Raw genomic sequence first — 72089 nt, 5'->3', positions numbered from 1 at the left:
TGAGGGAGGAGCTGGCCACGTTGACCGGAAAGCGACCCAAGTAGGGATGACAATGGAACAACAATGGCAGATATTTCTGGAAACAATACAGAAGGTGCAGGATCAGTTTATTCCAAAGAGGAACAAAGATTCCAAGGGGAATAAGAGGCAACGGTGGCTCACAAGTGTAAAAGAGAAGACGTAAAACATAGCAAAGATGAGCTGGGAAGCCAGTGGATTGGGAAACCTTTAAAGAGCAACAGAAGATAACTAAAAAGGCAATACGGGGATAACTAAAAAGACGAGGTAGGAAGGTAAGCTAGCCAAGAATATAAACGAGGATAGTAAAAGCTTCTTTAGGCATGTGAAGAGGAAAAAATTATTTAGGACAAATGTGGGTCCCTTGAAGACAGGAACAGGTGAATTTATTACGGGGAACAAGGAAATGAAAGATGAGTTGAACAGGTACTTTGGATCTGTCTTCACTAAGGAAGATACAAACAATCTCCCAGATGTACTAGTGGCCAAAAAACCTCGGGTGACGGCGGAACTGAGGGATATTCACATTACGCAGGAAATGATGTTGGGTAGATTGATGCGGCTGAAGGTTGTTAAATCCCCAGGGCTTGGTGGTCTGCATCCCAGGGTAATTAAGGAAGTGGCTAGAGAAATCGTGGATGCATTGGTGATGCATTGGTGATCATTTTCCAGTGTTCTATAGATTCAGTATCAGTTCCTGTGGTTTGGAGGGTAGCTAATGTTATGCCACTTTTTAAGAAAAGCATGAGAGAAAAAATAGGGAATTATAGACCAGTTAGCCTAACATCGGTTGTGGGTAAGATGCTGGAGTCAATTATTAAAGATGAAATAGCGGCACATTTGGATAGGCGTAACAGGATTGGTACGAGTCAGTATGGATTTACGAAGGGGAAATCATGCTTAACTAATCTCCTGGAATTTCTTGAGGATGTAGCTAGGAGAATGGACAAGGCAGAGCCAGTGGATGCAGTGTACCTGGACTTTTAGAAAGCATTTGATAAGGTCTTAGGAGGTTAGTGGGCAAAATTAGAGCACAGGGTATTGGGAGTAGGGTACTGATATGGATAGAAAATTGGTTGGCAGACAGGAAACAAAGAGTAGGGATAAACGGGCCCCGCGTTGGGACTCAAAGTCAGTCCGACAAGGCCTCCAGTTCCATCGATGGTTGGACACAGAGCAACTGGAGAATGCGATCCAGAAAATATCGCATCTCCGGCAAGGTAAGAAACTGGAAAAAAAAGATTTCTCCGACCCTCTCCCCCACCCCCACATAAAACAAACTGGAGAACATTTACACAGACTTTATAAAATTAAAAAAAAACATTTTAAAAGACGAAAAAACAGACAGACTGTTCGCCAGGCTGCCAATTGTTTGGCGCCCCTGGTGGTATATGTCAATGAATGTCCTATGAGTCAATGGATGTTCTCGCTCCCCCTGACGCCACTCCGCTCATTCCAGTGGAGGAAATCCGCGAGTTAATCGTGGCCACCGAATGAGCCCAGCATCGGCCCAGACTAGTCTCCTTCCGGTGGCCAAACTTACATGGGCTCTCCACCTCACTGAACCTCATCCTGAAAAGGAGGAGGAGGGGCAAGGAGGTGAAGAGGTTAATGGGGAACGACCGGTGTCAGCTCAGGTCCTTCTTGGATGACCTGGAGAAGGACGTCGAGGCTCAGCACAGTGTCGCTCCTGCTGAGGGTAGAGGGACCAGTAGATACCTTGTAGCCAAGATCCAGAGGGCAAGACGCACCGCCCCTCCAACTAGGGGGAGGAACAGCTCTGCTGTCAGCGACCGGAGGACTGGTGACGGGATCTAGGGAGAGGGTAGGGCCAAAGATGTCCTGGTTGGTTTGCTCCTGGGCCTGGCCAGGCTGGCCATCCTCGAGTCATGGCGCAGGGCAGAAGATGGCTTTGCCCGAACCAGATGTCTGCCCCTTTTCCGGAGTTGCATCCGCACCTGGGTGGTGCTGGAGAAGGACGACGCGCTATCCATGGGCGCTCTGGGGAATTTCCGGGACCGCTGGGCACCGCGGGGGGGTGAATGCATCCTTGACAGGGATTGTAACATACTGTAGTTGTGTCGTAGTTATTTAGTATATTTGCAAGGATTGTTACATAGTTGTTTGAAAATTTAGTGTCTGGATAATTTGGTGATATTGCACTATGGTGGTGGGTGTATTACCACTGCTTTGTATCGTCATCGTAATTAAATATATTATTTTTGATACAACAAAAAAGGAGGAGGAGAAGGATGAGCGGCGTTGTCCGTGTAATTGCATCCTGAACATCCTCATCCACAGACCACAGTCTGTTCGAATTGGCAGAAATACCTCTTCCTCATTAACAATCAGTACAGGAGCACCAAAAGGCTGCGTGCTCAGCCCCCTGCTCTACTCACTCTATACTCACGACTGTGTAGCTGAACACAGTGCGAACTCCATCTTCAAGTTTGCCGACGACACCACCATTGTTGCACGAAATATAGATGGTGATGAGTCAGGGTATAGGAGTGAGTTTGACCGATTGACCAAATGGTGCGAGCACAATAACCTGCCACTCAATATCAGTAAAACCAAATAACTGATTGTCGACTTTGGAAGAGGAAGGATGAGGACCCACAATCCTGTTTATATCAACGGACGATGGTGGAGATTCAATTTCAAACTTCAAATTCCTGGGTGTGCATATTTCCGAAGACCTTTCCTGGAACCAGCACACTAATGCAATTATAAATAAAGCACATCACGCCTCTACTTCTAGAGAAGATTAAGGAGATTTGGTATGTCAAAGAAGTTTCTCTTGAACTTCTGCAGGTGTACAGTAGAGAGCATATTGACTGGTTGCATCATGACCTGGTTCAGCAACTTGAACGTCCATCAGCGAAAAATACTGCAAAAGGTTGTGAACACTACCCAATCCATGACCTCCCCACCATCTAAGGGATTTATCGGAGTCACTGCCTCAAAAAGGCAGTCAGCATCATCAGAGACCCACACCATTCTTGCCACACACTCATTTCACCCATGCCATCGGGATGAAGGTACAGGAGCCTGAAAACCAAAGATTATAGAGGAGCAAGATAGACCACTCCTCGAAAAACGCATAGTATGACGTGTGTTTGTCGACGCCATTTTATTGAGCATTTTTTTGGGCTTCCCCCATACTGTCATGGCGTCCTCTTGTAAATCCTCATCTCACTGCTCCGCTATCAATTGTTCTAATCGTAAATCTAAACGACCCGACCTGTCATTCTTTAGGTTCCCCGATAAAAAAGAAAGGTAAGAAAATATTATTATTTTTTGTCGAAATTCTGTTGTGAAAATGTTATTTTCTGTTCTCCCATCAACGGCCATTGTGAAACTAGGTTTGTCGGTACATTAGAAAGTTAGTAGACTTATTTTTAATAGATCTTTACTTACCACTATAATAAAGACAATTTTAACACTTCTGTACGTTTTTGGTTTTGTTCTTGTAAGGGATTGGTCTCCAAAATATGGCCCGCGGGACACATTAGGTCCAGTGACCAGGAGATATTTCTAGCTCAGATTCAAGTCCGAGAAGGCGACGGCTGTTACCCGTTATATCCCTCGAATTGTCGATACATCACAAGCAAAGATCACAAGCCCGCCGTGAAGAAGGGCGCAATCAAAGATTATACAACTCTGCTCTATCATCTTTGGGTGCAATGGTGGGCCTGGGCGTTCGGCGGCGGCGGCCGCAACCAAAGGTACGAGAGGAGCTCTGCTCTATAATCTTTGGACGGAATGGGACGGCTGCACGTTATAATGTGCTATCGTTCCACTCCCTCTCCCCCTTCTCCCTGTCCCCTTCTCCCTCTCCCCCCTTCGCCCTCTCCCCCCTTCTCCCTCTCCCCTTCTCCCTCTCCCCCTTCTCCCGATCCCCCTTCTCCCTCTTCCCCCTTCTCCCTCTCCCCCTTCTCCCTCTCCCCCCTTCTCCCTCTCTTCTCTCGATCTCTCTCTTCTCTTGATCTCTCTCTCCCCTCTCTTCTCTCGATCTCTCTCTCCCTCTCTCCTCTCGATCTCTCTCTCTCCCTCTCTTCTCTCGATCTCCCTCCCTTCCCTCTCTCCCTCTCTCCTTCCCTTACCTCTTCGTAAGAGTTGGCAGCTCTGCTATGCCTTGGGTCCAAAAGAGGATAGAAAGAAATTACTTAATGGTCTTTGTAAGAAGATTTTAATAAGCTCTTCTACATTTAAGGTAAATTGACATATTAGAGGCAAAAAGCATCTTCAATATACAGGTCTCTCCACACAACTGAAAACAATTGCATTTAAGTGATATATCATCCATTGTTCAGGCATGTAGTTATGATCATCTTTTTTCTCATTAGTTAATCCTAAATGATATCTCCTGTAATTTCAGATGTCAACAGTGGGTCCAGAATACTCGTCGACATGATCTCCTGCACCGAACTGCAGAGTATTTGTCAAATAACTGCCCTCTTATGTACATTGTGTGAAATTGTGATTTGTTAACTGCACAAAACTAATGCAAATGGCGATATATTTATTATTGTATCTACGTTGGACATTTTGCTCTTTGGTGTCAGAACGCGGGGTGGGAGATTGCAACCTTCACGTGGTCCGCTCTGTTTCGACAAATGCAATCAACCTGGTGTGCACAGTCAAATAAGATCAAATAGAACAAGTTGTGCACGCCATACGCAAGAAGAAGAAGTAGAAGAAGTGTCAGAACGCAGTCTGAAGATGGCTTCCGACCTGCAACGTCACCTATTCCTTTTCTCCAGAGATGCTGCCTGACCCACTGAGTTACTCCAGCATTTTGTGTCTATCTCTGTTTAGATTGGACTCGTGGGTAGAGATTGCGGCTGGTCTGGTGATCTAGAACGAGGGCCAAAGTCCCAGAATATGGGTAATGATATTTAGTAATGAGACAAGGAGCAGTTTCTTCACTCAAGGGCTGGGAATCTTGGAATTCTTGATCGCGTGAGTTGGTGGAAGTCGAGTCCTTGAAAGGAGAGATATTTTTTTTCAAATACGAAAAGGATGAAGGATAACGGAGAGAATGTGGGAATAAGGTGTTGAGTTGCAGGATCAACAATAATCTTACTGATGGTGGTGTGAACTTAGATGGCTTATCCTTGCTTCTATTTCTTACAGAGATACAGCGCGGAAACAGGCCCTTTGGCCCACCTTTGACCAGCGACCCCACACACTAACACCATCCTACACACACTAGGGACAATTTACACTTATACCAAGCCTACAAACATGTATGTCTTTGGAGTGTGGGAGGAAACCGAAGATCTCGGAGAACACCCATTCAGTCATGGAGAGAACCTACGAACTCCGTACAGACAGCACCCACTGTAAGGCAGCAACTTTACCGCAGCACCACCATGCCGCCCTTAATCCACTAGGGCACTAGGTTACAATAAACTTCCTACATATTCCAGGAATGCATCTCATAAAAATGGGAGAGGTTTAAATGCATTGTAAAATCTGCTGTCAGTTTCCTAGATCGGTATTGCTCTAATGGCCTCTTTGTATCATTTTCTTTGATTTAAACCATCCATTGTTCTGCATTTAGATTTTATTTTTCCCCTGTGGATCACAAGGCACTGTTTGTTTCAGGGGTGACTCTAATCTCCAGCGTAATTTGACAAGACAGCCAAGAGGGCAAACACAGGCAGTTCAGAGCTGCTGCCTATATCGCATGAGAGAACAAGAATGAGACCAACTTGTTTTTTGCAGATCATCAACCCCTGACTGATGTTATCAATGCCGATGGTGACTCAAGGAGACTCAACCAGGTGGTGGTTTACAAAGGTCCATGTCCATTGTTCCTCATGGCATACCACCAGCCTCAACAGATCACCTAGTCATAGAGTCTCACAGCGTAGAAGCAGGCCCTTCAGCTCAACTTGCCCACGCTGGCCAACATGTCCCATCTACACTAGTCCCACATGCCTGCATTTGGCCCATACCCCTCTAAACCTGTCCTAACCATCAAATAACCTAACAGAACTGTCATATGAGGAAAGATTTAAAAGACTAGGCTTGTATTCACTGGAGTTTAGAAGGATGAGGGGGGATCTTATCATATTGTCTACAGTGTACTATGTTTACAGATTCTGTTGCGCTGCTGAAAGTAAGAATTTAATTGTTCTATCTGGGACAAGCTAGATGCAGGAAATTGTTCTACATGACAATAAAGCACTCTTGTTAGATGCAAGGGGATCTTATAGAAGCATATAAATGAATAAAAGGACAGGAAAAATGTTCCCAATGTTGGGCGAGGCCAGAACCAGGGGCCACAGTCTTAGAACAAAGGGGAGGCCATTTAAGACTGAGGTGAGAAAAAACTTTTTCACCCAGAGAGTTGTGAATTTGTGGAATTCCCTGCCACAGAGAGCAGTGGAGGCCAAATCACTGGGTGGGTTTAAGAGAGAGTTAGATAGATCTCTAGGGGCTAGTGGAATCAAGGGATATTGGGGCTGATCAGCCATGATCACAATGAATGGCGGTGCTGGCTTGAAGGGCCAAATGGCCTCCTCCTGCACCTATTTTCTATGTTTCTAGAACACTCATCCAGCAATCCTCGAGCCCACCAGCTCATCCCGTAGTCAATTCATCAGCTTTTCCATAAGAACTTCCATCAGTTCTTCCAAAAGAATGACAATCAGACAATCTCGATTACCCTCAGCCCATCAAGCAGCCCCTTAATTCACCCAGAAGTCTGAACTATTGAATGCTCACTGCATCTCTTTCCATGTCGGCAAGTTAATATCCAGCTGCATGAACCATGTGAAAAGGGAATAAATAGATGCATGTGGTGCAGTGATTTGTGCAGCACTATAGGCCTGGAGACCAAGAGGAGTTCACCATTGAACGGAGTTTGAACGGGGGGCTTGAGGCCCCCGACCGAGGAAGAACAAAAGGAAGGGACTTGAACTTTATTTCACATTCCATCACAGTGAGGAATGTGTAGGAGTCACTGTGGTGAATGTCCGTATTAAAATGTGTTTTTGAGTGCTGTTGCTTTTAATTGTATGACTGACCTGGCCAATGAAATCCCTCGTATGTTGCAAAACATGGCAAATAAAATCTGATTCTGATTCTGAAAAGCCTTTCCCTTCCATACTCTTTCCTCTCTGATCTTTTTGCAGTTGCCTGCCTTTCTGTACTTGTTGCAAAAGATTGTCGTGGCATCCAGCATCCTCGGAGAATGTAGAATTAAAGGCAGGCAATGCCAGTTTTAAAGCTGGTTATTTGCCTTAAGATTGGATTATTGTATCTCCAGAACCTCCCCAGAGGCTCTGGGAGACACAAGGTTCAAGAGGGAACACAAAAAGCCTAATTAGGAAGAATATTAAGAGTAAGATTTTCAATTAAAATACTGTAATTGATGGAACCTTGCCTTTAAATTGGTTCTTGGATGAAACCCTGATGGTACTCACATTGTCTCTTTAAATTTACTCTCCTTTTCACACTTGCATTAAAACACACAGCCACCGCCATTCACAGTGATACTGCCCGGCAGTCTCATAATTACAGTCAACACAACCACCTTGACAGCCACACAAAATGATGTAAATAAAAATTGTTTTCCTTGTTTAAGAAGTTCAATTTACAATTATTTGAAATTGTGGGGGTTGGTACAAAATACTGCTGACCCACAAATGTGTTGCTATGAGACATTCACATTTAAAAAATCCATGTCTCAAAAAAAGCAAGAAGGTGCCCATGTTATTTGACCAATTTATCAGTTTAATTTAAATATGTAGGTATGTATGCATTAGTTTTGCTCCTAATTCCCTTTTCCAAATCATTAATATATATGGTAAACAGTTGCGGCCCCAACACCAAGCCTTGCAGCAAAAAAATCCAGAAGATTAGTCAAACATGATTTCCCTTTCATAAATCCATGTTGACTTGGACTAATTCTTTTACTGCTATCCAAATGCCCCATTATTACATCTTTAATAATTGACTCCAGCAGCTTTCACACCACCAAAGTCGGGCTAACTAGTCTGTAATTCCTCGTTTTCTCTCACGCTCCTTTCTTGAAAAGTGGGATAGCATTAGCTATCCTCCAATCCACAGGAACTGATCGTCAATCTATTGATCGTTGGAAAATGATCATATGTATAAATATATATGTATGTGTATATATGCATGTATGTGTATATATGCATGTATATGTGTGTATATATGTATGCATATATATGTTTATATATGTGTGTATGTATGCATATAAATGTATCCATATGTATGTGTGCATTTGTATGTGTATACGTGTGTATGTATGTATGTGTGTATATATATGTATAATGTATAATGTATATATGTATAAATATATATATCTGCATATATTTATTATTACTATATAATTATATATATAATTGCCTTTATGGTTTATGCACATCATCTTACAAGACAAATGAATTAATAGTGATTATTTAAATCAAAGTTGCTTCTGATCCATGAGAATAAACTTTATTATCTCTAACTTGCCTCTCACACACAGACACACATTCATATAAATATATAAAATATATATACGTTAAATTTAATTTTGTGCAGTGTGTGTTAAAGGGAAACTGCACAATACAACGCAAAAGAGGGGGCTGTTCCCGCCAAAGATCTTATAGCAGAACAAGATAGACCACTCCTCCGAAAACCAATGGACTGACGTGTAGTACGTGACGGAACGTCACGGCCGCCATTTCTTTAAGCGACACGCGACTATCCGGTATGCCACCCGCTGTGATCCAAAGCAGAGATTATAGAGCTCCTCTATAATCTTTGATCCAAAGCAAAGATCCTCGAGTATCTTGTAGCGGGAACCAAAGATCATAGAGGAGCAAGATAGACCACTCCTCGAAAAACGCGTAGTATGACGTGTGTGATTGTCGACGCCATTTTATTGAGCATTTTTTTGGGCTTCCCCCATACTGTCATGGCGTCCTCATGTAAATCTTCATCTCACTGCTCCGCTATCAATTGTTCTAATCGTAAATCTAAACGACCAGACCTGTCATTCTTTAGGTTCCCTGATAAAAAAGAAAGGTAAGAAAATATTATTATTATTTTTTGTCGATATTCTGTCGTGAAAATTTTATTTTCTGTTCTCCCATCAACGGCCATTGTGAAACTAGGTTTGTCGGTAGATTAGAAAGTTAGTAGACTTATTTTTAATAGATCTTTACTTACCACTATAATAAAGACAATTTTAACACTTCTGTACGTTTTTGGTTTTGTTCTTGTAAGGGATTGGTCTCCAAAATATGGCCCGCGGGACACATTGGGCCCAGTGACCACGAGATTTTTCGAGCTCAGATTCAAGTCCGAGAACGCGGCGGCTGTTACCCGTTATATTCCTCGAATTGTCGATACATCACAAGCAAAGATCACAAGCCCGCCGTGAAGAAGGGTGCAATCAAATATTATACAACTCTGCTCTATCATCTCTGGGTGCAATGGTGGGCCGGGGGGTTCGGCGGCGGCGGCCGCAATCAAAGGTACGAGAGGAGCTCTGCTCTATAATCTTTGGACGGAATGGGACGGCTGCACGTTATAATGTGCTATCGTTCCACTCCCTCTCCCCCCTTCTCCCTCTCCCCCCTTCTCCCTCTCCCCCCTTTTCCCCTTCTCCCTCTCCCCCTTCTCCTTCTTTTCTCTCGGTCTCTCGCTTCTCTCGATCTCTCTCTCCCTCTCTTCTCTCGATCTCTCTCTCTCTCCCTCTGTTCTCTCGATCTCCCTCCCTTCCCTCTCTCCCTCCCTTCCTTCTCTCCCTCCCTTCCCTCTCTCCCTCCCTTACCTCTTCGTGAGAGTTGGCAGCTCTGCTATGCCTTGGGTCCAAAAGAGGGTAGAAAGAAAATACTTAATGGTCTTTGTAAGAAGATTTTAATAAGCTCTTCTACATTTAAGGTAAATTGACATATTAGAGGCAAAAAGCATCTTCAATATACAGGTCTCTCCACACAACTGAAAACAATTGCATTTAAGTGATATATCATCCATTGTTCATGCATGTAGTTATGATCATCTTTTTTCTTATTAGTTAATCCTAAATGATATCTCCTGTAATTTCAGATGTCAACAGTGGGTCCAGAATACTCGTCGACAAGATCTCCTGCACCGAACTGCAGAGTATTTGTCAAATAACTGCCCTCTTATGTACATTGTGTAAAATTGTGATTTGTTAACTGCACAAAACTAATGCAAATGGCGATATATTTATTATTGTATCTACGTTGGACATTTTGCTCTTTGGTGTCAGAACGCGGGGTGGGAGATTGCAACCTTTACGTGGTCCGCCCTGTTTCGACAAATGCAATCAACCCGGTGTGCACAGTCAAGAACGCAGTCTGAAGAAGGCTTCCGACCTGCAACGTCACCGATTCCTTTTCTCCAGAGATGCTGCCTGACTCACTGAGTTACTCCAGCATGTTGTGTCTATCTCTGTTTAGATTGGACTCGTGGGCGGAGATTGCGGCTGGTCTGGTGATCTAGAAGAGGGCCAAAGTCTCAGAATATGGGTAATGATATTTAGTAATGAGACAAGGAGCAGTTTCTTCACTCAAGGGCTGGGAATCTTGGAATTCTTGATCGCGTGAGATGGTGGAAGTCGAGTCCTTGAAAGGAGAGGTATTGTTTTTCAAATACGAAAAGGATGAAGGATAATGGAGAATGTGGGAATAAGGTGTTGAGGTGCAGGATCAACAATAATCTTACTGATGGTGGTGTGAACTTAGATGGCTAATCCTTGCTTTTATTTCTTACAGAGATACAGCGCGGAAACAGGCCCTTTGGCCCACCGCGTCCGCTTTGACCAGCGTTCAGGTTCAGGAACAGCTTCTTCTCCACAGCCATCAGGCTATTAATCACTACAACCTCAAATCAGCACTGAACTACAATAGATTATTGTTATTATTATCGAAATCAATTGTACACTTACAGTTCCACGATGGTCCATTAAACAACGGATCCTAAAATAAAAATAGATAGCGTTACAAATAACCAGCGGGTCAGGTGGCGTCCACGAGAAAGTCAAATTCTCTAGTTGATACCATATGCTAATTAGGGATAGCTAAAATCTCGATTTTAATTCGCCAAAATTTTCGAACTTTTCTATTTTACTTCGCTAAGGAAGGCCAATGGTAAACAAAGGCGGAATCCATTGACCAATGAAAAGCCGCTCGATTTACTGTCAGTGACGAAGATATAAAAGAAGCTGCGACCGCGGATTCGGGTTCATTTCGGTTTCTGAAGCGAAGATGTCAGGAAGAGGTAAAACTGGAGGGAAAGGGCGCGCCAAAACCAAGACCCGTTCTTCGCGATCTGGTTTGCAATTCCCGGTTGGTCGAATCCATCGACTGTTGCGGAAGGGCCACTATGCTGAGCGCATTGGTGCTGGAGCTCCGGTTTATTTAGCGGCGGTGCTCGAGTACCTGACAGCGGAGATTTTGGAACTAGCGGGAAATGCGGCCCGCGACAACAAGAAGACCAGGATCATCCCCCGCCACCTACAGCTCGCCGTCCGCAACGATGAGGAGCTCAACAAGCTGTTGGGTGGGGTCACCATTGCCCAGGGTGGGGTTTTGCCCAACATCCAGGCTGTACTGCTGCCCAAGAAAACCGGCCACCCCAGCAAAATTTACATCTAAATGATATCAACAAACCTAATTTGACACAAGCCTCTTAAGAGTCACTAAATATATTCTGAAAGTGTTATCGTGGTGTAATATTTGCTTTAATCGTTATATGTTTGGTTTCGATGATAATACATCATGAAAACATGCACGAAAGTGGTCCACTGAGTATGCCGACCATCGATCACCCGTTCACAGTAGTCCATGTTTTATCATGTCATCCACTCCATATACAATAGGGGTAATTTAAAGAAACTAAACATTTCTACAACTCCACGCGTCTTTCTGATATGAACATGGCACGGTAGGGGCGCAGCGGTCGAGTTGCTGCCTACTGTCTACGTACGGAGTTTGTACGTTCTCCCGTGACCGCGTCGGTTTTCTCCGAAATCTTCGGTTTCCTCCCACACCAAAGATTTACAGGTTTGTAGGTTAATTGGATTTGAATCATTGTGAGCTGTCCCTAGTGTGTGTAGGATAGTGTTAATGTGCGGGGATCGCTGGTCGGCGCGGACTCGGTGGGCCGATGGTCCTATTTCCGCGCTGTATCTCTAAACTAAAGGAGACTAGAGCACCAGTAGTTTTACTTGGTCACAAGACTGGTCCACACACACAGCACCAGAGGACACGATCGAACGTAGGCCACGTGCTACTGCGCGGTCTACTGGACACTGGAATCAACCGTGTATTCTGTTAACTCTTTATTTGAGATGTTTTTGCTAATATAATAATAATAAGCCTTCGTTGTCATTGTACTTAGAAATACAACGAAATTAGGAGAGCTACTGATCAGTGCAACCAAAACACGTTCAAACAAGACAAAAACACATCCAATACATTCAATATGTTATTTAACTGCTTAAAATAGTAGATAAATTATAATTATCACACCTAGGTAGACACATTGCACTGGGAGAATATTATACTTTAAAATTTAATAAACACTTAAAAATAATTTTAAAAAAGAATAAATATTAGCTGAGTGGTCTTTTTTATAGTGGAATGGATGACAGCATTCTCATGTGTGGATATTTGAGGAATTTAGAGTTCTAATGACCCAGGGAAAGAAACTGTTCTTGAGTCTGTTTGTCCGAATTTTGACGCACCTGTACCGCCTACCAGTGGGCAGGAGGTTGAACAGGAACTGTCCAGGATGGAAGGGGTCTGAATATTTTCCTGGCTATACAGAGCACCGAGAGCTGGAGATGTCTTCCAAGAAAGGCAGATGGCAGCTGATGATTTTCTGGGCAGTTTTCATTAAAGATTATAGATGCTTTTTGAAAAAGCAAACGAGAAAAACTAGCAATTGAAAGTGAAAATAATTCAGAAAATGCTGGAATGGAGAGGATGGAAGCAATAACTGCCAATCACAACTTTATCCCTCCACTTGCGTATTTAGTTAGATTAGCTAAATAATGAAATAGCTAAATGTTGCTCCTCATTTCAAGCTCTTAAACTCTGCCAGTAGCACCAGTGAAAATTGAAATGGTAGATTTTTTGATAAACATTGGTGATTGTGGAGCAAGGATTTGAATCACTTAGAGCCAACTTTGACACACCAAATTCACTGTTCAGTGTATTTCTTTAATATACAGTACTTTATTGAAATGGTAACAGATGCAAGTGTCTATCTATGCAGAAACAAATGGGGGTTGCAGATTAATTGCATATGTGTGATAACTGACGCATTTCTATCAAATGATGTGGCACTGAACTTGGGATAAAGCTGTTTAGGTTTCACTACATTGCAGCTGGCTCACCTCATGCATTTTGCAGTGGTTAAAAAAATACTTTGGGTTAATTACATTTGAATCATCAGACCCGAAGAAATTCAGATGCACTTGCCACGAATGGGCCAAATGTCCTTGGGCAGGGCAGTGACGAGCTAGGTGTGGATGTTTCACAGTTTGGTGTCCTATGGCACAGGGCGTTGTGGTAAAGACAAACATCAGGGTTGCGGTGTGATGTACACAGCAACTTGTCTTCCTGGCAATTTTACTTCAAAACCTCTTTCCAATCCAATGACGACCAGACTTTGACCATTGTTATTAATTAGCACTCACTTATTTTAGACTTTAGACGTTAGAGATCCAATGCTGAACACAGGCTCTTCGGCCCACCAAGTCCGCCCCAACCAGTTATCAATAGACAATGGGTGCAGGAGTACGCCATTTGGCCCTTCGAGCCAGCACCACCATTCAATGTGATCATGGCTGATTATCCACAATTAGTACCCCGTTCCTGCCTTCTCTCCATATCCCTTAACTCTATTATCCATAAGAGCACTATCTAACTCTCTCTTGAAAGCATCCAGAGAACCAGCCTCCACCAACCTCTGAGGCAGAGAATTCCACACACTCACAACTCTCTGTGTTAAAAAGTTTTTTCCTCATCTCCGTTCTAAATGGCTTACCACTTATTATTAAACTATGGCCCCTGGTTCTGGACTCCCCCAACATTGGGAACATGTTTCCTGCCTTTAGCGTGTCCAAACCTTTAATAATCTTATATGTTTCAATAAGATCTCCTCTTATCCTTCTAAATTCCAGAATATACAAGCCCAGCCGTTCCATTCTATCAACATATGACAGTCCCGCCATCCCCGGGAATTAAACTCGTGAACCTACGCTGCACTCCCTCAATAGCAAGAATGTCCTTCCTCAAGTTTGGAGACCAAAGCTGCACTCAATACACCACGTGTGGTCTCTATTGTATCACTTGTGCACTCACACTATCGTACACAATAGGGACAATTTTATTAAAGTCAATTAACCTACAAAACCTGTACATCTTTAGAATGTGGTAGGAAACTGAAGCACCCAGAGAAAAACCATGCGATCCCAGGGTGAACGTACAAACTCCATTATGACAGCACCCATAGTCAGGATCACACCCGAGTCTCTGGCGCTGTAAGGCAGCAACTCTGTCACTGTCCCACCCTTAATTGCATATGGTATTCCAATTCCTTGCTTTTACATTAGACTTTTTTCATGTTTCTGTTTTGCTGATTTTTCATGTGCACTTTATGTATGTTTATGTTTATGTTTGTTTATATGGTTCAATGTGCCTGTGATCCTGGTGCCAAACATTTTATTTGGGCCTGTATCTTGACAATAAACTTGATTTGACTAACATTATCATCACATGGACTTCCAATATTTACAAGAAGGTTCGACATTATTTGTGACTTCATAGTGTGGATACAACTAATCAAAAGTTGAAAAGGAGAAGGTGATTGTAAATAAATAATTTTTGCAACCTTGCCAGCAAAGCCATGTGTTTGAATGTTGGTGACCTTATCCAAATAAGAAATAGCTAAATAATTGAACAGTAATGTTACTCTTCAAGATTTTGTGACAGAAAGAAATGCAGAAATAGACCGTGGGCTGAGGTGCTTTTTCGTTTCATTTCATGACCCACATCCCATATCTACCTGTATTTATAACATGTTGTGTAAAAATATTATAGAAATTATATCTGAAACTCGTCAAGAAAAAAACCTGCACATATTTTTTAAATATGGAAAAGCCCTCAAATTTTCTGAGTAGTAATTGTCCAATCAAAGCACGTTTGACATTGAGTTGGATGCCTATTGATCGATCACAATCCTTTGTTTCAGGCTAGCTATGTAGGGAGCACACAGGGATCATGGTGACGGGAGATTCCGAGGAGGCTAGTGCAAGAGGTTTTAACTGCAATAATACAAATAACCTCACATGATTATTGTGCACCATACTAAACCATGACAGCATGATTGATGATTACTGTCAACTTTCAGCAAGTTGTCATCTAGTTTTTGCAAGAGAGTGAACAGCAGATTACTATGCATGTCTACGTTTGAAAGAGTTCACCTTTGAGTAATGCCCAACTGTACTAAAGTAACAATGTTCTTCAAAAAGGAGACCGGTCCAAGACATGATTATTATTGTGAGATTGTAGTGATTTATTTCGTACCTCACGCGTACTAATATAAACAAATAAAAATGCAATGTTTCTGTTTGTAAACCAGCCATTCATGCTGTGAGAGAAGGGTTAATAGGGATGGTTGATTTATACTAGAACTCTGAAAAATATAACTTAGAAAGAAATAAGCTGTCAGCAGAAGCCAGACTGCTGGTAGAATAAAGTAACAATATACAGGACAGAGGGTAATTCTAGATAAAGAAAGTAACAAAGATAAAAACTCCAGCAGAAGCCTTTGACATCAGGAGATGTTCCGAGACGTTCCTGGACATTCTCGTGGGAATGTGGGCTTTATGTTATGATTGGACGAAGCTCGATGGGGAGACATGAGGTAGTGACAATAGTGAAGAAAGGTATAAAAGATAGATACAATCTCCATTTCTGTGTGTCCCTAGAGGATGATAGAGGAGAGACACCCTTTTCTGTGCAGAAATGTAATAAAGGAAAACTTGTTTCTTGACCTTGTCTCTAAAGAGTTTGTGATTGATTTTGTACCTCACAATGCCAAACCCACCTATGGAATCTAAACCAAAAGATTGGGAAAATAAATGATTATATAGTCTATTTTCTGTAGGGCGCTGTTACTTTTTCTAATAAATGTTCTAATTAATTTAATGAATTAATCTGCAACTTTTGGCACTGACTAGTTACAAATTCCTTCTTAATGATACTTTATCTAAATCTGTGCCAAATTTCAGGTAGTTACCAGACATGGGTCACGAAAGTTAAATTCTAGATGCTTTTTCGATGCTCGGCCCATGGTCTAAAATGAATTAAGAACCTTCTGGAGTAGGCAATGTATTCAGAATTGTTGAAAAATACAATTCTAAATTTAGTTCACAGGATATCAGAAATATTTTCCTAGTCAATCAAATATTCATAGTGAAATTTACCAACAAAACAGTTCTTCGGATATTTTAAGGTCATTTAATTACATATTTGAAATTGCCAGTTTCTTGTGTAGGTTTGAAAATTGAAATTGCCAACGGACAACTGTCGAGTCACCGGACATCTCATTTGCATAGATGGATCTAAATATTCATGAATGCTGCAGAGTAACAGCCAATCAGAAAGTTGTGTAATTACCACATTTCAACCAATGAGGTTAACGGATGCCGATGACAACAGTTTAGATGCTCCAATAGCACAGCATCCCACCTATGGTCAGAGAGACATTGGGATTGTGCATGTTGGAACATCATGGGATGATGGTCTGAGTTTAAAACAACGCAGAAATAACGGAACCAAGTATTAATACTTATTTCAGTTTATTATTGAGTCTCTTGGACCCCACAGACCACTATCTCTAGCACCATCACTGACTTCATCAACTCCGGCTCCCTGCCCTCCCAAGCCCCCAACCTCATAGTTCCCCAGCCCCGCACGGCCCGATTTTACCTTCTCCCCAAAATCCACAAACCTGACTGTCCTGGCAGACCCATTGTTTCTGCCTGTTCCTGTCCTACAGAACTTATTTCCACATATCTCAACTCCATCCTATCCCCCCGGTTAAATCCCTCCCTACCTATGTTCAAGACAACTCACGCGCTCTTCGTTGACTCAGTTTTCTAGGCCTCCATTCCCTCATCTTCACCATGGATGTCCAGTCACTCTACACCCCCATCCCCCACCTCGACCGGCGAACCAACCAATCCCTGTCTACTGATACGCTCCTCCATGGCTGTAGACGCCGTGCCAGCTGGAGCTGTGCAGACCGCGCGCGGCTTCAGGCTGCTGGCTGCCCCGGGCCAGCGAAACGGAGCGCTCCCCTCCAGCGAGCCCCAGCGAGGGCTCACCCGCTCTACGCCGAGAGCCCACGCTGCGCCCACCGCTGAAGCCCCGGGCGCGTCTCCGGGAAAGGCCGCGCCGATCCTTGCTGTTAGGCCACGGGAGAGGCGACCTGGAAAAAGTCGCCTCTCCATGGAGGAGGCGGCCAAAACGGTTTAAAGTTTAAAGTTTAAACTCCCCCATTTCTCCCGAAAACAAACAAAGGCTCTTCTAAGAGCCCCCTCGCCCCCAAGCCATTCTGTCTCACTGAGCGAGCAGTGACTAAGGAGTAGATGGTGATGATAAAATCCTTAATTTAGTTGTATTTAATCTAGGTTGTTTGATCTGGCGGGATTTTATGAATATCAATGAATATGAATGATTATCGTTGAATAGAATGATGAATATCAGACATTCAGAGAATGAAAGGAATCGAAAGAAGATCCTCTACAAGTCAACTACCGGTTTTCCCCTAGCCCACTTTATTAAAAAGGACTCAAGGTGCTGGCATAACTCAGTAGTACATAAAATTATGATTTATAGGTAGGACAGACAGTATCTCTGGAGAACATGGATAGGTGACGTTTTGGGGAGGAATCCTTCTTCAGTCTGATGAGAGGAAGAGGCAGAATAAAGCATGGCAGGTAATAGCTGGTCACAAGCTAGAGGGTGGGGTGTGTCTGAAGGGCAGATAGTTGGAACAAAGACTAGAGATTAAAGAAGAAGGTGTGGGGGCAGTGGTAGAGTTGCTGTCTCACAGAGCTTGCAGCGTCAGAGACCAGGATTCGATCTCGACTACAGGTTCTGTCTGTGCAGTTTGTACGTTCTCTCCATGTGGGTTTTCTTTGAGATCTTCGGTTTCCTCTTTGGTTGTTTGTAGGTTAATTGGCTTTGTATGAGCGGTGGATGGAAGAGAGAGTGTGGTGTAGAAAGAGGAGGAGGATGTTCGAAGTTACCTAAATTTGGAGATTTTTTATAATTCTTTATTAATGCAACAACACTCAAATAGACTCTCTGACATTGGCAGCCGTATGCAAATGAAGGATGGCAAATCGGCAATTACAATTGATTAATCCTTGTTCACCTGCACCAATCACAGCAGGTGTTGGGTTTCATTTTGCAACTGGAAGGAGAACCAGAAGAACTTTAACATGGCGGAAACAAATTCTGTCATTTAATAATCATATTAAATATTAAAACTTTGTTTACCGTGACAACTGCGTTCAAATACATTGATTTGTTTCAAAAGTAAAATAAATCTTGGGTGAGGTTCGGGATATTGAAATTCTACTAGTCTCGAAAAGAAAAAATGGCTATGAGGAAAATCAATTCGAAAAGAAAGGCTTCTGCAACAACAACCACAACAAACATTTAAAACAAAATCACAAGGTTGTGGTGCGCAGGTCTCGAAATGAAAGAAAGGAGTCATGTATTTTGAGAGGCACCTTTATTTGTGTTCCTCCCGGTTGTAGGGAAGTCCACACGAGAGAAAGATGGCACCCAAACCCCTGCCTTTAAACCCTCTGGGTATTAACATGGATAGAAAATTGGTTGGCAGACAGGAAACAAAGAGTAGGAATTAATGGTTCCCTTTCAGAATGGCAGGTAGTGACTAGTGGGGTGCCTCAAGGCTCGGTGCTGGGACCACAGCTATTCACAATATATATTAATGATTTAGACGAAGAAATTAAAAGTAACATTAGCAAATTTGCAGATGACACAAAGCTGGTAAACTGTGAAGAGGATGCTATGTGGATGCAGGGCGACTTGGATAGGTTGGGTGAGTGGGAAGATGCATGGCAGATGCAGTATAATGTGGATAAATGTGAGGTTATCCACTTTAGTGGCAAGAACACGAGGCAGATTATCATCTGAATGGCAGGTAGTCACAAAATGCTGGAGTAACTCAGCGGGTCAGGCAGCATCTCTGGAGCAAAGGAATAGGTGACGTTTTGGGTCGTGACCCTTCTTCTGTATGGTGTCAGGTTAGGAAAAGGGGAAGTGCAACGAGACCTGGGTGTACTTGTACATCAGTTACTGAAAGTAAGCATGCAAAAAATAACAGGCAGTGAAGAAAACTAATGGCATGTTGGTCTTCATAATAATATGATTTGAGTATAGGAGCAAAGAGGTCCTTCTGCAGTTGTACAGGGCCCTGGTGAGACCACACCTGGAGTATTGTGTGCAGTTTTGCTCTCCTAATTTGAGGAAGGACATTCTTGCTATTGAGGGAGTGCAACGTAGGTTCACGAGGTTAATTCCCGGGATGGCAGAAATGTCATATGATGAAAGGATGGAACGGCTGGGCTTGTACCCACTGGAATTTAGAAGGATGAGAGGATATCTTATAGAAACATAAAATTATTAAGGGATTGAACACGCTAGATGCAGGAAACATGTTCCCGATATTGGAGGAGTCCAGAACCAAGGACCACAGTTTAAGTATACGGGATAGGCCATTTAGAACTGAGATGAGGAAAAACCTTTTCACCCCGAGTGTTGTGAATTTGTGGAATTATCTGCCTCAGAAGGTGGTGGAGGCCGACTCATTCGATGCATTCAAAAGATAGTTAAATAGAGCTCTAAGAGCTAGTGGAATCAAGGGAGAAAGCAGGAATGGGGTACTGATTGTGGATGATCAGCCATGACACATTGAATGGCTCGAAGGGCTGAATGGCCTACTCCTGCACCTATTTTCTATGTATCTATGTAAAATGCTGGAATAACTCAACGGAACAGGCAGCATCTCTGGAGAGAAGGAATGGGTGACGTTTCGGGTCGAGACCCTTTTTACATACTGATGTCAATGATGAGTGGGACAGAGATAGAATGCAGTCGGAGACAGTAAGACTGGTGGGAGAACTGGGACAGGGGGAAGGGATGGAGTGACAGGGAAAGTAAGGGCTATTTGAAGTTAGAGAAGTCAATGTTCATACCGCTGGGGTGTAAGCTACCCAAGTGAAATGTGAGGTGATGTTCCTCCAATTTTCGCTGGGCCTCACTCTGACAATGGAGGAGGCCCCGGCCAGAAAGGTCAGATTGGGAATAGGAGGGGAATGGCGTGAATTCACAGCTTTATCCTGCGCTACTTAATCCAAGGGCGAGTGAACGCGCGGACAGACGGACGAAAGCAACGATCATAGAGTGCAATAGATGACATTTTGGGTCGAGACCCTTCTTCAGGGGAAAGAGGAACAAGAGATACAGACGGTACTAAGGACAAATGAATGGAAGATATGCCTATATCTCCTGTTTCCCTTTCGCTTGACTGTCAGTCTGAAGAAGGGACTCGACCCAAAATGTCATCGATTCCACTCTATCATCATTGCTTTCGTCCGTCTGCGAGAGAGAGATGCAAGAAAGCAGCTATGACATATAATACACAATAAACTATATTATAAATACACGATAAACAAGTTGTGCATTCTTGTACTCTTACATGGGTATGACCGCACATAAAAATACCCCCCCCCTCCCTTCCTTCCAAAACTTAGCCTCACGGACCTTAGAATACCCCTAGTTCCTAAAATCCATTTCCATCACTGCGTACACGTGACAATAAACTAAACTAAACTAAGCTAAATAATATTTCCCTGCCAGTATCAAATCTCTGTATTTGATCACAGATAATATTCCTCCTATCGGCCTCGGACCTTCTGATCAAAGATCATGCTTCTGATCAAAGATTCTAGTGACACCATACAGAAGAAGGGTCTCGACCCGAAACGTCACCCATTCCTTTGCTCCAGAGATGCTGTTTGACCCGCTGAGTTACTCCAGCATTTTGTGTCTACCTGCCATTCTGATGATAATCTGCCTCGTGTTCTTGCCACTAAAGTGGATAATCTCACATGTATCCACATTATACTGCATCTGCCATGCATCTTCCCACTCACCCAACCTATCCAAGTCGCCCTGCATCCTCATAGCATCCTCTTCACAGTTCACCAGCTTTGTGTCATCTGCAAATTTGCTAATGTTACTTTTCATTCCTTCATCTAAATCATTAACATGTTGCGAATAGCTGCGGTCCTGTCAGCTGTGGCTGACATACCTGCAGCCTATCGTAGTGCAGGAACACTGTGAATGACTGCTCATTTCCAGCCATTTAAAGGCTGTGGGCCGGCTTCACGAACGCTTTAAAAGCCGCTCCCAGAGCCGGCTCCGTCATTCCAGTCCCTGTATCACTGAGCTCTCAGCTTTAAAGGATAATGGCCCGGACCAAGCAGACAGCGCGCAGATCGACCGGAGGGAAAGCTCCTCGCAAACAACTGACGACCAAAGCAGCGAGGAAGAGCGCCCCAGCCACGGGCGGAGTGAAGAAGCCTCATCGCTACCGGCCCGGCACCGTGGCTCTGAGAGAGATCCGTCGCTACCAGAAATCCACCGAGCTGCTCATCCGCAAACTGCCCTTCCAGCGCCTGGTGCGGGAGATCGCTCAGGACTTCAAGACAGACCTGCGCTTCCAGAGCTCGTCCATCATGGCCCTGCAGGAGGCCAGCGAGGCTTACCTGGTGGGGCTCTTTGAGGACACCAATCTGTGCGCCATCCACGCCAAGCGAGTCACCATCATGCCCAAAGACATCCAGCTGGCCCGCCGCATCCGTGGGGAGCGCGCCTGAACCCGGCCTCGGCATCACGGACAACAAGCGGCTCTTTTGAGAGCCACCAACCCGGCAACAGAAAGAGCTGTGCCGTCAATGTGCAGTTGTATTTTGTCCCCATCCTTCTGTAGGGTTTACGGAAATGATGGCGCATTGACCGCTGCTGAGCGGACTCCGAACCAGCTGATTTCAGTGTCTCGGGAGACTACATTTTCACCAGAGATGTTGCCAGTTCCACTCCAGCACTTTGTGTACCTCAGAGTAAATTTTCGTCAGTGACGTCAATTTTTTTTGACGTAGGTAATGTCCTAGGGTTGTCGTAGGTGAATTTCATTAAAACTAGTCCCTAGCAGTCGGTTAGTGGGACAGTCCCATGAGTCGTCTCTAATATCTCCATTCCGCACGTTTGCTGTGGGGGTAATAAGCAGCCTCGATGTCCCCGGCGTGGGTTTGGAAGAGTCGGTGGTGTGCTGACCCGACGGCAGCAATGTCATCGCGGGTCCTGTCATTTTTTTTTTTTTTTTTTTTTTTTTTTAAATCAAAAATATTTATTCAAATATTAAAATAGTATTGACAATACAATAAACCAAAACACCACCATAATACAAGACGAACAAATATGCTAAGTAACTGCTAAACAATTATATTGCAATCCTTGTCAAGGATACATTCAACGCCCAGCGGTTCCGGAACTCCCTCAGGGTGCCCGTAGACAGGGCGTATTCCCTTTCCATCAGCACCTCGGGTCCTGTCCTTGGGGTGGTCGGGCACATCGCAAACCCGGCTGCGTCGGGTGGTTGGGACTGCGACTGGGTCCGAGAGAATCGATGGGTCCCTGTCTGGAGGAGGACAAGCTTGTGATCTTTGGTGGAGGGCAGGTAGTTGAAGGCGTAGGTCTGGTAAGATTAAAGTCAAGCTGAGATCCGTGGCCAAGAAGGCAACTAATGCATCAGAATAGCGGGCACGTGGACCCGACGTCAAGCATTTGTTGACATTTGCATAAAATATTGCGATGTTACTGAGTAGCCATCTGCCATCAATTATAGGAGGGTTGCAAGTAAGGTCATCGGATCAATCCATCTGGAGGACATGGCAGCTTCCGGCATACACTGTTAACACACAAAACCGTACTTTCTTACCTGTTAAAAAATGCCGAAATGGCCAATGGTTGCGCTGTATATAATTGTGCCGGGTGACTGAGCGCTCTGAACCAAATGCTCTAGTATTTTTGCTCTCAACCCGAGCACCTAAGTGTAAGCGGCCGAAGAAGCGCATCCCTTGGGAATTCTGTTTCCACAGCAATACAAACAAAGATAATTCCTAGACATACACACAATTTAGTTCACACAAACATCCATCACAGTGGACCCACTGTGATGGAAGGCAAAGTATTTTCTCTCCCCTGTTCTCCATGTCTCTCCCGATGTCCAAGCCCCAGGCGGGCGATGATAAGTCCCACGGCCATTTTAGGCCGTGCCGGGCGATTTACGGCCCCGCTCCCGGTCTAGAAGTCTCGAATTTGGAGCCCCCGGCGGGCGCTGGAATGTCCCACGGACATGAAGCCGTGCCGGGCGATGTATGACCCCGCTCCGGGTCGTTCCAACCCCACGACATGGGCTGGAGAAGTCGCGTTGCGGGAGCTCCGGGAAGCGGTCTCTCTCTCCCCCCGGACCCGCGAGCTCCCGATGTCCCAGTCCACCGGACCTGCGGCTGCGTTGCTCGAGCCTCCGAGCCCCAGGAGTCGAGTCACCACCGCTCCCCACGCTCCGAGGCCGGCCTGGTGAGTAGTCCGCAGTCTCCCGAGCCCCCGGGTCGTTCAGGTTGGAGGCCGCTCCACGGTGCTAGGCCCCAACGACAACGGAGACCCGACAGGGAAAAGGTCGGGTCTCCCGGAGAGGGAAGAAATTTTCAACGGTTTCCCCCTGCCCCCCGCTCCCCCCCCCCCCCCCCCGCTCCCCACATATACACATTTAAAACCAGTATTAAAAAACACCAAACACTACATTTAACTAGACAAAAAATAAAAAAAAGACAGACAGGCTGTAGGGGCCGCTGCAACGGGTGAGTCGCGCCGCCGGTTTCCATTGTTCATCAGTCAATGAAAGTAAGCATGCAGAACCGCTGGCAGTGAAGAAAGCGAATGGCATGTTGGCCTTCATAACAAGAGTATAGGAGCAAAGAGGTCCTTCTGTTGTTGTACAGGGCCCTAGTGAGACCACACCTGGAGTATTGTGTGCAGTTTTGGTCTGCTAATTTAAGGAAGGACATTCTTGCTATTGAGGGAGTGCAGTGTAGGTTTACAAGGTTTATTCCCAGGATGGCGGGACTGTCATATGCTGAGAGAATGGAGCGGCTGGGCTTGCATAATCTGGAATTTAGAAGGATGAGAAGGTATTTTATTGAAACATACAAGATTATAAAGGGTTTGGACATGCTAGAGGCAGGAAACATGTTCCTGATGTTGGGGGAGTCCAGAACCAGGGGCCACAGTTTAAGAATAAGGGGTAAGCCAACGGATATGAGGAAACACTTTTTCACACAGAGAGTTGTGAGTCTGTGGAATTCTCTGCCTTAGAGGACGGTGGAGGCCTTTTCTCTGCATATTTTCAAGAGAGAGCTAGATAGGGCTCTTAAAGATAGCGGAGTCAGGGGATATGGGGTGAAGGTAGGAACGGGATACTGATCAGGGATGATCAGCCATGATCACATTGAATGGCTCGAAGGGGCGAATGGACTATTCCTTCATCTATTGTTTATTTCTCTTGTCATTTGTTCTATATCTCTCTGCATCACTGTCTTTCTCATTTTCCTTTCCCCTGACTTCTCCGAAGAATGGTCCCGACCCGAAAGGTCACCCATTCCTTCTCTCCGGTGATGCTGATTGTCCTGTTGAGTTACTCCAGCATTTTGTGTCCGTTGTAAGGATTTATTGACCTGTTTCCAGAAAGTGTTCAGATTTCCCAGAGAATGGAGATAAACAACCATGAGAAAGTGTGTCTATTTGAGTGTTGCATTAATAAAGAGTTATAAAAACCATACACTCTCCCTCCCCCCGCCTACCCAATCCCTGTGCCCCACCTGTTATTAGGTACACTCCCCTTCTCCATTTCCTTTCTCTGGCTTAAAAAATTGCAGCTCTTCACATGATATGATAACATCGACATGCATTTTTGTGTTGTCCTTTTAGTTTAGTTTAATTTAGAGATACGGAGCAGAAATAGGCCTTTTGGCCCGCCAACTCCGCAGCGACCAGTGGGCGACTCGGTGGCACAGCGGTAGAGTTGCCTCGCAGCGCTGGAGACCAGGGTTTGATCCCGATTATGGGTGCTGTCTCTACGGAGTTTTACATTCTCCCCGTGACCACGTGGGTTTTCTCCGAGATCTTCGGTTTCATCCCACACTCCAAAGACATCCAAGTACGTAGGTTAATTGGTTTGGTGTAAGTGTAAAATTGTTCCTCATGTGTGTAGGATAGTGTTAATGTTCGGGGATTGCTGGACTCGGTGGGCCGAAGCCTGTTTCCACATTGTATCTGTAAAACTAAAGAAGATGAACGATCCCAGTACATTAACACTATTCTACAACACTCGGGAATATTTACACATTTCAAACCAATTTACATACAAACCTGTAAAGGGCCAGTCCCACTTACGCGACCTTTACAGGCGACTGCCGGCACCCGTGATAGGTGCCGAAATTTTCAACATGTTGGCGCGACCGACTCCAGTCGCCGTTGTGGTAGCTCCATGGAGTCTGTGCGTATTTTTAACTTGTATGTTTGTTTTAAATTTATTTCTAAGTGCTAACACACTAGCACTAACAACATAATCTCGTAAAACTAAACTTTAATGTAACCGGAGACATTTTAAACACTGCACTCACCGATCCAGCGTGGCCGGAATAGATCCAAAGAGTGCGCCGCAGCAACAACAATGGGAGCACAGCTCCGAGAAAAAGCCGGAGAAAACATCGACGTAAGCGGGGGGGGGGGGGGGGGGGGGGGGGGGGGGGATTCGGAATAGGCTGAGAGCCCAAGCCTTCCGTCCACCTCTGTCCAGCATTCTTCTGGCGAACGTCCAGTCCCTGGAAAACAAGCTGGATGACCTCAGGGCGAGGATCAGATTACAGCGGGTTATAAGAGACTGCAACATCCTCTGTCTGACCGAGACATGGCTGGATCAGGTGATCTGCCCAACCGAGGCCTTCACTGTTTACCGTGCCGACAGAACGGAAGAATCTGGGATATCCAAGGTTGGAAGAGTCTGCTTCATGGCCAATAATAACTGGTGCAACCCTGGAAATATTAAGACGCTTTCTCTTTCCTGTTCGCCGGACCCGGAGCACCTGACGATCTAATGCCGTCCATTCTACCTTCCCCGTGAGTTCAGTTCAATGATCATCACAAACGCCACACTCATCCCACACGTCACACTGTGGTTGTGGGCCTGATCTCCGATAACAATGAGAAGGCCTACCGGGAGGAGGTGGCTGATCTGACACTCTGGTGCCAGGACAACAGCCTTCTCTTGAATGTCATAAATACCAAGGAGCTGATTGTGGACTTTAGGAGGGCACATCATCTGAGGACGTATAAGCCACTGGAGATAAGCAGGGCTACTGTGGATAGGGTGAGCTGCTTTAAATACCTGGGAGTCCCCATCACAGAGGATCTGACATGGACATCACTCTGCCGCACTGGTGAGTAAGGCAAGGCAGCGCCTTTACCACCTCAGGCAGCTGAGGAAATTCAGAGTCTCTCTGAGGATCCTTCAGTGCTTCTACTCAGGGGCTGTAGAAAGCATCTTGTCCGGCAACATCACAATCTGGTTTGGGAACTGCTCTGCCCAGGACAAGAAGGCTCTGCAGAGCGTACTGCGTTCGGCCGAACGCACTATGGGAACTACACTCGCCCCCCTGCAGGAACTATACATCAGAAGGTGCACATCCAGAGCCAGCAACATTATGTGGGACCCCTACCACCCCATCAAAAGACTTCCAGCTGCTATGGTCAGGCAAACGCCTCTGCTGTCCTGCTGTGAAAACAGAGAGAATGAGAAAGAGTTTCTTCCCACAGGCCATCAGGATTGTAAACTCTTATCTCACCAGGGACTAATTTACTGTACTAATTTACTGTTGTGTTGTGTCTTTTTTAAATTATTGTTTTTTTTCTATTATGTAAATACTGATTCTGTTCTATTCTGTTCCGTAGTTTTTCGCATAATCCGCAGACATTGCCACTTTCATTTCACTGCACATCTTGTATGTGTATGTGACAAATAAAGTTGACTTGATTCAGCGGCGACCAGAAAGACGCTACGACTCTTTGGAGACCTCTCCCGACCATCCAGGCGACCCCTGGCGACATGTCGCAGGTGACCTCTCACGACCATAGGAAACCTCTCACGACCATACAGCCTGTATTTGAGTTGTTTTAATAATGGGCAAGGGGCAAACCTGTGGTTAACTTGAAGAGGATCATCTTGTATGAAGTTGTGTGAATAACGACAAGTAGTTTAACTACATAATAAGTTTTTTAATTACCACGAGGCAACAGACTATTGACAAAGCCTCTACATTCCTCCTGAACATTCCCTATCTGAACTGCCCCTGGATGGCATGCATGCGCTAGATAACATACTCCAGGAACAGTCTGTACGAACACCCGACATGGATTAGGAATATAGTGACTGATCTAATCCTCTTTCTCATACCCCATGAAACAAAACCAAACATACATTCATTTAATTATAACAAAGCTTAAACAAAATGAATTAAAATACATACTAACTAATAACTACATCGATGCGAAGCAATACCAATTAATAACTGTCATGAAGAAAACATTCAGTCTTTGTATTTAGGATTTGGCTTGCAAACACGTCCTGCACGTGTCCTGTAAAACCTCTCCGTGGTATTCTTCACAGGCGATTTAACCACAGACACAGGCACCTGAACCTGAGACTTGTTACATGACAATCACTCATGAGAACATTCTCATCTTCTGACCCCATTCCTGTATCTGGGTAATCAGTGGTATCATCGAATGGACATTGCTGTGTTGATGCAGACTCGTCTACGAGCAAAATGTGTCTTCGATTCCTTTTAGAACCTTGTAGAACCTTCCTTCTAATTGAACAATGTAAGATCTGGGTTCCTGGCATACCTCCTTTACCATGCTCACTGAAAGGAAAATAAGGAAAGACAGACAGCTGTACAGAGGGGGTGGGGTAGCACTGTTGGTAAGGAATGAAATCTGACAAAGGGTCAGAGGATGCAGAGTCATTGTGGATAGAGCTGAGAAATTGCAAGGGGAAAAACACACTGATGGGAGTTATTTTCAAGCCCCCAAACAGTAGCCAGAATAAAGGATACAAATTACATCAGGTGATAGAATTGGCATGTTAGAAAGGCAATGGTTGTCATGGGAGATTTTAATATGCAGGTTGGTACTGTCGCCCAATAAAGGGAATTTGTAGAGTGCTTTGGAGATAGATTCTTAGAGCAGCTTGTGATACCACTTTCAAGGAATTATGTACCTGCAATTTTAGATCCCTCTGCTGTCCAATACACCGCACAGCCCTGCCATTCTCTATGAAGTTCTTGTCCTGGTTTGTCTTTCCAAAATGCAACACCAGACACTTGGATAGCAGTAAAAGGATTAGTCCAAGTCGGCATGGATTTATGAAAGGAAAACCATGTTTGACTAATCTTCTGGAATTTTTTGTCGCAAGGCTCGGTGTTGGGGCCACAACTGTTTACCATATATATTGATGATTTGGAAGAGGGAATTAGGAGCAAAACTAGTGCATACATACCTACATATTTAAATTCAGCCGATGTTGGTCAAATAACATGGGGACCTTCTTGCTTTTTTTTGAGACATGGATTTTTAAAATGTGAATGTCTCATCATGACACATTTGTGGGTCAGCAGTATTTTGCACCAACCCCCACAATTTCAAATAATTTTAAGTTGAACTTCATAAACAAGGAAAACACTTTTTATTTACATCATTTTGTGCGCAACATATACAGGGTAGCAGTGTTTTGCATATCAGCTAATCAACAAAAGTGATGTAAAATTCAACATATTTCAAACAAAGGACAACATTTCCAGATTATATACAATAACTAGACTAAGTGGGACCCGTTGGGCCCCAGCATCACACGGGAGGGCTGGTCACCCAACGCAATATTCCACCTCTCCACCAATTCCAATATTGCTGGCCAGTGGGGGGGCTTTCTGTTGCGCTAATATGGGTGTTGTGGGCCGAAGGGACTGGTTTCCAGAAGGCTAGTATGGACATTGTGGGTCGAATGGTTTCTTGGGCTGGCAGCTCAGTCACTGAGGCGAGGCAGCTCAGTCACTGAGGCCTGACAGTAGAGTCATTCAGACCTGCAGGCCGGCTGCTGAGAAACTGCCAGAAATTCTGCCGGAAACAGGTGACAGACTCTGTGAGAGAGAGAGAAGGGGGATAGGGTGGACTGAATGGATTATTGGGCTGGCAGTGCAGTCACTTACGGCTGGTGGGCTGGCAGTTCAGTCACTTATAGCTGGTGGGCTGGCAGTTCATTTACTCAAGGCTCATGGTTTGGCAGTTCAGTCACTGACGTCTGGTGGGGCTGGCAGTGCAGTCACTGACAGCTGGTGGGCTGGCAATGCAGTCACTCACACCTTGTACGCTGGCAGTTCACTCAGTCACTCCTGCTCCCTTCACCCTCCCACTCTGCTCCTTGCCATCCCCCCCCCCCCCCCCCCCACGCATTTAGTCCATCTCCCCACAACCTCCCCCCATGCACTCTTAAGGGCCTGTCCCACGAGCATGAGCCATACGGCCTTACGGGGCCGGTCCCACTTCGATCGCCGGAGCCATATGGAGTTGTGCGGAGCTGGTCCCGACATCGCGCGGGGCTCCGAAAAACTGACAGTGTTCAAAAATTCCGCGCGTCAACGGCCTGCCGGCCCGCAGCCACCTCGACACCATACGCACCGCCTCGATGGGCATACGCAGCGTCTCGATGCCGGACACAACATCTTGACAGCGTACGTCACGCGCGAACTTCCCGCGGACTTCGCTCGAACTTCATGTCACTCACTCGACCTTCGCGCGGTCCCCGCTTCCAGTTTGGTCGCGCTCGCCGCATGCAGTCGCTTGCTCATGGGACAGGCCCTTTAGTGGCTCTCCCATGGAGCATCCATTCCTGCCCATTAGGTTCCCATTGTGATGAAGAACACACGGTCATGAAAAGTGGAAAAAGGATTTATTAAAGTTTAAAATGAGAATGACTTAAAAAATAAGAACAATTTAAATGTCAAAGATGAGAATTATTAAGTTCTTTCTTGTTGTGCCTCTTGTTGCTGCTCACTGCGTCTTTATGTCTCTTAATGTCATCTGAAATTACAGAAAATATAATTTAGGATTAATTAATAAGATAAAAACGATTATAACTGCATGCCTGCAGAATGGATGATGTATCACTTAAGTGCAATTGTTTTCAGTTGCATGGAGAGACCTGTTAGGCTGTGGGCCGAGGAGCTTTATTCTACAGTTTTGTGACCCAAGTCACCAAACTACATGAAATTTTCACATATTGTGTAAAAAGAATTATATAAATCACCCCTGAAATTCGTCATGAAGAAGACTTGCACGTTTTTTATTAAATTAGAGAAAAACTGAAAAAATTTGGGTCATTTTTAGTCCAATCAAAGCACGTTTAACATTGAGTTGTCTGCCAGTTGGCCAATCACGCGCTTTGCTTCAGGCTAGCGCACAAAATGGCTGAGGGGGCTTCACTGATGCCTGTTTTACTGGAGATTCCGATTTGTTGTTCTGTGGAATACATGTCGTGGAAACTTGCAGCAGGTTAATTGAATTTAGTGAGAAAAGCATTAAAAAGGCTGAAGAAAGTGCTGCTAAGTGGATTGAAGTAGAAGAAAGCCTTGAAAGCAAAGTCGCTGCTGAGGTGCTCCAACACAGCCAGGAATCAACTCTAACTGAAAGGTAAGATCTAAAGTCTGAATTTATGAAAATCTATCTGTATGGAGTTTAATTAATTTAATTGCACCCTTTTATAATGTGAATACATTCATTCATTCATTCATTCATGAAATTGAGGGCCTAAACTATATGTTTCCATAACAGTCAATTAAACATTGTCACTATTGCCAGCTTGTTGTAGTTTAATAAGTCTTTAACAGCTAATCTCGGAGCTGCCTGCGATAACTTACTGGGAAAAAGTGCTCCGACCGTGGGGCCTAGGTACCCGCGGTATAGTGAAGCCGCGGTCTCAATTAAGAAGCGGCCGATTCGCGAACGCGGAGCCGCGGATCATCTCGGGCGGGGGGGGGGGAGGCTGTACACAGTGCTGACTGTAGCGGCCGTTTTCAGACCCCGACCACGGGAGAAAAACGGAGGGATATCGATCGCTATGTATAGGCTTCCATTGCAGTGGGAAATGGTCAGAAATGGTTGATTTTTCTGTAGAAATGAATTGGTGATATGTGAACTTGAACTAGTTTTTCTATGGTAGTAACCTATTGTTATTCTCATTAACATTAAGAAGAGGTTTAAATTTTATGAATTGAAGTCCATGCAGACTTAATGACTATGAGATTTTTTTTTTCTGTATCCTCTACTGAAACTTGAAATTACTTATCAATTGTAGTAAATTACAGTGTAAGTCTCACTGACATTAAATAGAGGTTGACACTTTATGAATTGAAGTCCATGCAGACCCAAGTACTATGAGATGTTTCTTTCTCTAGCTATTCTGCACCCTCTGCTCCTGCACTTGAACTTGAAGTCTTATCTATGGCTGTAAATTACAGTGTCAGTCTCATTGACATTAAGAAGAGATTGACATTTTATGAATCGAAGTCCATGCAGACCTAAGTAATATGAGATTTTTTTTTTCTGCAGCTTCTGCCCCTCCACTCTTCAGAGCCTGTCCACACAAAAGTGTTCTGTGCTGACATTCACTGTGCTTTAATGAACACTCATTTGATAATTTGCAGACTTGCCATCCCATCTACCTGGACATGCATACATGTTTAATTTCCTCATTGATATGTCGATATTGTCTTACATAATATAAAACATGAAAATATGTAAAATACACCCTGACACATATTATCTTCTATTATTAGGAGGCAGCAGTGTATCCCGGGTTATCATGCAGAGTGCTTCTGCAACATAACAACAATAAATCGAGCGATAGCAAAGTCTAGAAGGAAGAAAGGTAATGATAGGACTCAAACAACAAATCTTTTTTTACTTATGGTCATATGATGTTACTTTGAAAAATGTTCAGTAAATGGGAAAACCTAGAGGATTTGTCCTGACCCTTTAATTAGGCAGGTTCGTGAGCCCTTAAAACCTGGGACATCTGCTGCAGTCTCATTTAATTTCCTATTAAAGCGACTGGGACATGCCTGCCTGGCACTGCCCGTCCCACTATGGCCGTTACCCCCACTCTCCCCACTTTGGCAGTCAGCGGGGTTCAGTAAATGGGGATACCTAGAGGATCTGTCCTGACCCTTTAATTAGGCAGGTTCATGAGCCCTTAATACCTGGGACATCTGCTGCAGTCTCATTTAATTTCCTATTAAAGCGACTGGAACATGCCTGCCTGGCACTGCCCCAGTCCCACTATGGCCGTCACCCCCACTCTGCACACTGGCAGTCAGTGGGGTTCAGTAAAGGAAGGAACCCACAAGAACTGCCCTAACCCATTAATTAGGCTGGTTCAGGAGCAGGATCTCTGCGACAGTGTCATTAAAAAAACACACTCACAATTATATTCATCATATTATTTTTATATAATATAATTATACTTAATTATATATGATTACATTCATATTTACAGGTTACATATATATATATATATATATATATTGGTATAATAATATATAGTTTAAATGGACTGCAACACGGGAATAGGCTGCCCATGGTGTAATACGGGCATTGGCTAAATGGCGCTTATTTTCCGGATCTCATTTTCTAATTAGTTTAATTAATTAATGTGCAACTTTCAGCAATTACGAGTTATGACTTCTTTCTCAATTATATTTCATCCAAATCTGTGGAAAATTTAATGTAGTTTGGTGACTTGGGTCACAAAATCCTTTTTCTAGACACATTTTTGATGCTCGGCCCACAGCCTATGTCTATTGAAGATGCTTTTTGCCTCTAATATGTCAATTTACCTTAAATGTAGAAGAGCTTATTAAAATCTTCTTCCAAAGACCATGAAGTATTTTCTTTCTATCCTCTTTTGGACCTAAGGCATAGCAAGGCTGCCAACTCTCACGCAGCGGGAAGGGAGGGAGAGAGGGAAGGGAGAGAGAAAGGGAGAGGGAGAGAGAGAGATCGAGAGAAGGGGGAGAGAGAGGGGAGAGAGAGAGATCGAGAGGGGAGAGAGAAAAGGGGAAAGAGAGAGAAGGGGGAGAGGGAGCAGGTGCTGCTCCTTTTTAGGGCGGAAGGCTACCTTTTTTATTTGTCGGAGAAGGGGAGGGGAGAAGGGAAGGAAAAGGGAGGGGAGGGAGAGTGGAATGATGGCACGTTCCATTCCGACCGTCACCGCTGAACCCCCCGCCCCACCATTGCACCCAAAGATGATAGAGCAGGGTTCTATAATCTTTGATTGCACCCTTCTTCACGGCGGACTTGTGATCTTTGCTTGTGATGTCTCGACAATTCGAGGGACATAACCGGTAACAGCCGCCACGTTCCCGGACTCAAATCTGAGCTCAAAAAATCTTGTGGTGTGCCTAATGTGTCTCGCGGGCCATATTTTGGAGACCCCTGCCTTACAAGAACATAACCAAAAATGTACAGAAGTGTTAAAATTGATGACTTTATTATTGTGGTAAGTAAAGATCTATTTAAATGAATTCTAATAACTTTCTAATGTACTGACAAACCTAGTTTCCCAATGACCGTTGATGGGAGAACAGAAAATAACATTTTCAGGACAGAATAATATTGACAGAAAATAATAATATTTACTCACCTTTCTTTTTTATTGGGGAACCTAAAGAATGACAGGTCGGGTCGTCTACATTGACGATTAGAGCAATTGATCGCAGAGCAGTGAGATGAAGATTTAGATGTAGACGCCATGACGGTAGTCGAGGCAGCCCGATATAATGGCATCAACAATCACCCATGTCATACTACGCTTTTTTTGCTGAGTGGCACATCTTGCTCTGCTCTATAATCTTTGATTCTTCCTTCTACGCCACGTCTGCACCCAGGACTAGTTTTTTCACACAAGGATATTGGAGATGTCCTCATTCTTTAGGGAACGGGGGTTCCTCTCTTCCATTATAGATGAGGCTCTCACTAGAGTCTCCTCACTATCCCGCAGCTCGGCTCTTAATCCACCTCCCCATTTTCGTGAGAAGGACAGTCCCCCCCCTTGTCCTCACCTTCCACCCCATAAGCCATCGCATACAACATATAATCCTCCTACATTTTTGCCACCTCCAAAGGGATCCCACTACTGGACATATCTTCCCATCTCCACCCCTCTATGTATTCCGCAGAGTCCGTTCCCTCCATTACTCCCTGTTCAACTAGTCTCTTTCTACCCAAACTATCCCCTCCCCAGGTATGTTCCCCTGCAACCACAGGAGATGCAACACCTGTCACCTTACCTCCCCCCTCGATTCCATCCAAAGATCCAAACAGTCTTTCCAGGTGAGACAGAGGTTCACCTGCACCTCCATCAACCTCATCTCTGGTATCCGCTGTTCCAGGTGTCATCTTCTTTACATCGGTGAGACCAAGCGCAGGCTCGGAGATCGTTTCGCAGCACACTTCCGCTCAGTCCATCTTAACCAAGCTGATCTCCAGGTTACCCAGCACTTCGACTCCCCCTCCCATTCCCAATCTGACCTTTCTGGCCTGAACCTCCTCCATTGTCAGAGTGAGGCCCAGCGTAAATTGGAGGAGCAGCATCTCATATTTTGCTTGGGTAGTTTACACCCCAGCGGTATGTACGTTAACTTCTCTAACTCATGGTAGCACTTGCTCTCTCTCTCTCCTTCCCCTCCCTGTTCCAAGTCCTCACACTGTCTCCGCCCACATTCTTTCTTTGTCCAATACCCTCCCCTGACATCAGTTTGAAGAAGGGTCTTGAACTGAAAAGGTTGCCAATTCCTTCTCTCCATAGATGCTCCCTTACCCGCTGAGTTTATCCAGCATTTTGTGTCTATCTTTGATTTTACCAGCATCTGCAGTTCTTTCTTAAACATAAAAACATAGAAAATAGGTGCAGGAGGAGGCCATAATGGCCCTCTCCCATTCATTGTGATCATGGCTGATCGTCCCGTTTCAATAAGCCGTGCCTGCTTTCTCCCCATATCCCTTGACTCCACTAGCCCCTAGAGCTCTATATAACTTTCTCTTAAATCCATCCAGTGACTTTGCCTCCACTGCCCTCTGTGGCAGGGAATTCCATGAACTCACAACTCTCTGGGTGAAAAAGCTTTTTCTCACCTCAGTCTTAAATGACCTCCCCTTTATTCTAAGAGCCTGATTAACTTATTTTTTTGGTGACAATGATATGTTTGTGAGGGGAAAATTACATAATACTGGATCACAACAGTTAACATTGTTAACAAGTGTGTATGACTGACCTTACAATCATGCTATCAAAAATGATATAAAAAAATGCTGCATGCTTTGTGTCTGGAGAACAGTCTCTTGCTTGATTGTTCTTCTTGTCTGAAAAGTTATTGCAAATATGAAGGTTAACTCTCACTCATGCCTCGTGTACATTATTCTGACAGTATCAAGAACCAGAGGACAGATTTAACGTGAAAGGGGAAATATTTAAGAGGAACCTGAGGGGCAATATTTTGGATATTTGGGTATTTGGATCGAGCTGATATTGGTGTAGTTGAGGCAGGTACTCTAACAACATTTTAAAGACATTTGAAAAGGTACATGGATTAGAACGTTCTAGCGGAATATCGGCCATCAGCAGGCAGATGGGACATGGATATGGGGCATCTTGTCTGGCATGAGCAAGTTGGGCCGAAGGGCTAGTTTCCAAGTTGTATTACTCTCTGATACTATAGCCTGTTGAAAAGGTATAGCAGGACATAACAGAATCGGAGCAGTTATAGACCACTAGGCCCCTCAAGCCTGCTGCACCACCCACTAATGTCATGTCTGATCTCCCCTGGACCTTCTCTTCTACACCAGTTCTCCATAGTTGTTCATTCCTTGCTTTAAGTTCAAGAAATATCTGCCCCTCTTTAAATACCTCGCCTGCCCAACCTGCGAGGGAAGAAAGTTCTAGAGATTCACAACTCTCTGCAAGAAGTAATGTCATCTGGCCATTTTCTCCACAGTTGCTGCCAGACCTGCTGAGTTCTATCAATGCTTTCTTTGTTTTGCTCTAAATTTCAACATCTGCAGTTTCTTACGTCTCCACTACACGCATATGGCCTGGTTGTCAGAATAGTGTTTTACCACAACATAATCATTCAAAATCAGTATCCCGTTCCTGCTTTCTCCCCATATCCCTTGATTCTGTTAGTCCTAAGAGCTATATCGAACCCTCTCTTTTTGAATTTGAAATGTTTTTGTTAATATAAGACGTGTATTTTGAAAATAGTGAACAAAATAACTAATCTGAAAGGAGTTCAGACAAGATTTACAAGGATGTTGCCAGTGCTTAAGGTTCAGAGCTACAAGGAGAGGGTCGGCAGGCTAGACTTTATTTCTCGGAGCAGAGTAGGATGTCAACAAAATAGAGAGAGTACAGAGGAGATTTACTAGAATGTTGCCTGGGTTTCAGCACCTAAGTTACAAAGAAAGGTTAAACAAGATAGGTCTTTATTCTTTGGAGCGCAGAAGGTTAAGGGGGGACTTGATAGAAGTCTTTAAAATGATGAGAGGGATAGACAGAGTTGACGTGTATAAGCTTGTTTCCATTGAGAGTAGGGAAGATTCAAACAAGAGGACATGATTTGAGAATTAAGGGACAAAAGTTAAGGAGCAACATGAGGGGGAACTTCTTTACTCAGAGAGTGGTAGCTGTGTGGAATGAGCTTCCAGTGGAAGTGGTGAAGGCAGGTTCGTTTTTATAATTTAAAAATAAATTGGATAGGTATATGGACGGGAAAGGAATGGTGGGTTATGGTCTGAGTGCAGGTAGATGGGACTAGGTGAGATTAAGTGTTCGGCAAGGACTAGAAGGGCCGAGATGCCCTGTTTCCCTGCTGTAATTGTTATATGGCTATATGATGAGAGGTGATTTTATAGAGGTGTACAAGATCATGAGTGGAATAGATACGGTAGATGCACTGTCGTTTACCCAGAGTAGGGGAATCATGGACCAGAGGACATAAGTTTAATGTGAGAGGAGAACGACTCAATAGGCTGTCGAGAGGCAACTTTTCCCACAGAGCGTAGTGTATATATGGGATGAACTGCCAGAGGAAAATAACTTTGTTAAGTGGGACAAATCTGAAGTAGGGTCTTGACCCGAAACATTACCCATTCCTTCTCTCTAGAAACACTGCCTGTTCCGCTGAGTTACTCCAGCGTGTGTCGAGTTGAGAGAGGAGGTAGTTGAGGGACTACAGCAACTAATACAGTGTTCAGAGCCACCTGTTTCCAAACTCTGGAATGTAATTGTGATGTTTGGTGGATTGTGTGGGGTGGGAGGACTCGTTACTCCTCCCGTGCAGCAGCTGCACAGGACAAAGGGAGATGTTTTGTATATAGTTCTCTCCTGTCTGTGTGTGCGAGGATGCAGCCATTTTAACGTATTGCTGCCTGCATTGAGTAAAGCATTAAAGATTTCAGTTAATATAGAAACATAGAAAATAGGTGCAGGAGGAGGCCATTCGGCCCTTCGAGCCAGCACCGCCATTCATTGTGATCATAGCTGATCATCCCCTATCAATAACCCGTACCTGCCTTCTCCCCATATCCCTTGACTCCACTAGCCCGTAGAAAGTCAAAATTTCCTCGCAGCTCGCCTTGATTTCTACCGGACGGTGCAGCAGGAAGGGCAATCGATCACCGAATTTCTTGCCGATCTTCACACCAAGGCAAAGGCATGTGATTTTATAACTCAATGCTCGGAAAAGTGCCAAGACAATGCGTTGCGGGATAAACTGGTCATGGGCTGCAGGCACTCATTCATCCAGCAGGTGATTCTCAAGGAATCAGATGCCTCATTGAAGAATGTGCTGCAGTGTGCTAAGATGGCCAAGCTGCTAAGTAAAGAAATGCACAAAATGGCCAGCGAAACAGCGTCAAAGCTCCCTCTGGAGGTGCATACAGTTCGTCAAGACTCGTCTGCAACGCCAGATTCCGCAATGCCAGAAACCACTTGATCGACCCAGAGCTAATCCGGAGAAAGTGGGACAGTTTCAGAAGAACCGTCCCCCTGCTCATCATCACCGTGAGTGCTCGTATATCAAGTCCATTTGTTATGCCTGTTGCCGAAAAGGTCATCTCCAGGCAGTGTATCATTCCGTAGGAAAGCTGAGAAAGGGCAAGAAACCACAAAACACAGTCGACCAAATCACGGAGACCATTCCTATTGAAGTGCTCGGAGTGTCTACAATCACCGACAAGACGAGGATTTTGCTACGGGTCTCGAATGTCGATCTACAGTTCCAGGTGGACACTGGTGCGGCTGTGTCACTAGTGGGTCAGCACATCTGGGAGAGGATCGGATCGCCGAAACTGAAACCGGCCAACATCCGCCTTTTCGGATACGGACAACAGCCCATTCCCACGAAAGGCAAATGCACTGTCGCTGTTTCCTGTAATGGTATGACAGATGTTGCCGCTGATCGTCGTTGGGAAAGAAGGTACATCCCTGTGCGCCATCGACTGGATCCATGTTTTCAAACTTGACATGACGCCTTGATCTACAATGGATGAACTATGGCATTGTCATCTACCACGGATTGCAACATGGTCAGCAAGTGTGAGAATTACATGCGAAAACAGGATGTTGAATGGCACTGGTCCAAAGAGTGTGACCATGCATTCACCAGGTTGAAGGAGATGCTCGCCCAGAAGATGCGTTTGGTCCACTATGACCCATCGAAGCCGATCTCGCTGGCCACCGATGCATCGCTGCCTGGTCTTGGAGCAGTAATCTCACAAACGGTGCCGAACGGCAAGAAAGAACCAATAGCGTTTGCATCCAAAAAAACTACAGCCAAGAGGAGAAACAACAGCATACAGATAAAGCAAATACTGATATCTCTTGAAAAAAGAACACTGAGGAGAACTGTTGATTCTGAGCCTTTAGCAAGAGTTGTGAAACGCAAAAAAGGCTGGAAAAAAAGAGTGAAGCGAGGTCCAGCTAAATGAAGACGTTCAAACTGGAAAGGGGGAATGTGATGTTTGGTGGACTGTGTGGGGTTGGAGGACACGTTGTTTCTCCTGTACAGCAGGTGGCGTTGCACAGGTCAAAGGGAGATGGTACACAAAAAAATGCTGGAGAAACTCAGCGGGTGCAGCAGCATCTATGGAGCGAAGGAAATAGGTGACGTTTCGGGCCGAAACCCTTCATCAGGCTGATGGCGGGTGGGGGGGAGAAGGAAGGAAAAAGGGAGGAGGAGGAGCCCGAGGGCGGGGGGATGGGAGGAGACAGCTCAAGGGTTAAGGAAGTGGAGGAGACAGCAAGGGCTAGCAAAATTGGGAGAATTCAATGTTCATGCCAACGGACGCAAGGAACCCAGGCGGAATATGAGGTGCTGTTCCTCCAATTTCCGGTGTTGCTCACTCTGGCAATGGAGGAGACCCAGGACAGAGAGGTCGGATTGGGAATGGGAGGGGGAGTTGAAGTGCTGAGCCATCGGGAGTTCAGGTAGGTTATTGCGGACTGAGCGGAGGTGTTCGGCGAAACGATCGCCCAACCTCCGCATAGTCTCCCCGATGAAAATCAGCTGACATCTAGAGCAGCGGATGCAGTAGATGATGTTGGAGGAGATACAGGTGAACCTTTGTCGCACCTGGAACGACTGCTTGGGTCCTTAAATAGAGTCGAGGGGGGAGGTGAAGGGACAGGTGTTGCATTTCTTGCGATTGCAACGGAAAGTGCCCGGGGAGGGGGTGGTACGGGAGGGAAGGGAAGAATTGACAATGGAGTTGTGGAGGGAGCGGTCTTTGCGGAAGGCAGACATGGGGGGAGATGGGAAGATGTGGCGAGTGGTGGGGTCACGTTGGAGGTGGCGGAATTGGTGGAGGATTATTTGTTGTATTTGCCGGCTGGTGGGGTGAAAGGTGAGGACTAGGGAGACTCTGCCCTTGTTGCGAGTGCGGGGATGGGGAGAGAGAGCAGTGTTGCAGGGTATGGACGAGACCCTGGTGCGAGCCTCATCTATGGTGGAGGAGGGGAATCCCCGTTCCCTGAAGAGCGAGGACATTTCCGATGCCCTGGTGTGGAACGTCTCATCCTGGGAACAGATGCGACGTAGTCGGAGGAATTGGGAGTAGGGGGATGGAGTCTTTACAGGGGGCAGGGTGGGAAGACGTGTAGTCCAGGTAGCCATGTGAGTCAGTGGGTTTGTAGTGTATGTCGGTCAGAAGTCTGTCCCCTGTGATGGAGATGGTGAGGTCAAGGAATGGTAGGGAAGTGTCGGAAATGGTCCAGGTGTATTGGAGTGGTCGAATGGAAGTTGATGGTGAAGTGGATATAACAACCATATAACATATAACCATATAACAATTACAGCACGGAAACAGACCATCTCGGCCCCACAAGTCCATGTCGAACAACTTTTTTCCCTTAGTCCCACCTGCCTGCACTCATACCATAACCCTCCATTCCCTTCTCATCCATATGCCTATCCAATTTATTTTTAAATGATACCAACGAACCTGCCGCCACCACTTCCACTGGAAGCTCATTCCACACCGCTACCACTCTCTGAGTAAAGAAGTTCCCCCTCATGTTACCCCTAAACTTCTGTCCCTTAATTCTGAAGTCATGTCCTCTTGTTTGAATCTTCCCTATTCTCAAAGGGAAAAGCTTGATCACATCAACTCTGTCTATCCCTCTCATCATTTTAAAGACCTCTATCAAGTCCCCCCCTTTACCTTCTGCGCTCCAGAGAATAAAGACCTAACTTATTCAACCTATCTCTGTAACTTAGTTGTTGAAACCCAGGCAACATTCTAGTAAATCTCCTCTGTACTCTCTCTATTTTGTTGAAATCCTTCCTATAATAGGGCGACCAAAATTGTACACCATACTCCAGATTTGGTCTCACCAATGCCTTGTACAATTTTAACATTACATCCCAGCTTCTATACTCAATGCTCTGATTTATAAAGGCTAGCATACCAAAAGCTTTCTTTACCACCCTATCTATATGAGATTCCACCTTCAAGGAACTATGCACGGTTATTCCCAGATCCCTCTGTTCAACTGTATTCTTCAATTCCCTACCATTTATCATGTACGTCCTATTTTGATTTGTCCTGCCAAGGTGTAACACCTCACATTTATCAGCATTAAACTCCATCTGCCATCTTTCAGCCCATTTTTCCAAATGGCCTAAATCACTCTGTAGACTTTGGAAATCCTCTTCATTATCCACAACACCGCCTATCTTGGTATCATCTGCATACTTACTAATCCAATTTACCACCCCTTCATCCAGATCATTGATGTACATGACAAACAACAAAGGACCCAACACAGATCCCTGAGGCACCCCACTAGTCACCTGCCTCCAACCCGACAAACAGCCATCCACCATTACCCTCTGGCTTCTCCCATTCAGCCACTGCTGAATCCATCTTGCTATTCCTGCATTTATACCCAACAGTTTAACCTTCTTAACCAACCTTCCATGAGGAACCTTGTCAAAGGCCTTACTAAAGTCCATAGGGACAACATCCACTGCTTTACCCTCGTCAATTTCCCTAGTAACCTCTTCAAATAATTCTAGAAGATTAGTCAAACATGACCTTCCAGGCACAAATCCATGTTGACTGTTCCTAATCAGACCCTGTTTATCCAGATGCTTATATATATTATCTATAAGTATCTTTTCCATTAAGTTGCCCACCACTGAAGTCAAACTAACAGGTCTATAATTGCTAGATGAAGTCAGTCAGTTGTGTGTGGGTGCAGGAGGTGGCCCCAAAGCAGTCGTCAATGTAACGGAGGTAGAGGTCGGGGATGGGGCCCTGGTACGTATTGAACAAGGATTGTTCAACGTACCCGACAAAGAGGCAGGCGTAGCTGGGGCCCATGCGTGTGCCCATAGCTACGCCTTGTGTTTGGAGGAAATGGGAGGAGTCAAACGTAAAGTTGTTGAGTGTGAGGACCAACTCTGCTAGATGGAGGAGAGTGTCAGTGGCTGGGTATAGGTTGCTCCTCTGGTCGAGGAAGAACCGGAGGGCTTTGAGGCCATCCTGGTGGGGGATGGAGGTGGCGAGTGACTGGACGTCCATGGTGAAGATGAGGGGGTGGGGGCCTAGAGAGTGGAATGCGCGGAGGCGGCGGAGAGTGTCTGAGGTGTCTAGGACATAGGTGGGAAGGGATTTGACCAAGGGGGATAGTATGGAGTCAAGGTATGTGGAGATGAGTTCGGTGGGGCACGAACACGCACAAATAATGGGTCTGCCGGGAGAGCCGGGTTAGTGGATTTTGGGGAGAAGGTAAAAACGGGCCGTGCGGGGCTGGGGAACGATGAGGTTGGAAGCTTGGTCAGGCAGGGCGTGGGAATTGATGAAGTCGGTGATAGTGCTAGATATGGTGGCCTGGTGCTCGTCAGTGGGGCCATGGCCCAGGGGTAAGTAGGAGGAGGTGTCCGAGAGTTGGCGCGTGGCCTCAGCTTTGTGGAGATCGACGCGCCAGACTACCACGGCACCTCCCTTGTCGGCTGGTTTGATAACCGAATCTGGGTTTTTGTGGAGTGATTCAATGGTAGTGCGTTCAGGGGGGGAGAGATTGGAGTGAGACAGGGGAGTGGAGAAATTGAGGCGGTTGACATCGCGGCGGCGGTTCTGGATAAAGAGTTCCAGAGCTGGGACGTTACGAAGGGGGTTCCATGAGGAGGGGGTGCGTTGGAGACGGGAAAAGGGGTCATCATTGGGGGGCGAGGACTCCTTCCCATGGATTATCTTTCACACCACCATAGTCAGGCTAACTGGTCTGTAATTCCCCGTTTTCTCTCTCGCTCCTTTCTTAAAAAGTGGGATAGCATTAGCTATCCTCCAATCCACAGGAACTGATCCTAAATCTATTGATCGTTGGAAAATGATCATATGTATATATGCATGTATGTGTATATATGCATGTATGTGTATATGTGTATGTATGCGTGTATATGTGTATGTATGCACGTATATGTATGTATGCATGTATATGTATATATATATGTGTGTATATATATGTGCATATAAATGTATGCATATGTATGTGTGCATATGTATGTGTATATATGTATGTTTGTATACATGTATGTGTATATATATATGCATATATTTATTATTATATAATTATATTATAGGTGGAACTGAGAAGTGGGAAAGGTGTAGCAACACTTATAGGGGTGTATTATAGACCGCCAAATGGGGATCGAGAATTGGAAGAGCAAATATGTAAGGAGATAGCAGATATTAGTAGTAAGCACAAAGTAGTGATTGTGGGAGATTTCAACTTTCCACACATAGACTGGGAAACACATTCGGTAAATGGGCTGGATGGTTTGGAGTTTGTAAAATGTGTGCAGGATAGTTTTTTGCAGCAATACATAGAGGTACCTACTAGAGGAGGGGCAGTGTTGGACCTCCTGTTAGGAAATGAGACGGGGCAGGTGGCGGAGGTATGCGTTGGGGAGCACTTCGGGTCCAGTGATCACGATACCATTAGTTTCAATATAATTATAGAGAGGGTCAGAACTGGACCTAGGGTTGAGATTTTTGATTGGAGAAAGGCTAACTTTGATGAGATGCGAAATGATTTAAAAGGAGTGAACTGGGACATTTTGTTTTATAGGAAGGATGTAGAAGAGAAATGGAGGACATTTAAAGGGGAAATTTTAAGAGTACAGAATCTTTATGTTCCTGTTCGGTTGAAATGAAACAGTAAGAATTGGAAAGAGCCCTGGTTTTCAAGGGAAATTGGACATCTTGTTCGGAAAAAGAGGGAGATCTACAATAATTATAGGCAGCATGGAGTAAATGAGGTGCTTGAGGAGTATAAGGAATGTAAAAAGAATCTTAAGAAAGAAATTAGAAAAGCTAAAAGAAGACATGAGATTGCTTTGGCAAGTAAGGTGAAAGTAAATCCAAAGGGTTTCTACAGCTATATTAATAGTAAAAGGATAACGAGGGATAAAATTGATCCATTGGAGAGACAGAGTGGACAGCTATCTGCAGAGCCAAAAGAGATGGGGGAGATATTGAACAATTTCTTTTCTTCGGTATTCACCAAGGAGAAGGATATTGAATTATGTGAGGTAAGGGAAACTAGTAGAGTAGCTATGGATACAATGAGTATCAAAGTAAAAGAAGTGCTGACACTTTTGAAAAATATAAAAGTGGATAAGTCTCCAGGTCCTGACAGGATATTCCCTAGGACATTGAGGGAAGTTAGTGTAGAAATAGCCGGGGCTATGACAGAAATATTTCAAATGTCATTAGAAACGGGAATAGTCCCCGAGGATTGGATTACTGCGCATGTTGTTCCATGTTTAAAAAGGGTTCTAAGAGTAAACCTAGCAATTATAGGCCTGTTAGTTTGACTTCAGTGGTGGGCAAATTAATGGAAAAGATACTGAGAGATAATATATATAAGCATCTGGATAAACAGGGTCTGATTAGGAACAGTCAGCATGGATTTGTGCCTGGAAGGTCATGTTTGACTAATCTTCTTGAATTTTTTGAAGAGGTTACTAGGGAGATTGACGAGGGTAAAGCTGTGGATGTTGTCTATATGGACTTCAGTAAGGCCTTTGACAAGGTTCCTCATGGAAGGTTGGTTAAGAAGGTTCAACTGTTGGGTATAAATGTAGGAGTAGCAAGATGGATTTAACAGTGGCTGAATGGGAGAAGCCAGAGGGTAATGGTGGATGGTTGTTTGTCGTGTTGGAGGCAGGTGACTAGTGGGGTGCCTCAGGGATCGGTGTTGGGTCCTTTGTTGTTTGTCATGTACATCAATGATCTGGATGAAGGTGTGGTAAATTGGATTAGTAAGTATGCAGATGATACCAAGATAGGGGGTGTTGTGGATAATGAAGAGGATTTCCAAAATCTACAGAGTGATTTAGGCCATTTGGAAGAATGGGCTGAAAGATGGCAGATGGAGTTTAATGCTGATAAATGTGAGGTGCTACACCTTGGCAGGACAAATCAAAATAGGACGTACATGGTAAATGGTAGGGAATTGAAGAATACAGTTGAACAGAGGGATCTGGGAATAACCGTGCATAGTTCCTTGAAGGTGGAATCTCATATAGATAGGGTGGTAAAGAAAGCTTTTGGTATGCTAGCCTTTATAAATCAGAGCATTGAGTATAGAAGCTGGGATGTAATGTTAAAATTGTACAAGGCATTGGTGAGACCAAAGGTACACAAAATTGCTGGGGAAATTCAGCGGGTGCAGCAGCATCTATGGAGCGAAGGAAATATGCGACGTTTCGAGCCGAAACCCTTCTTCAGACTGGTGAGACCAAATGAGACCAAATCTGGAGTATGGTGTACAATTTTGGTCGCCCAATTATAGGAAGGATGTCAACAAAATAGAGAGAGTACAGAGGAGATTTACTAGAATGTTGCCTGGATTTCAACAACTAAGTTACAGAGAAAGGTTGAATAAGTTAGATCTTTATTCTCTGGAGCGCAGAAGGTTAAGGGGGGACTTGATAGAGGTCTTTAAAATGATGAGAGGGATAGACAGAGTTGATGTGGACAAGCTTTTCCCTTTGAGAATAGGGAAGATTCAAACAAGAGGACATGACTTGAGAATTAAGGGGCAGATGTTTAGGGGTAACATGAGGGGGAACTTCTTTACTCAGAGAGTGGTAGCGGTGTGGAATGAGCTTCCAGTGGAAGTGGTGGAGGCAGGTTCGTTGGTATCATTTAAAAATAAATTGGATAGGCATATGGATGAGAAGGGAATGGAGGGTTATGGTATGAGTGCAGGCAGGTGGGACTAAGGGTAAAAGGTTGTTCGGCACGGACTTGTAGGGCCGAGATGGCCTGTTTCCGTGCTGTAATTGTTATATGGTTATATGGTAGGTAGGGGGCGCTGCAGTGGCAGCAGCCTGTCAGCAGCGCGTTAGTTTTTTTCAACTTTTTTTATTTTTTTTAGTATGTTTTAAAGTATGTTTTTGATGTTTCTCGGTGTTTTGTATGTGTGTGGTGGGGGGGGGGGGGGGTGAGGGGGAAACTGTTTCGGTCGCCTCCTCCACGGAGAGGCGACTTTTTCCAGGTCGCCTCCCCCGTGGCCTAACAGCAAGGATCGGCGCGGCGTTTCCCGGAGACGCGCCCGGGGCTTCAGCGGCGGGCGCAGCGTGGACTCTCGGCGTGGAGCGGGTGAGCCCTCGCTGGAGGGTAGCTCTCCGTTTCGCTGGCCCGGGGCAGCCGGCAGCCTGAAGCCGCGGTCTGCACAGCTCCAGCTGGCGCGGCGTCTACAGCCCGGGATCTCACGTGGGGGACCCGGGGGAAGAAGAAGCCATCACTGCCGGCCCGCGGCCAACTTATACCGCGGGTCCGGCGTGGACTTACCATCACCCCTGGAGGGGAGCTTCGACCATCGGCCCTGCGGTCTGCGGTGCTTCTGGCTGCGGCGCGGCGGGGACTTTAAATCTTCGACCGTCGGCCTGCGGCCTACACCAGCCTGAAGCCGCGGTCTCCGGTGGGGAAGAGCCGATCCTGGACTTACCTTGCCTTTGACTTTGTCCCTTACCATCTGGACGCCCGCAGCAACGGCTGCGGAGGGTGGAGGTCCCGACCATGGAGGAGGACTGGCCAAGTTCTGTGCCTTTCACCACAGTGATGAATGCTGTGGTGGATGTTTGTGTTATATTTTTATTGTGGTTGTGTGTTCTTTATTATTGTACCGCTGCTGACAACTCAAAATTCCACCGACCCTGGTTGTGTGGCAATAAATTATATCAATCAATTCAATATATATAATTGCCTTTATGGTTTATGTACATCATCTTACATAAGACATATAAAGTAATAGTGATGCTTTAAATCAAAGTTGCTTCTGATCCATGAGAATACATTTTATTATCTCTAACTAAGAGATAATAAAATGTATTCTCAAGGCTATATATATATATAGCCTCTAGTTTCTTTCCTCTTCCCTGCCACCTGATGTAAGCGCTTTGGTATAACTGTCCGTTCCCGCTTCAAGATACTCGAGGATCTTTGCTTTGTCAGTCCATTGGATTTCGGAGGAGTGGTCTATCTTGCTCCTCTATAATCTTTCGTTAAAGGATAATGGCCCGGACCAAGCAGACAGCGCGCAGATCGACCGGAGGGAAAGCTCCTCGCAAACAACTGCCGACCAAAGCAGCGAGGAAGAGCGCCCCAGCCACGGGCGGAGTGAAGAAGCCTCATCGCTACCGGCCCGGCACCGTGGCTCTGAGAGAGATCCGGCGCTACCAGAAATCCACCGAGCTGCTGATCCGCAAACTGCCCTTCCAGCGCCTGGCGCGGGAGATCGCTCAGGACTTCAAGACAGACCTGCGCTTCCAGAGCTCGGCCATCATGGCCCTGCAGGAGGCCAGCGAGGCTTACCTGGTGGGGCTCTTTGAGGACACCAATCTGTGCGGCATCCACGCCAAGCGAGTCACAAATGCCCACAAATGTCATCATGCCCAAAGACATCCAGCTGGCCCGCCGCATCCGTGGGGAGCGCGCCTGAATCCGGCCTCGGCATCACGGGCAACAAGCGGCTCTTTTGAGAGCCACCGACCCGGCAGCAGAAAGAACCGTGCCGTCAATGTGCAGTTGTATTTCTGTCCCCGTCCTTCTGTAGGGTTTTAGCTGAAATGATGGCGCAGTGACCACTGCTGAGCGGACTCCGAACCAGTGTCTCGGGAGACTAAATTATCTCCAGAGATGCTGCCAGTTCCGCTCCAGCACTTTATGTATATCAGACTAAATTCTAATGGGTCTGTCCCACCATGCAATTTTTTTTTGGGCAACCGCAGAAAAAATTTCAACATGTCGAACATTTTTCGGCGACAGTGGCGTCAATTTTTGTTGACGTAGTTGGTTGTCGCCAGGGTCGAAGGTGAATTCCATTATGGGCCTGTCCCACATAGGCATTTTTTCAGCGGACTGTCAGAGCAGTACGCACACAGAAACATATTGCAATATGTATATAATTATCTCCTGTCTATGTGTGTGGGGGGGGTAACGCAAAAGGGTGAGCAACATGTTTTTTTTAAAATCTATAACAGAAGACGGCAAGAACTCATGAACAAAACTTAGCATACAGGTGTCAGACACTGATTATTTACTTAGTGTACAGATATCAGATACTGACCTGACAATTTAATCATGTTAACCTCATTATAATTGACTATTTGGATTTTTGCATGTTTCCAATAATAAATAATCACTTTAAATCTGTTTAAATTTGTGACTAGCAATATTTTGCTGTAATTCCTGATAAACCATGTCTGCTACCTATGATGCTACAACCTACTTTGAGTGTCATGGGGGCGCTATGCTATTGGAGCATCTATACTGTCGTCATCTGCATCCTTTAATCGTATTGGTTGAAATTTTTTGATTGGCAATTATTCTGCAGCATTCATGAATATTTAGATCCATCTATGCAAATGAGATGTCCGTGGCCGTTGGCAATTTGAATTTTTTTTTAAATAATAAAAATATTAGAAGCAATGTACAATTATATAAACCATGGCATATAACATAATACATTTCGTGTACAACTTCTTGTTTTAAGTTTAACAATAAACAAATAACAAAAGTAAGAAAAGGAGAGATTAAGTAAAGTAGTGATGTGTAGGCCCCAAAAGTTAACGATTAGTAGTTTATGGATCGATAAAGAAAAAGAGCCCATAAAGAGAAAAAGGAGAAAAAGAGAAAGCCAGAAAAGAAAAACAACAGAAAAAAAAACACAAAGAAAAAATAATTGGAAAAACAAAATTTGTATTTAAAGCTGACAAATGAGTTTAATGATGTTAAATTAAATGGCCTTAAAATATCCGAAGGACTGTTATGTTGGTAAATTTCAATTTGAATATTTGATTTTTAGGAAAATATTTATGTTATCTGCAAGCTAAATCTAGAATTGTATTTTTGTACAATTCTGAATACATTGCCCACTCCAGAAAGTTCTTAATTCATTTTTGCATTTCTTTCTGTCACAAAATCTTGAAGAGTAACATCACTGTTCAATTGTTCAGTTATTTCTTATTTCAGTAACCAATTTATTATAAGGTCACCAACATTCATGGGAAAGAGAGTGCAGGAAATGTTACAGAAGGCTCTAGAATAAATGGGACAGAAAAGTTAAGAAGGGATGAGTAAGGTCAGGTAAAAACGGGACCTGTATGAGAGGAGAGGAGAATACCAAATCAAAGGTGTTGTATTTGAATGCGCGCAGTATAAGAACAAAGTGGATGAGCTTGGAGCACAGTGAGAAATTGGCAGGTACGATGTGGGAATTACAGAAACGTAGCTGCATAAGAATCGGAGTTGGGAACTGAATCTTCAAGGTTATATGTCCTATCAGAAAGACAGACAAGTGGGCAGAGGGGGTGGGGTAGCACTGTTGGTAAGGAATGAAATCTGACAAAGGGTCAGAGGATGCAGTGTCATTGTGGATAGAGCTGAGAAATTGCAAGGGTAAAAAGACACTGATGGGAGTTATTTTCAGGCCCCCAACCAGTAGCCAAGATAAAGGATACAAATTACATCAGGTGATAGAATTGGCATGTTAGAAAGGCAATGCTATGGTGGTCATGGGAGATTTTAATATGCAGGTTGGTACTGCAGCCCAAGAAAGGGAATTTGTAGAGCAGCTTGTGATACCACTTTCAATTAACTATGTACCTGCAATTCTAGATCCCTCTGCTGTACAATACTCCGCACAGCCCTGCCATTCACTATGAAGTTCTTACCCTGGTTTGTCTTTCCAAAATGCAACATCACACACTTAACCGCATTAATCAGTCCTCATCCCAATTGCCCAACTGATCAATATTTTATAAATATCTTTGCTATATACGATACCACTCACTTTAGTGTCATCTGCAAATTTACTATTCATGCCTTCTGCATTCTCTTCCAGATCCTTTATATAACCCACAAACAGCAATGGATCCCACACCTCCCTCTGCTTCCTTCCATGAAACCAATTCTCTATCCAGTTGACTAGCTCCCAAGATCCCATGCAATCTGGCAATACAGAACAGCCTACCATACGAGCAACAGAATATCATGGTTCAATAATGCAGCTCATGAACATCACCCAGTAAATGAAGATTCTAACACCTTTTTGTGTTGTCCTGTTTGGACAAAAGGGGAGATTGGGGACATAATTGAACTGTTCTTTCATTTTGTCATCAACATAGGCAGCACTTCATTCTGTGGGAATAAAACTTTACTCCAGAGAATTTTGCCTTCTACGCGTTTGCCTTCCATCTCTGACATCTCTCTACCATTTCTTTCACTTGGACCATCTCCGACATCTCCCTACCGTTACTAGATCTGACCGTCTCCATCACAGGAAACAGACTATTGACCGGCACCTACTGTGAACCTATTGACTCCCATAGCTATCTTGACTACACTTCTTCCCACCCTTCTTCTTGTAAAGGAGGCCCGGGGAGCCGTTGGTGAGAGGAGGACTTACCTGGAGCTGTGAGTATAAATACAGCGCGGGGTTTGCTTCTACAGAGGCCCGGGGAGCCGTTGGTGAGAGGAGGACTTACCTGGAGCTGTGAGTATAAATACAGCGCGGGGTTTGCTTCTACAGAGGCCCGGGGAGCCGTTGGTGAGAGGAGGACTTACCTGGAGCTGTGAGTATAAATACAGCGCGGGGTTTGCTTCTACAGAGGCCTGGGGAGCCGTTGGTGAGAGGAGGAGTTACCTGGAGCTGTGAGTTACCCAAATCTGCAACGTTCCATCTCAATTCCAGAGAAGGATTCTGGTTCTGGTGGAAGCCTCTGATTGGTGGAAGAGGACCAGCGGAAGCAGCTGATTGGCTTGTATTGTATTTGTATTGTAATTGTAAGGCTTTATTGTATTTGGATAAGGGGGAGAATGAAGGCCAGGGCAGTTTACTGTTCTGGATGTCAGATGTGGGAGGTCATGGAGTCGGAGTGCCCTCCAGACGTCCACATCTGCGCAAGGTGCGTCGAGATGGGGCTCCTAAGGGACCGTGTCAGGAACCTGGAACAGCAACTCGATGACCTCTGTCTGCTCAGGGAGAGCGAGGAGGTCATAGAAAGGAGTTACAGGGAGGTGGTCACTCCAAGACCACGGGAGACAGAAAACTGGGTCACAGTTAGGAAGGGCAACGGGCAGAGGCAGGGACTGGTGAGTACCCCGGTGGCTGTACACCTTGAAAATAAGTACTCATGCTTGAGTAAGGGTGGAGGAGACAGCCTACCTGGGGGCAGCGACAGCGGCCGGGCCTCTGGCACAAAGACCGGTCCGGTTGCTCAGAAGGGTAAGGAAAAGAAGGGGAGGGCAATTGTAATAGGGGACTCTATGGTCAGGGGGTCGGATAGGCAATTCTGTGGACGCAGACAGGAGTCCCGGATGGTAGTTTGCCTCCCTGGTGCCAGGGTCAGGGATGTGTCTGAACGTGTCCAAGAAATCCTGAAATGGGAGGGAGAGGAGCCTGAGGTTGTGGTGCATATAGGTACCAACGACATAGGTAAAAAAAGAGAAGAGGTCCTGAAAGAAGAATTTAGGGAGTTAGGTAGAGAGTTAAGGAGAAGGACTGGAAAGGTAACAATCTCAGGATTACTGCCTGTGCCACGCGACAGTGAGAGTAGGAATGGAGCGAGGTGGAGGATAAATGCGTGGATGAGGGACTGGTGCAGTGGGTATGGATTCAAGTTTCTGGATCATTGGGACCTCTTTTGGGGAAGGTGCGACCTGTACAGAAAGGACGGGTTGCACTTGAACTCAAGGGGGACCAATATCCTGGCGGGGAGATTTGCAAAGGCTACTGGGGAGACTTTAAACTAGTATGGTTGGGGGGAGGGACTCAAATTGGGAAAGCTAGCAGTCAGTGTGTGAAGCAGGGGGCAGAGAATGGTAGCACTCTGACCCAAAATGTAGGGGAAAGAGAAGAAAAAGAAAATAATCAGAGAATAAGAGAGGGTGGGTTTCTTAAATGTGTATATTTTAATGCTAGGAGCATTGTAAGAAAAGTGGATGAACTTAGAGCCTGGATTGACACCTGGAAGTATGATGTTCTGGCGATCAGTGAAACATGGTTGCAGGAGGGCTGTGATTAGAAACTAAATATTCCAGGATTTCGTTGCTTCAGGTGTGATAGAATTGGAGGGGCAAGAGGTGGAGGTGTTGCATTGCTTATCAGGGAAGATATTACAGCAGTGCTTTGGCAGGATAGATTAGAGGGCTCATCTAGGGAGACTATTTGGGTGGAACTGAGAAATGGGAAAGGGGTAGCAACACTTATAGGGGTGTATTATAGACCGCCAAATGGGGAGCGAGAATTGGAAGAGCAAATATGTAAGGAGATTGCAGATATTAGTAGTAAGCACAAGGTAGTGATTGTGGGAGATTTCAATTTTCCACACATAGACTGGGAAATACATTCTGTAAATGGGCTGGATGGGTTGGAGTTTGTAAAATGTGTGCAGGATAGTTTTTTGCAACAATACATAGAAGTACCTACTAGAGAAGGGGCGGTACTGGACCTCCTGTTAGGAAATGAGATGGGTCGGGTGGCAGAGGTATGCGTTGGGGAACAGTTCGGGTCCAGTGATCACAATACCATTAGTTTCAATATAATTATGGAGAGGGACAAAACTGGACCTAGGGTTGAGATTTTTGATTGGAGAAAGGCTAACTTTGAGGAGATGCGAAAGGATTTAAAAGGAGTAAATTGGGACAGTTTGTTTTATGGGAAAGATGTGGAAGAGAAATGGAGTACATTTAAAGGTGAAATTTTAAGAGTACAGAATCTTTATGTCCCTATTCGGTTGAAAGGAAATCGTAAAAATTGTAAGGAGCCATGGTTTTCAAGGGAAATTGGACACTTGGTTTGGAAAAAGAGGGAGATCTACAATAGTTATAGGCAGCATGGAGTAAATGAGGTGCTTGAGGAGTATAAAGAATGTAAAAAGAATCTTAAGAAAGAAATTAGAAAAGCTAAAAGAAGATATGAGGTTGCTTTGGCAAGTAAGGTGAAAGTAAACCCAAAGGATTTCTACAGCTATATTAATAGCAAAAGGATAACGAGGGATAAAATTGGTCCATTAGAGAGTCAGAGTGGCCAACTATCTGCAGAGCCAAAAGAGATGGGGGAGATATTGAACAGTTTCTTTTCTTCGGTATTCACCAAGGAGAAGGATATTGAATTATGTGAGGTAAGGGAAACAAGTAGAGTAGCTATGGAAACTATGAGGATCAAAGAAGAGGAAGTACTGACACTTTTGAGAAATATAAAAGTGGATAAGTCTCCAGGTCCAGACAGGATATTCCCTAGGACATTGAGGGAAGTTAGTGTAGAAATAGCAGGAGCTATGGCAGAAATATTTCAAATGTCATTAGAAACGGGAATAGTGCCGGGGGATTGGCGTACTGCGCATGTTGTTCCATTGTTTAAAAAGGGGTCTAAGAGTAAACCTAGCAATTATAGACCTGTTAGTTTGACATCAGTGGTGGGCAAATTAATGGAAAGAATACTTAGAGATATATAAGCATCTGGATAAACAGGGTCTGATTAGGAACAGTCAACATGGATTTGTGCCTGGAAGGTCATGTTTAACTAATCTTCTTGAATTTTCTGAAGATGTTACTCGGGAAATTGATGAGGGTAAAGCAGTGGATGTTGTGTATATGGACTTCAGTAAGGCCTTTGACAAGGTTCCTCATGGAAGGTTGGTTAAGAAGGTTCAATGGTTGGGTATTAATGGTGGAGTAGCAAGATGGATTCAACAGGGGCTGAATGGGAGATGCCAGAGAGTAATGGTGGATGGTTGTTTGTCAGGTTGGAGGCCAGTGACGAGTGGGGTGCCACAGGGATCTGTGTTGGGTCCACTGTTGTTTGTCATGTACATCAATGATCTGGACGATGGTGTGGTAAATTGGATTAGTAAGTATGCAGATGATACTAAGATAGGTGGGGTTGCGGGTAATGAAGTGGAGTTTCAAAGTCTACAGAGAGATTTATGCCAGTTGGAAGAGTGGGCTGAAAGATGGCAGATGGAGTTTAATGCTGATAAGTGTGAGGTGCTACATCTTGGCAGGACAAATCAAAATAGGACGTACATGGTAAATGGTAGGGAATTGAAGAATGTAGGTGAACAGAGGGATCTGGGAATAACTGTGCCCAGTTCCCTGAAAGTGGAATCTCATGTAGATAGGGTGGTAAAGAAAGCTTTTGGTGTGCTGGCCTTTATAAATCAGAGCATTGAGTATAGAAGTTGGGATGTAATGTTAAAATTGTACAAGGCATTGGTGAGGCCAATTCTGGAGTATGGTGTACAATTTTGGTCGCCTAATTATAGGAAGGATGTCAACAAAATAGAGAGAGTACAGAGGAGATTTACTAGAATGTTGCCTGGGTTTCAGCAACTAAGTTACAGAGAAAGGTTGAACAAGTTAGGGCTTTATTCTTTGGAGCGCAGAAGGTTAAGGGGGGACTTGATAGAGGTATTTAAAATGATGAGAGGGATAGACAGAGTTGACGTGGAAAAGCTTTTCCCACTGAGAATAGGGAAGATTCAAACAAGGGGACATGACTTGAGAATTAAGGGACTGAAGTTTAGGGGTAACATGAGGGGGAACTTCTTTACTCAGAGAGTGGTAGCTGTGTGGAATGAGCTTCCAGTGAAGGTGGTGGAGGCAGGTTCGATTTTATAATTTAAAAATAAATTGGATAGTTATATGGATGGGAAAGGAATGGAGGGTTATGGTCTGAGCGCAGGTATATGGGACTTGGGGAGATTATGTGTTCGGCACGGACTAGAAGGGTCGAGATGGCCTGTTTCCGTGCTGTAATTGTTATATGGTTATATGGTTAAAGACTCTGGTGGGGGATTTCTTCTTGTAAATCGCCTGCTTCCAATTCCTTCTTCTACGCCACGTCTGCGCCCAGGATGGGTTTTTCCACACAAGGGCTTTGGAGATGTCCTCATTCTTTAGGGAACGGGGGGTTCCCCTCTTCCATTATAGATGAGGCTCTCACTAGAGTCTCCTCAATATCCTGCAGCTCGGCTCTTAATCCCCCTCCCCCTTCACATAAGAAGGAGTCCCCCCTTGTCCTCACCTTCCAGTACATAAGCCTTCACATACAACATATAATCCTCCAACATTTTCGCCACCTCCAAAGGGATCCCACTACTGGACATATCTCCAGATTCAGGCAGAGTTTATTCTCAAGTTATTCAATAACTGAACCATCCTATCACCAACAAGAGAGCAAACCTGAGTTACCAGCTACCTCATTGGGGACACTTGGACTATCTATAATCGTATTTTACAGTACTTTATATCGAAGTATTATTCCTTTCATCTTGTATCTGTATATCGTGGACGGCTTGATTGAAATTGTTACTAAAATTAGAGCACATGGTATTGGGGTAGGGTGTTGACATGGATAGAAAATTGGTTGGCAGACCGGAAGCAAAGAGTAGGAGAGAATGGGTCCTTTTCAAAATGACAGACAGTGGCGAGTGGAGTGCCGCAATGCTCGGTGTTGGGACCGCAACCGTCTACCATGTATATTAATGATTGGGAAGAGGGAATTAGGAGCAACACTAGCAAGTTTGCGGATGACACAAAGCTGGGTGGCAGTGTGAACTGTGAAGAGGATGTTAGGAGGTTGCAGTATGACCTGGACAGGTTGAGTGAGTGGGCAGATGCGTGGCAGATGCGTGGCAGATGCAGTATAATATAGATAAATGTGAGGTTATCCACTTTTGCGGCAAAAACAAGGGGGCAGATTATTATCTCAATGGGGTTAGGTTAGGTAAGGGGGAGGTGCAGCGATACCTGGGCGTCTTTGTACACCGGTCACTGAAAGTTGGCGTGCAGGTACAGCAGGCAGTGAAGAAAGCTAATGGAATGTTGGCCTTCATAACAAGAGGATTTCAGTATAGGAGTAAAGAGGTTCTTCTGCAGTTGTATAGGGCTCTGGTGAGACCACATCTGGAGTATTGTCTACAGTTTTGGTCTCCTAATTTGAGGAAGGACATCCTTGTGATTGAGGCAGTGCAGCGTAGGTTCACGAGATTGATACCTGGGATGGCAGGACTATCATATGAGGAAAGATTAAAAAGACTAGGCTTGTATTCACTGGAGTTTAGATGGATGATGGGGGATCTCATAGAAACATATAACATTATAAAAGGACTGGACAAGCTAGATGCAGGAAAAATGTTCCCAATGTTGGGCGAGCCCCGAACCAGGGGCCACAGTCTTAGAATAAAGGGGAGGTTATTTAAGACTGAGGTGAGAAAAAACGTTTTCACCCAGAGAGTTGTGAATTTATGGAATTCCCTGCCACAGAGGGCAGTGGAGGCCAAATCACTAGATTAGATTATATTAGATTAGATTATAGATTAGATTAGATTATTCCTTTAATAATCCTTTTCAGGAAATTACAGTGCCACGACAGCTTCAAGACAAACATAACACCACGCTTTCATACATAACAAGTTAAAATACGTTAAAATACAAGTTAAAATACAATTAATTTAAAAAAAAGTGCAGTTATTTATGCTCATTATAAAGTCTTATAGCAGCTGGTAAACAGGACTTCCTGTATCTCTCCGTTTTGCACATTGGTGCAATCAGCCTCTGACTGAAGATGCTGCTCTTGATCACCTTCAGGGCATGGAATGGGTGAGTGGGGTTTGTCATTATAGAACCTAGTTTATTTAGAGTTCTGGCCTCTGCCACCTGCTGGACCGTTCGTTGCTCAGCCCCGACCACTGAGCCGGCCTTCCTGATTAGTTTGTCCAGTCTGTTTTTATCCGCTATACGGGCGCCATCTCCCCAACAGGCCACAGCAAAAAACAGAGCACTGGCCACCACTGAATGGTAGACACTGCACAGTATGGGTTGGCAGATATTAAAAGACCTCAGCCTCCTTAAAAAATACAGTCGGCTTTGTCCCTTCCTGTACACCGCCTCCATATGACACTTCCAGTTCAGCTCACTGTCAAGCTGCACCCCAAGGTACCTGTGATTAGCAACCACCTCCACCTCAGTGCCCTTAATGGTGATCGGCGTTGCTTGAGTCCTCCTCCTCCCCCTCCTGAAGTCCACCACTATCTCCTTTGTTTTTTTGGTGTTAAGATGGAGGTTATTGTGTGCGCTCCACTCCACAAAGTTACTTATAATGTCTCTGTATTCCTCCTCATTGCCCCCTTTAATGAGGCCGACAACAGCTGTATCATCCGAAAACTTCTGCAAAAAGCAGCTGTTGGTGTTCCATTGGAGATCCGCTGTGTAGATGGTAAACAGGAACGGAGCCAGCACAGTTCCTTGTGGAGCCCCTGTGCTGCTCAAGATGGTGCCCGAGACACTGTTCTGTAGGCGCACGTACTGTGGTCTGAGGGAAAGGTAATCCAAACACCACAGTACCAGTGATGGATCCACTTTCATCTTCTCCATCTTCTCCCCTAGCAGTCGGGGCTGAATAGTGTTGAAGGCGCTTGAAAAGTCAAAAAAAGTAATCCTTACAGATGCATCAGTAGTGTCCAAATGTGTGTACACCCTCTGCAGCATGTAAATGAGGGCATCATCGACACTGATGTTAGGCTGATATGCAAACTGTAAAGGATCCATGTGATTTGACACACTAGTCCTGATGTAGGAAAGGACAAGTCTCTCAAATGTCTTCATTATGTGAGAAGTGAGCGCTACTGGTCTGTAGTCATTGTAGAGAGTGGGATGGGTCTTCTTTGGAACAGGTACCAGGCAAGATGTTTTCCACAGCCTTGGAACCCTCTGTAGACGTAAGCTCAGGTTGAACAGGTGTGTTAGTATACCACACAGCTCTGAAGAGCAAGTCTTCAGTAGCCTTGGGCTGGTGTCATCAGGCCCCACTGCCTTCCCTGGCTTCAGTCTGTCCAGCATCACCTTGACCTGAGCAGTATAAAGAGTCATGGGTGGGGCTGCCGGTGGAGTGGGAGGTGGAAAGAGGGGACTCCGTACAGGTGACATCTCAGGAGTGATGGAGAGAGGGATGGGAGGTGGAGAGGAAGCAGATGAATTTAAGAGAGAATAAGATAGAGCTCTAGGGGCTAATGGAGTCAAGGGATATGGGGTGAAGGCAGGCACGGGTTATTGATAGGGGACGATCAGCCATGATCACTATGTATGGCGGTGTTGGCTCGAAGGGCCGAATAGCCTTCTCCTGCACCTATTTTCTATGTATCGTCTTTCCGCTGACTGTGTGGTACACTACAAAAAAGCTTTTCACTCGTACACGTGACAATAAACTAAACTAAACTAAGCTAAATAATATTCCCCTGCAAGTATCAAATCTCTCTCTTTGGTCACAGATAATATTTCACCGGCCTTGGAACTTCTGATACTGTCCGCTGTGGCTGACATACCTGCAGCCAATCGTAGTGCAGGAACACTGTGAATGACTGCTCATTTCCAGCCATTTAAAGGCTGTGGGCCGGCTTCACCAACGCTTTAAAAGCCGCTCCCAGAGCCGGCTCCGTCATTCCAGTCCCTGTATCACACTGAGCTCTCACTGTTGAAAGATAATGGCCCGGACCAAGCAGACAGCGCGCAGGTCGACCGGAGGGAAAGCTCCTCGCAAACAACTGACGACCAAAGCAGCGAGGAAGAGCGCCCCAGCCACGGGCGGAGTGAAGAAGCCTCATCGCTACCGGCCCGGCACCGTGGCTCTGAGAGAGATCCGGCGCTACCAGAAATCCACCGAGCTGCTCATCCGCAAACTGCCCTTCCAGCGCCTGGTGCGGGAGATCGCTCAGGACTTCAAGACAGACCTGCGCTTCCAGAGCTCGTCCATCATGGCCCTGCAGGAAGCCAGCGAGGCTTACCTGGTGGGGCTCTTTGAGGACACCAATCTGTGCGCCATCCACGCCAAGCGAGTCACCATCATGCCCAAAGACATCCAGCTGGCCCGCCGCATCCGTGGGGAGCGCGCCTGAACGCGGCCTCGGCATCACGGACAACAAGCGGCTCTTTTGAGAGCCACCGACCCGGCAGCAGAAAGAGCTGTGCCGTCAATGTGCAGTTGTATTTTGTCCCCATCCTTCTGTAGGGTTTTAGCTGAAATGATGGCGCATTGACCGCTGCTGAGCGGACTCCGAACCAGCTGATTTCAGTGTTTCGGGAGACTAAATTATCTCCAGATATGTTGTCAGTTCCACTCCAGCACTTTCTGTATCAAGAGTAAATTGTGGGCATGTCCCACTTAGGCGATTTTATGGGCGACAGTGGCGACAATCTTTCTTGTCGTAGGTTGTCGCCAGATGTGGGTGAATTCTATTATGGGCCTGTCCCACTTAGGCGATTTTTCAGTGGACTGATGGCGACTCAAGTTGTCGGCAGTCGCCTGAAAAACCGGAACTGGAATGGTGACTGTCAGAGCAGTACAGACACATCGCAAAGGCGGGGGCCATGGCAAGCGGGGGAGCGCTGTCTAAAACAATCCCACAGTGCAAAGCCAATGTGATACAGCCACACACCGCGATGAACAGGAAGTTTGGCGCTGGTTGGAATGCTTCTCTTTCTGATTCCTCATTTGCATACATTGAGCTATTAAATCGTGCACAGACACACTTTCCGCACAATGCTTCAATCAGTATCAAAGGACAGAACACATAAAAGGGGGCCCACTAAATACAGGTGTAGAAAATCAAGGAGTTAGAGTTACAGTATCTACATGTACAAAGTGTTGAAGCATGTTCATCCGGATAAGGTAATAAGAAATAGGAATAGAATTAGGCCATTCGGCCCATCAATTCTACTCTGCCCTTCAATCATGGCTGATCTATTTCCCCCTCTAACCCCATTCTCCTGCTGTTTCCCCATAGCCTCAGACACCTGTACAAATCAAGAATCTATCTATCTCTGCCTTAAAAATGACGATCTCTGCAGCCTTCTGTGGCAAAGAATTCCAAAGATTCGCCACCCTGTGACTAAAGAATTTCTTATCATCTTCCTAAAATAACTTCCTTTAATTTTCAGGCTATGACTAGATTCTCCCACTGGATACGGGCATATTTTCCTCTGCCATAATTTCATCAACTCTTTCGTCGACGACATCTTCGAGTGCATCGCCTCCAAAGCTTCCCACCTTATCCATTACAGTAAACAGATCTCTTCTTGGAAGATCCAGACTGCCGCCCGCCTGCTGCTGCATGAGGAACTGGCCAAGCACGCCGTTTTTGAAGGAACAAAAGCAGTCGCCAAATATACCAGCTGCAAGTATAAAATTTCACCCGACCACAATCCAAAGCCTCTTTTCAATGCCACTTAGAATAATGCAAAAGGTTGACCAACATGTTATTTTTTGTCGATAACAGAAGACGGGCAAGAACTCATGAATAAAACTTAGCATACAGGTGTCAGACACTGATTATTTACTTAGCATACAAGTGTCAGACACTGACCTGACAATTTAATCATATTATAATTATAATTGACTATTTGAATTTTTGCATTTTTCCAATAATAAATAATCACTTTAAATCTGTTTATATTTCTGAATAGCAATATGATACAATTTTGCTGTAATTTTTGATAAACCATATTTGCTACCTATGATGCCACTACCTACTTAAGTGACCTGGAGCCATACAGCATGCAAACACGCCCTTCATTCCAACTTGTCAATGCTGACCAAAATGACCCATCTTCGTATGTTCCACCTGCCCGAATTTGCCCAAATGTCCCCCTAAATATTTACTCTCCATGTGCCTGTCGAAATATCTTTGAAATATTGTTGTAGTACCTGCCTCAACTGCCTCCTCTGCAGGTGTGTTCCATATACTGAACGAACGAAAACAAATCTCAAGGTTACTATTAAATCTTTCCCTTCTTACCAGTGTCATTTGGTTCATGATTTTATGACTCTGAGTAAAATACTCTGCATTCACCCTATCACTTCCCTCATAATATTATACACCTCTGTTAGATCACCCCTCCGTCTTCTGCACTCCAAGTAATAAAGTCCTCGCATAATAAGTAATAAACAAGTAATAAACATATTAATTTACATCGAGGGATTCTGAGCACTGTTCATGTTAACCTGGGGCATTCCCATTTCTAATAATAATAATAAATACTTTATTGATCCCCTCAGGGAAATTCAGATGTCCAGAAGCCCCCAACCAACAAACCCACACATTCAAAACGAACGCAGACAGAAAATACATAAAATACAATGTGGACACTACCTGAGAGGAATAAATACTTAAAAAAACAATAATTAACAATTAAAAATAAAAACATGCAAAAATGCATCCCCCTACAGCCTAGCTGTCCGAATTATAAAATCTAATGGCAGGGGTGAAGTATCTCCTGAACCGCTCCATTCTACAGTGCAAGGAGAGGAGCCGGTTGTTGCTCCGAGTGCTCTTTTGACACTCCAGAAATACATGGAGGGGATGCCCGGGGTTTTTCAGGATGACCTGAACCTTGTGCCTCATACGCCTCTTAAGCACATCCATCCCAGAGTCCACTCTCCCCTCCAGCACTGAGCTAGCTCATTTTACCAGTTTGTCGAGCTTCTTGTTTTTTTTTTGCACTAATGCTGTTGCCCCAGCAGACAACCGCGTAGAAAATAACACTTGCAACCACAGTGTTGTAAAACATGTGCAGCATATTATTACGCACATTGAAGGATTTGAGCCTTCTGAGGAAAAAGAGTCTGCTCCGGCCTTTTTTGTAGAGGGCGTCAGAGATGACAGACCAGTCCAGTTTGTTATCCAGGAGCACTCTAAGGTATTTATAATGTCTGCACCACCTCAATGTCAGTCCCTGCAGCGTTGACCGGTTGAAGCCCCCTTGAACCTGCCAAAGTTAACAACCATCTCTTTAGTCTTGGTTGTGTTCAGGATAAGACAGTTCTCTTTACTCCAGGCACAGAAGGCACTGGTCAAGTTCCTGTATTCCTCCTCATTACCGTTCCTTACACATGCCACAATCGCTGTCATCTGAATATTTCTGTACGTGGCATGTGTCAGACTTATAATTGAAGTCTGCAGTATACAGGATGAAGAGGAACTGGGCCAGAACCGTTCCCTGTGGAGCTCCAACATTGCACACCACTGTCCCGGAAACACAGTCCCCCAAACTGTGGTCGACCCGTCAGGTAGTTGTATATCCAGGAGATAAAGGTGGAGTCCATCCCCATCTTCTCAAATTTGTCTTTCAGAATCAGGGGTTGGATGGTGTTGAACGCACTTGAAAAGTCGAAGAACATAATCCTCACATAGCCACCTGGTTCGTCTAAAAAGGAATAGATCCGGTGCAGCATGTAGATGACTGCATCATTCACCCCAATGTTCTCCTGGTATGCAAACTGTAGTGGGTCGAGTGCGTGCTCGACTTGTGGTCTGAGGAGACGAATGAGTAGCCGCTCCATTGTCTTCATGATATGAGATGTAAGGGCCACTGATCTGTAGTTGTTGATCTCGATCGGTCGCCCTGCTTTGGGAACCGGCACAAGATATGATGTTTTCCACAGACCTGGTACCATCCCTGACTGGAGAATCAGGTTGAAAATGGTCTGGAGAGGCTCCGCCAGCTGAGCCGCACAGTCTTTCAGTAGCCTGGGACATACACCGTCAGGGCCAGCTGCTTTACCAGGACGCAACCTCCTCAGCTCAGCTCTCACCTCGTCCACCGTGAAGAACAGTTGAGAGGATGCCGGCATAGGAGGTGCTGCAGGTGTGGTGTTAGGGGGGCTGCCTCGTGGAGGTGATGGTGAGGGAGAGGCTGCACCTGTAGAGGTGGGAGGGGATACCAGATCAAACCTGTTATAGAACTCATTGCCCTTATCCACGTCTCCTGACGGCAGGCTTCTCTTCTTGAAGCCAGTGATGGTCTTCATTCCTCTCCACACCTCTTTGATGTTGTTGTGCTGCGGTTTCCTCTCCAGCTTCCTTTTATAGTCCCCTTTTGCCTGCTTCATGCTCCTTTTCAGGTCATGCTGTACCCTCTTGATCTTTTCCCGGTCACCAACCTTGAAAGCCTCCTTTTTGTCGTTTAGGAGGCTCTTGATATTGCTAGTAATCCAAGGTTTGTTATTGGGAAAGCAACAAACAGTTCTTAAGGGCCTGTCCCACGAACATGCAATTGCATGTGGCAAGCGCGACCAAACCGGAAGCGGGGGCCATGCGGCAGTTGCGCGGAGGTCGAGTGATCCCCATACAGGGCCGGTCCCACCAGCATGCGACTGCATGCGGCGAGCGCGACCAAACCAGAAGCGTGGGTCGCGCGAAAGTCGCGTGAGTGACGTGAAGTTCGAGTGAAGTCCGCGGGAAGTTCGCGCGTGACGTACGGTGTCAAGACGCTGCGTATGCCCGTCAAGACGGTGTGTACGGCCTCAAGGCGGCTGTGGGCCGGCAGGCCGTTGCTGCTCGTAATTTCTGAACACTCAGTTTTCCAGAGCCCCGCGCGATGTCAGGACCAGCTCCGCACAACTCCATACAGCTCCGGCGATTAAAGTGGGAACGGCCCTGCGAGGCCGTACGGCTCAAGCGACCACGTTAGGTCACGCAGTCGCATGCTTGTGGGACAGGCCCTTTACTGGCACAACAACATCCCTACAGAAGTTGATGTAGTCCGTTATGCGTTCAGCCATCCTGTTGATGTCCATACTGCTGTTGAATTCCTGTGGCTCCATCAGCATGTCCCAGTCCCAGTCAGTCTCTTTAAAAGATTACGAAGGATATATGGGATGAAAGCTTACAGCATATACATTACTGTTCGTTAAACAGCAGACACTCTTTAATACAATTAAAAATATTACATAGATGATATTACTCCAAAATGAAACAGAATTTTTCCAAATATCTCACCTATCTGTGATAAATGTCAATACCTAGAAGCCAACTTAACTCATACCTTGGTAAATTGTATAAAAATTAAAAAAATTTGGATGGCTATTTCAAAAATTATTTCTGAAATTGTTAATGTTCAATTGGATCCCGATCCAAAATTAATAATATTGGGAATATCAGAACAAAGTATAAAACTTATTACAAAGCAAATATATTTTCTTGATTACAGTATAATTACTAAGGAAAAATTAATACTAAGATTTTTGAAAAACCCAACAACCCCCACAATTAAAATGTGGATTACATAAATGTCTGAGACCTTACATTTGGAAAAAAATTCTAAATTGACAAATCAGAACTATTTGCTAGAATATGGTCTCCATTTATTGATTTTTTAAAGATGTAAATTGGATAGAATTAATTGGAATAAAAGCGAAACAATGCCAATAACAAAATTGAATTTACATACATTACAACAATCCCCTTTTAAAATAGTTAAAGATAAATTTAAATATTTAGGAATCTATGAAACTAAGACATATACCTCTTTATTTAAACTAAATTTTCCACCCTTACTGAATAAACTACACAAGAATATTCAGTACTGGAAAACACTTCCCATTTCAATGCTTGGTAGAATTAATGCTATAAAAATGATCTTCTTACCGCAAATACTGTGCCTATTTCAATTAATCCCGGATATATATCCCAAATTTTTTTTTCAAAAAATTCGATTCCATTGTTACAAGCTTTATAGGGGATTATAAGCATCATAGAATAAGTAAAAAACATTTATGTAAGTCAAAGATAAATGGAGGTTTGGCCTTGCCAAATTTCTTGTTTTATGTCTGGGAAGCGCAGTCCATATTAAAAACATGAATTTCTGGCTGGAAGAAATGGATCAACAACCAGATTGGTTAAGGATGGAAAAGGAAGACTGTTTACCTTTTGAAATTGGTTCGATTATATTTGCTTCCACAAAACTGCACAAAAAAAACTATAAGGAAAACCCTATAATACATAGTGGAATACGAATTTGGAAACAATTTTTAAAAAATGTAAAATTGAATAATATACCACTATGTCTTCCCATTGTAAAGAATCCTTTATTCAAGCCATCCATATTGGATAAAGGTTTCACACAATGGAAACATTATGGAATTAAAAAGATTGGACATCTTTATAGGAAAGGCATCTTTCTTTCATTTCAAGAGTTACAACAGAATCATGGACTGCACTCAAACAATTTCTTCAGATATCTACAAATTAGAGATTATGTTAAATCTAATACACAAGTTTATAGGACTAGGGAACCAGAAATACTTGATGAATGTTTGAATAAGCATCCTAACACTGAAAAATTAATTGCTTATATTTATAACACCCTCTTAAACAACGAGGTACCACCGATGGAACTATATAGATACACATGGAAAAATGAATTAGGTCATCCTATAACGAAACATATTTGGGACGAAAGTTTACAACATATACATCAATGCTCGTTAAATGCCAGACATGCTTTAATACAATTTAAAGTCTTACACAGATTACATTACTCCAAAATAAAACTAAATAGAACTTCCCACATATTTCTCCTATTTGTGATAAATGTCTGCATCTAGAGGCCAATTTAACACATACTTTTGCAAATTGTACAAAAAATAAAAATTTCTGGACTGATATTTTTGAAATAATTTCTGAAGTTGTTAATACTAAATTGGATCCAGACTCAAAATTAATAATACTTGGGATATCAGAACAAAGTTTAACACTCACAACAAGCAAAAGAAACTTCCTCGACTAGAGTATAATAACTGGGAAAAAAATTATATTAAAATTTTGGAATGGCCCTATAACCCCCACAATTGAAATGTGGATTGTGGAAATGTCGGAGACCCTACATCTAGAAAGAATTAGACTTGTCTTAATGGACAAACAAGAACAAGGGATAGATTGGCCCAGCACGAAAACCCAACTGAAGCTTGAACTCAGGATTAGATGAAAAGTTATACTTTATCTACGAACTTATCTCCAATGACATATTATAAGTAATTAATTCCACCTTTTCTCTTTTTTGATATTTTAAATTCTTTTTTCTCTCTTTCTCTCTCTTTCTATCTATATAAAAAAAAACACTAGAAGCAGAATTAATCGACAATTGAAAATTTTAATAATATATGATTGATGTATATGAAAAATTATTTTTACTATAATATGTAACTATACTTTATAATATGTGTTGTGTATTAGGATGCTTTGAACAGACTTGCATAAAGGCTCGGACACGGGAGTGATCTTACAAGCTTCTTTATTGCAGGACGCCACCTTGAGTCTCCCCTGCACATGCGTACTTGCACAAGATATCACAAGACACTAATTACATATGCTAATTCTCACATACCTAACACTCCTCCCCCTTTAACTTGGAGGCAGGTAACACCACTTCTATTACATACTCAACACTCCTCCCCCTTTAACTTGGAGGCAGGTAACACTATTTCTATTACATACATAACACTCCTCCCCCTTTAACTTGGAGGCAGGTAATACCACTTCTGTTACATACACCGCAGTCCTCCTCTTTTAAGTCCATTTCACCTTTACGGTATATGCTCTTTTCCTACCCATCATTGAATAATACACTGTTGCACAATGGTATTATACTTAAACCAAATACATTAACCCTTGCTTTATGAGTTATCATTTTCTGGTTCATGTATTTTTTTTTTTTCCTCTTTGTAGGTGGGATCTGACCCATGGCTGCAAGTTTCCATTTTCTAGCAGCTTCCTCTGCTGTTCAGTTTACCTTCTCTGATTATTTATTTGCTCTTGTTGTTTCATGAGATTCTGCAATGCATAACCCTTTGTCCATTGCTCAGTGAAGAAGGCTCCATGCTGGACTATACTGAAGTGTCCTAATTGTAATCGGTCCTGCATACATTTGTCTTGACCGACCAGCATCTCTTCTTTAGATTTTTCTTTTAGCAGCTTTCTACTCATTGTCACACATTCATTCAACCTTTCCTTGCATCGTTCAAGCCTTTTCTGTTGTTCATCTACTCGTCTTCTTGAGTCACCTTTCTGGTTCTTTATCAAGAAGTAGGATCTATATTGTCTTTGCAATGCAACACTGGCTTTCCTATATCGTTTAAGCTTTTTGTATAGTTTAAGCTTTTTCTGTAGTTCATCTACTTGTCCACTTAAGTCACATCTCTGGGTCTTCATCAAGTAAGATCTATATTGTTTTTTCACTACAACACTGGCTTTGATTTGTGCTCTGCTTAGTTTTCTTGCTTCATAAGCACGGTAGTGAGACTGCACTACACTTGTTGTATCTTTCCATTTGAGGAAGTCGTTCCTATATTGTTTAAACCTTTTGTATTATTTCAGCCTTTTCTGTTGTGCCTTTATTTGTCTTTTTAAGTCTTCCCTATACCAACTCATATGGAGTACTGACTGCACTTTTACAGGAGCTCTCTTTTGCTTAACCCACTGCCTAACCACCATACTCTTGTAGGCAGTCTGAATGGTAATAGTTGCATCCCTCATTGACTGATATTGCACAAACTGGGAATGCCCTATTTTGCATGCTTTGTACCATCTCTGGGGTGAAATGACTGCTTGACGCACTGCTTTGTAGCGTACCCGTAATCGGTAATCACAATATGCTGCTTGCAGAGTGACTACAGCCGCCTTTTGCATCAAGAAATGCTTTCTTGTAATGCACATTCTTATGAATGACTTAATATGGCATACTGCCTTGATTTTCTCAACCAATACTCTGGCTTTGATCCCGCGGTATAAGGCCTGAATACAAACCATTGCTTTTCTCAAACTATTATACTGTCTTACATGGACATTTCTCATCTGGCAAGCTCGGTATCGTTGTTGTACAGCAATGGCAGACCAGCGTAGTTTCTTAAAATACTGACACTGTTTATGCATCTGATAATAAGTCTGTATGACCTTGGCAGATTTGTGCATGCCCTGCAATTGTTTTCGAACAAGCATTCCTCGGTAGGCAGCCTGAAGCAGCTCAACGCTGCTGCGTACCTTCATGTAAGTTTTGCGATCACTTACCATTTGAAAGTGTGCCCTATAATGGGTTTGCACTATTATAGCTGCCCTTCTCATTGCCTTGTATTGACGGTATACTCTATGCATTCTAAATGCTGCTTGTATTACCGTTGCTGCCTTCTGTTTGTTCCGGTTCTCTCTCCGTACCTTCATACCCCTGAATGCAGCTTGAATAGCTAGGGTTGCTCTTTGGATGGCAATTTCCCTTTGCCTTTTACTTCTTTTCCTTTGCCTTTTCCCTTTGGCATGGTCCCTTTGCACTTGACCTTGGTCCTTTTGCACTTGACCTTTGTCCTTTTGCACTTGACCTTTGTCATTTTGCACTTGACCTTTGTCCTTTTGCACTTTACCTTTGTCCTTTTGCACTTGACCTTTGTCCCTTGGCACTTGACCCTTGTCCTTTTGCACTTGACTTTGGTCCCTTTGCACTTGACCTTGGCCCCTTTGCACGTGACCTTGGTCCCTTTGCACTTGACCTTGGTCCCTTTGCACTTGACCTTGGTCCCTTTGCACTTGACCTTTGTCCCTTTGCACTTGAGCTTTGTCCCTTTGCACGTGACCTTTGTCCCTTTGGGCATGACCTTTGTCCTTTTGCACTTGACCTTTGTCCTTTTGCATTTGACCTTGGTCCTCTTGCATTTGACCTTGTCCTTTGAGGGACTCCTAACCCTCTTTAGTTCAGCCTTGCCTCTGGATGCCCTTGGAGGTTTTGGCGAGAAATGAGCCATTAATACCTCCTTACACTCCTCGTACGTTTTCTCTGTGGGCTTTGCTGGCAGCAGTAACGTACGTAAGGTATGATAACCATCTCTTCCTAAGCCACTATCTCTTCCTGTCCCACTATGAACCAATCTCTCTTCTTCTCCTTTGCAGTGATAACACTGTAAATGAATGAAGCCTCCAAGACTTCAGTCCATTTCTCAAAATTACACCCAGAATCTAACCGGGACAACTTTCCTATCCATTGAATAGCCATGCTACCCAAAGATTATAGAGCAGAGCAAGATAGACCACTCCTCCGAAATCCAATGGGCTGACGTGTAGTACGTAACGGAACTTCATGGCCGCCATTTGTTTATGCCAAAAGCGACATCTTTGGTACCGGGGACGGACTCCACAGTTATCAAATCTGCACTTACATCAGGTCGCAGGGAAAAGCAAAGGTACTAGACGCTCCTCTAGCATCTTTGGGGGAAGAGGACTTTTCCCGCACTCCTGAGTTGATCCAGGACTGATTCTCGGTCCCCCCGATACCAGATGAAGGCGGTAGGCGGGAGAGCCTCAAGCGTCTGCCCATGGTCAGCGCTCCCGAGGCAGCGGGCAATGCTCCTCCAGTATCTTTGGTGTAATCTGTTCCAAAGATTGATCCGCTCTATCGTCTTTGGCGTAATCAGTGTTGTAGGGAAAAGTGGTATATATAATCGATCACTTCACATATTTAGATAATATTATTGTAAATTTTATTAATATTATTGTAAATTGCTGCTCAATAAAATGGCGTTGTGTCATACCCATGTCATACTACGCTTTTTTCGCAGTGGCGCATCTTGCACTGCTCTATAATCTTTGATGCTACCTGTTGCTATCCAGGTGCCCTATTCTAGTGCTCCTGTACAGACAAAACACTGATTACCTCAAGATAAGAAAACACAAATCTCCTGTACAGCCAAAACACTGGCTTCTGCCCTGGATAACACAATTCTGTATTAATTAGCTTTAGCAACAATCACTGTCTCTTACTTAATCTTATAATAACAGATTTATACTATTAACCAACATTTTCTGTTCATAGCAACTAGAACATTTTAAACATATTCTTCCTATGCACATAGATTTACTTAAATTATTGATAACAGTCCAATGCATTACACATCCAACAGTCCTTTTTTTACTGTGACAATGCATTACAGTTTTATTGTGAAGGATTTCACTGCTCCAGTTTGCGGCCTGTGGACCAAAGATGCTCTAGTATCTTTGCTGTGGACTCTGGTGCATTCTTGACCTCGCGAGCTGTCCCTGCCGGTACTTTTGCTGTTGGTCTCACCTGACTTCCACTGCTGCTTTAGCTGGCTCCCGCCCGGGGCTTCACTGTTACTTTTAAACACCGCTGGCCACTCCGGACCTCCGATGCTGCTGCTGGCTCAGCCGTTGCTGTTGCCTCTGCTGGCTCTCGCTGTCTCCACCGTCGTTGCTGGCCTCCCAGGCTGGCTTTTGCTGGCTTCCCGGGCTGGCTGTTGCTGCTTTGCTGGCCTGCTTGCCTGCTGACCTGATGACCTTCCTCTCCACCACTGCTCTGCCGACTTGCCTGCCCACTGTCTCCACAGCCCTCCCGGCTGCTACTGGACCCGCTGCACGGCTCGTCCCTGGCTCCTGTGGTCACCTTGCGGAAGGTGAAGGTGAGTCGCTGCTCTTTTCTGCTGCTGGTCCCCGCTGCTCCATGTGTCTGGACTGTGCCTCTCAGCTTTCTCCACTCTTGGCCGTCCCTTGCGACTGGGCTTTCATGGCTCTCCGCTTCTCTCGCGGGCCTGTCCGCTTTTCTGTTCACGGCCGGGCTGACTCTGCTCCCGACCGAGCTTCCTCTGCTTTTTTCCGCCCACCGGGTTGACTGTTCCCGGTTGGGCTAAAGACTCAGCCTCTGTCGGTGGCTCTCTGGACCTGTCCGTGGCCTACACGGTACTAGGCCCTCACCTGACGTCTGTGGCTGCTACTGGGGCTGGCCGTGGGCTACACGGTCCTCTTATCGGTGGCTTTTCCAGACCTGTCCGTGGCCTTCACAGTACTAGGCCCCCACCCGACGTCTGTGGCTGCTGCTTGGGCTTGGCTGTGGGCTGCACAGCCCTGGATACATTCCAGGTAAGCTGACACCGTGCTCGGTGACCCTTACTGCCCCTGCTTGTTTTCCTAGCTCTTCCCTGAGCTATTGCTTCCCGTTCCTACCTTTTTTCTTTTTGGCGCCAATTCAAAACCATTTGGCTTGGTGCTGTTCCACTTTGTTTCCAAATACTACTTCTATTTTTAAACTTGTTTTCGATTCTTCTTGCTGGCCTTGTTCTTATCTTCGTTCTTTTATCCTCGTCGCCAATTGTTGTGTATTCGGATGCTTTGAACAGACTTGCATAAAGACTCGGACACGGGAGTGATCTTACAAGCTTCTTTACTGCAGGACGCCACCTTGAGTCTCCCCTGCACATGCGTACCTGATCCCTTTAGCCACAAGGGCCACATCTAACTCCCTCTTAAATATAGCCAATGAACTAGCCTCAACTACCTTCTGTGGCAGAGAATTCCAGAGATTCACCACTCTCTGTGTGAAAAATGTTTTCCTCATCTCGGTCCTAAAAGATTTCCCACTTATCCTTAAACTGTGACCCCTTGTTCTGGACTTCCCCAACATCGGGAACAATCTTCCTGCATCTAGCCTGTCCAACCCCTTATGAATTTTGTACGTTTCTATAAGATCCCCCCTCAATCTTCTAAATTCTAGCGAGTACAAACCAAGTCTATCCAGTCTTTCTTCATATGAAAGTCCTGACATCCCAGGAATCAGTCTGGTGAACCTTCTCTGTACTCCCTCTATCGCAAGAATGTCTTTCCTCAGATTAGGAGACCAAAACTGTACGCAATACTCCAGGTGTGGTCTCACCAATACCCTGTACAACTGCAGTAGAACCTCCCTGCTCCTATACTCAAATCCTTTTGCTATGAATGCTAACATACCATTCACCTTCTTCACTGCCTGCTGCACCTGCATGCTTACTTTTAATGACTGATGTACCATGACACCCAGGTCTCGTTGCATCTCCCCTTTTCCTAATCGGCCACC

General features: G+C 44.6%; 2 protein-coding genes and 1 pseudogene across 3 annotated transcripts; all 3 read left to right on the top strand.

Moving 5' to 3' along the window:
* The first annotated feature begins 11279 nt into the window (after nucleotides 1-11279).
* LOC116989746 (histone H2A-like) lies at nucleotides 11280-15856 on the top strand. 2 transcript variants are annotated; one of them, XM_033047342.1, is made up of 2 exons: nucleotides 11280-11643; nucleotides 15819-15856. In XM_033047342.1, exons 1-2 carry the CDS (start codon nucleotides 11280-11282, stop codon nucleotides 15854-15856), a joined length of 402 nt encoding a protein of 133 aa, XP_032903233.1. The 2 variants fall into 2 exon arrangements, with proteins under 2 accessions (XP_032903233.1, XP_032903232.1); XM_033047341.1 differs by lacking the exon at nucleotides 15819-15856 and having other exon boundaries at nucleotides 11280-11692.
* A 5739-nt stretch (nucleotides 15857-21595) lies between these two features.
* Nucleotides 21596-47868, top strand: LOC116989705 (annotated as a pseudogene).
* Nucleotides 47869-58855: 10987 nt separating this feature from the next.
* LOC116989745 (histone H3-like) lies at nucleotides 58856-59461 on the top strand. Its single transcript, XM_033047340.1, has one exon. The coding sequence runs from the start codon at nucleotides 58913-58915 to the stop codon at nucleotides 59321-59323; it is 411 nt and encodes a 136-aa protein (XP_032903231.1). The 5' UTR covers nucleotides 58856-58912; the 3' UTR covers nucleotides 59324-59461.
* The last annotated feature ends 12628 nt before the right edge of the window (nucleotides 59462-72089 follow it).

The sequence above is a fragment of the Amblyraja radiata genome, chromosome 29 (genome assembly GCF_010909765.2).
Source record: "Amblyraja radiata isolate CabotCenter1 chromosome 29, sAmbRad1.1.pri, whole genome shotgun sequence".
NCBI classification, from domain to species: Eukaryota; Metazoa; Chordata; class Chondrichthyes; order Rajiformes; family Rajidae; genus Amblyraja; species Amblyraja radiata.
The sequence above is the reverse complement of the archived record's forward strand: the minus strand, read 5'-3'. Positions and strand labels throughout refer to the sequence as shown.

Bases quoted from the DNA above. Each gene is read 5' to 3' on its own strand.
- LOC116989746 (XM_033047342.1), top strand. From the start codon at position 11,280: ATGTCAGGAAGAGGTAAAACTGGAGGGAAAGGGCGCGCCAAAACCAAG. The intron at 11,644-15,818 runs GCCACCCCAGCA...TTCTAGATAAAG, and splicing joins ACTGCTGCCCAAGAAAACCG to AAAGTAACAAAGATAAAAAC.
- LOC116989745 (XM_033047340.1), top strand. From the start codon at position 58,913: ATGGCCCGGACCAAGCAGACAGCGCGCAGGTCGACCGGAGGGAAAGCT.